At 31.7% G+C, this 72089-nt stretch overlaps 4 protein-coding genes across 13 annotated transcripts in view; all 4 read left to right on the top strand.

Moving 5' to 3' along the window:
- The first annotated feature begins 23919 nt into the window (after nt 1-23919).
- Nucleotides 23920-32184, top strand: LOC110667142 (uncharacterized). 4 transcript variants are annotated; one of them, XM_058149602.1, is made up of 22 exons: nt 23925-24221; nt 24351-24737; nt 24844-24933; nt 25078-25148; nt 25751-25830; nt 26013-26136; nt 26571-26738; nt 26866-26920; nt 27026-27370; nt 27497-27586; nt 27703-27773; nt 28220-28302; nt 28563-28719; nt 28857-29021; nt 29147-29201; nt 29663-30037; nt 30165-30251; nt 30408-30478; nt 30830-30909; nt 31291-31432; nt 31630-31794; nt 31922-32184. In XM_058149602.1, the coding sequence occupies exons 1-22, from the start codon at nt 24164-24166 to the stop codon at nt 31991-31993; spliced, it is 2991 nt and encodes a 996-aa protein (XP_058005585.1). In that variant the 5' UTR covers nt 23925-24163; the 3' UTR covers nt 31994-32184. The 4 variants fall into 4 exon arrangements, 3 of the variants coding, with proteins under 3 accessions (XP_058005589.1, XP_058005585.1, XP_058005596.1); XR_009149970.1 differs by lacking the exons at nt 30408-30478; nt 31922-32184 and having other exon boundaries at nt 23920-24221; nt 31630-31775; XM_058149613.1 differs by lacking the exons at nt 23925-24221; nt 25078-25148 and having other exon boundaries at nt 24670-24737.
- A 4489-nt stretch (nt 32185-36673) lies between these two features.
- LOC110671741 (proline-rich receptor-like protein kinase PERK15) lies at nt 36674-51520 on the top strand. Of its 5 annotated transcripts, none has more exons than XM_058149642.1 (17): nt 36674-37215; nt 37312-37392; nt 37522-37592; nt 37886-37962; nt 38181-38307; nt 38712-38867; nt 38991-39081; nt 39278-39625; nt 40016-40105; nt 40708-40778; nt 40935-40978; nt 42026-42134; nt 42966-43124; nt 43310-43385; nt 45105-45437; nt 45523-45609; nt 51134-51520. In XM_058149642.1, exons 1-14 carry the CDS (start codon nt 36870-36872, stop codon nt 43352-43354), a joined length of 1815 nt encoding a protein of 604 aa, XP_058005625.1. In that variant the 5' UTR covers nt 36674-36869; the 3' UTR covers nt 43355-43385; nt 45105-45437; nt 45523-45609; nt 51134-51520. The 5 variants fall into 5 exon arrangements, with proteins under 5 accessions (XP_058005625.1, XP_058005622.1, XP_058005604.1 ...); XM_058149639.1 differs by lacking the exon at nt 51134-51520 and adding an exon at nt 45690-46061; XM_058149621.1 differs by lacking the exon at nt 51134-51520 and having other exon boundaries at nt 45523-46061.
- Nucleotides 51521-64784: 13264 nt separating this feature from the next.
- LOC131183819 (proline-rich receptor-like protein kinase PERK15) lies at nt 64785-66854 on the top strand. The gene is made up of 7 exons (XM_058154483.1): nt 64785-64836; nt 64929-64991; nt 65145-65723; nt 65969-66049; nt 66168-66238; nt 66463-66545; nt 66707-66854. Exons 1-7 carry the CDS (start codon nt 64785-64787, stop codon nt 66852-66854), a joined length of 1077 nt encoding a protein of 358 aa, XP_058010466.1.
- A 3433-nt stretch (nt 66855-70287) lies between these two features.
- The window catches only part of LOC131181460 (proline-rich receptor-like protein kinase PERK3), a 4706-nt gene continuing 2904 nt past the window's right edge, over nt 70288-72089 (top strand). Inside the window, exons 1-4 of one of the 3 annotated variants that reach the window (XM_058149596.1) lie at nt 70288-70306; nt 71196-71268; nt 71396-71761; nt 71944-72048. In XM_058149596.1, coding sequence (XP_058005579.1) covers nt 70298-70306; nt 71196-71268; nt 71396-71761; nt 71944-72048 — 553 coding nt within the window. In that variant the 5' untranslated portion in view covers nt 70288-70297. The other 2 variants (XM_058149595.1, XM_058149594.1) reach the window with 2 other exon arrangements.

Here is a 72089-nt window from a genome sequence, read left to right as displayed (position 1 = left end):
TTTGTGAAATGTGATTGTGAAGTATTCAAATTATGTTTCATCAATAAATGATTTATGTATCGCATTTTAAAGTTTTATTGTGCACCATCGAGTATGTTTATACTCGCGATAGTTTAATTTATCGTCAGAGATAAAAGCAAGGAGAAAGCGAGAGTGAGTCATGGATTGACAATATCTTTTTGATCCCTTTTTGTACGGGTATTGTTTTATACCCTTATGGTTATTTTGATGTAAATACTGTAATGTCATAAGTATTAATGTAAATTGAGCAGTTGTAAATAAACTATAATAATATTATTTTAGATTTTCTTCTGTAAATTTGATATTTGTACATATGGATTTTCTGCCTTATGTTTTGTGAATGGAATTATTGAACATACTGAGTTGACAAATTTGACTTGGATTGTGAAACTGTTTTGAAATGGATTGACTTGAGTTGAATTGTGAATTATTGGAGGTTGGGAGTTGTAAAATAGTTTTGGAAGTGCTTTTTACAGGTATTTGAAGAACTGGTTTCTCAAAATACAGAGGGAACTCTGTCAAAATTTTTATAAAATTTGCGACAAAATTTGAATGGACAAAATTTTTTACTAGTATTTAAACTTGGAATAAATGGTTTTTAATTTTTACCAAAATGCTCACCACTTCCAAAATATAGGAAAATTGTTTTAAAATCCCTTGTAGGGTACTTAATGAGTTATCGGTAGGTGAAGTTCGGTAGTTCATTAAGTATTCTAGGGGAGCATGTTATGCCTTACGGAGGGATAAGGTGTGACATGTTTTAGTGGTATCAGAGCATGGTTTTGCAATAAATTTTGACTATGCATGTGAATATTTCTCTGATAAGTACAACTGCTCAAGTGTCTTTAATTGATACATATGACATATTTACATCATGAATATGCACTAATGGAGGTCAACCTCCTTGTGTTTAATCTCAGGAAGTAGAAAATTTGAGAAAACGGAATGGAAGGAGGAGATCATTCCGAAGAACAATCTATTGAGGCTGAGGTTCAAGGGGAAGCCCCAGCACTCCAGAATGTGAGTGGGTCAGCCACTCCAGCTCCTGCTTCAGCACCGCAGTTTCCTGCTCAATTTATGCAGCAGATGGCTGCCTTTTTTCAGCAAATGGCGGGTAATGTGCCACCCCAAGCTCAAATGCCAGTACCTACAAAGACAACCACAAATTTCTCGGCAATATGAAAATCATGAAATTTGGGGCCACCGAGTTTAAAGGCACCGTGGATCCACCGGAAGCGTAATGCTGGTTGGAAAGAATGGAACGAGTTTTCGTGAAGCTGCGATTACGGAAGAACCAAGTTTGAGTATTCTGTTTCCTTGTTGCAAGGGGATGCGTTTGAATGGTGGAAGAGCATCCCCCACAGCCTGGTTGAGCCACCTGTGCTGACATGGACAGACTTCCTGAGGGAATTCGAGAAATGGGTTCCGATGCATATGTGGATATGAAGTTGCAAGAATTTTTGAGTTTGAAACAAGGGAACCGAATCAGAAAGAATATGAGAGAGATTTTTCAAGACTAAGCCACTATCTTTGAAGCTTAGTCTCCACCCCTGCAGAGATGCAAGAGGTTTGAGGTCGGGCTAAGACAGTAGTCCGAGAATGCAAGTTGTGGGATTCAGACATCGAATTTTGCCGAATTGATCTCACAGCCCTAGAACTAGAAAAGATAGAATCGAAGGGGCAAAGAAGAAGGGTCCACAAGAGAAATCAAAAGATTATCGAACAAGCATCCGAAGTGGTTCTGGGAAGAGAAAACAGTTTGGGGATCTAGCTCCGTAGAGGCCGAGGCGATTTTCTCGCCAAAGACCACCTCGGCAGTCGGTCACAGATCAACCAAAGACTTCGAGGAGCTCTATCAGTACGGCAGTGCGAAACCTGTGGTAGAACTCATGGTGGGGTTTGTTACAGAGCTACTGGTGCATGTTTTAACTGTGGAGGAAGCGGACATTTCGCTAAGGATTGCACTAGTCCGCGCCGGTCTGGATCTTTCACTACATCTGAAGGATCAGCTCAAGTCTCTGCACCCAGAGGGTCACAGTCAGCTGCTAGAGGCAGAGGCAGAGGTAGGGGTCCCGTAACACCCACGGAAGTCGAGCACCGTTAACCACCAAAGATCCGATGGCGCACTGGTTAGAGTATATACCATGCATCAAAGGGAAGAGGCTGAAACATCAGATGTTGTAGCTGGTAATTTCTCCATCCTTGACAAAGATGTGCATGTGTTATTTGATCCTGGCTCCACACATTCGTATGTTAGTGCTAGTGTGGTGTGTTCTACTACTATTCCGTGTGTACAAATGGACTATGATGTGTTAGTAACTAGTCCATTAGGCCAGGAGGTCAGGGTAAATAGGCTATATAGAGACTGTCCTTTGGTGATCCAAGGACACACTTTTTTGTCTGATTTAATTGAAATGCCCTTCAGAGATTATGACATTATCTTGGGCTTTGATTGGTTAGCAATGCATCATGCTATGATTGATCAGAGATCAAGACGATCACTTTTGGTCTTCCTCGTATGGTGATGTAGTAATACAGGGGAGAGGCGCTATTGCCTTCAAACATCATTTCACCAGACCGCTAGAAAAATGATTAGAAAAGGGTGTGAGGCATACTTGGCACATGTGATAGACACCCAAGTGGGGAGTCCAGCACTGAAGGACATTCCTACTGTATGTGACTTTCCGGATGTGTTTCCTGATGAATTGCCAGGATTACCTCTAGAAAGAGAAGTGCAGTTTGAAATTGATGTTATGCCTGGTGTGGATCCAATCTCCATAACGCCATACAGAATGGCACCAATGAACTAAAAGAATTGAAAGTGCAGTTGCAAGAGTTGCTTGATAAGGGCTTCATTCACCCTAGTGTGTCACCTTGGGGAGCGCCAGTATTATTTGTAAAGAAGAAGGATGGCACTCTCCGGCTATGCATTGACTATCGGCAGTTGAATAAGGTGACAATAAAGAACAGATACCCATTACCCCGTATTGATGACTTGTTTGATCAGTTGAGGGTGCAGTATTCTCCAAAATTGACTGAGATCAGGTTATTATCAGCTGAAAGTACAAGAGCAGAGTATTGCTAAAACTGCCTTCAGAACCCGCTATGGCCATTATGAGTTCTTGGTCATGCCATTCGGGTTAACTAATGGTCCAGTTGCTTTTATGGATCTGATGAACACTATCTTCAGACCATACCTCGACCAATTTGTGGTGGTATTTATCGATGATATATTAGTCTATTCGAGGAATGCAGAAGAGCATGATAGACATCTGCGGATTGTACTGCAAACTTTGAGGGAGAAACAGCTTTATGCCAAATTGTCGAAGTGTGAATTTTGGCTGAAGGAGATATCCTTTTTGGGGCATGTAGTGTCAGAAGAGGGCATTAAGGTAGATCCTAGCAAGATTGAAGCTGTCCTTAATTAGAAGCCACCCAGAAATGTCACAGAGATTCGCAGTTTTCTGGGGTTAGCTGGATACTACCGTCGATTTGTGAAGGGATTCTCCATGTTGGCATCTCCATTGACCAAGCTACTTAGAAAAGATGTGAAATTTCAGTGGACGGATAAATGCCAGCAAAGTTTTGATGAATTAAAAAGATGTTTGACAGAGGCTCCAGTCCTAACTTTACCTACTCCGGGTAAAGAGTACACAGTTTATAGCGATGCTTCTCACAATGGGTTAGGTTGTGTGTTGATGCAAGATCGAAATGTTATTGCCTATGCATCACGCCAGCTAAAACCGCATGAGAGGAATTATCCAACACATGACTTGGAGCTTGCAGCTATTGTGTTTGCTCTTAAGATCTGGAGACATTATTTGTATGGGGAGAAGTGTTACATTTACACAGATCATAAGAGTTTGAAGTATTTGGGCACCCAGAAAGAGTTGAATTTGAGACAGAGGAGATGGTTAGAATTGATAAAAGACTATGATTGTCTGATAGACTATCAGCCAGGGAAAGCTAATGTTGTGGCTGACGCCTTAAGTCGCAAGACTATGGCAAGTCTACGGGTTACTCCTTTGTCTTTGATACATGAGGTGAGATCCTTACATGCCAGTTTAGAGATTAATGATGAGGGGCAGACAGCAGTTGCATGGCATGTACAGCCAGTGTTGATTGATCAGATCAGAATGGCTGCTCAGAATGATGAAAGGTATCAGAAGTTGATGGAAGAAGTCCGACAGGGCAAGAAACCAGAATTCTCAATCAGAGATGATGGTTTACTGTTACACCAGGGCAGAATATGTGTTCCTAATGATGTTGATTTGAGGCAGATCATTTTGAAGGAAGCATATGAGTCTCCTTTTGCCATGCACCCTGGTGGCACAAAAGTGTATAGAGGGCTAAAGGAGCATTACTGGTGGATGGGTATGAAGAGAGATGTGGCAGAGTTTATTTCTAAATGCCTAACTTGTCAGCAAGTAAAGGCAGAGCATCAAGTACCCGCTGGGTTATTACATCCACTACCAGTGCCGGAATGGAAATGGGAAAGAATAACAATGGATTTTGTAATGGGACTTCCGCGGACACAGAAGAGTCATGATGCAGTATGGGTCATTGTCGACAGACTGACTAAGTCTGCTCATTTTACGCGATCCGGATGGACTACTGATTTAAACAGATTGGCGAGTTTTACATTGATGAGATTGTGAGACCGCATGGAGTGCCGTATCCATTGTATCGCAGAGATCCTAGGTTCACTTCTAGATTAGGGTAGTCTTGAGAGATCCTGGGAACTAGATTGAACTTCGATCGCATTCCACCCACGCATGGATGGCCACCCGAGAGGGTAATTCGGATCTTGGAGGACATGCTACGGGCTTGTGTGATTGAGTTTGAGGGTAGTTGGGATACACACTTGCCTTTGATTGAGTTTGCTTACAACAACAGCTACCAATCAAGCATTGGGATGCCTCCATATGAAGCTTTGTATGGCAGAAAATGTAGAACCCCGTTGTGTTGGGATGACGTGGGTGAAAGAAAGATGATCGGACCCGAAATTGTTCAACAGACTGAAGAGAAAATCAGGGTGATCAGAGATCGACTTAAAGCTGCATCAGACCGTCAAAAGTCCTATGTTGATTTGAAAAGAAGGGACATTGAGTATGCAGTGGGTGAGAAAGTTTTCCTCAAGGTTTCTCCTTGGAAGAGGATTATGAGATTCGGCAGAAAGGGAAAATTAAGTCCTTGTTTTATCGGGCCATATGAGGTTCTGGAAAGAGTGGGTCCTTTGGCATATCGGTTGGCACTACCTCCAGAGTTGGAGAAGATACATAATGTCTTCCATGTGTCCATGTTGAGGAGATACCGATCAGACCCATCTCATGTACTACCAGTAGAAGAAATAGAAGTGAATCCAGACCTCACATATGAAGAAGAACCCATAAAGATTATGGCTTATGAGGTGAAGCAGCTACGGAATAAGCAGATACCATTGGTAAAAGTGCTGTGGAACCATCATTCGGGCTAAGAAGCTACTTGGGAACGAGAGGAGGACATGAGGAGACAACACCCACAGCTATTCAGAGATTGATACCAGGTAAAATTTCGAGATGAAATTTATTTAAGGGGGGGAGAATTGTAACACCCCCGTTGCATAGCCTGGTAGATTTCACTGTTCCGGTGACCGGTGTCGGTCCGGACAATTAATGGGATTAGGGCCACACTTAAGACAATTTGAGAAGCCATAAACACAAATAATTAGTAATGTTTAATTAGTTAACTATAAATAAGAAAAACAGAACATAAGAGGTTAAACGTCTGAGAGTCACGGCGATGAGTGACCTCCTCGAACGCATCACAAGTCGTTTTAAACTCAAATTTCGAACCGTAAAAGTGACGCGGTCCTTAGGACCCTTATGAACACAGTGGAAAAGAGAAAATCATGAAAAAGAACTGTTAAGCCAGTCAAATAATTAGGTCAGGGAGCCGGAAGAAATATGAAATTATTTGCAAACCGGGATGAACCGGCGAGGGGCGATTTGGTCAATTGACCCCGAGAGCTGACTCCTGACCTAACTGTCAAATAAAATCGGAGAAAAGAAAATTTCGAAATCGAGAATTAAATTAAAGAACTAATAGAAAAAAAAAAAGAGAAAAGGAAAGAGTTTGGAAAAGTCAAAAGTTATGACATCATGCATGATGTCATAACTAAATTAATAAATTGAATTAATTAATTGGGATTTTTTTTGTGGTCTTCCATAACTAAAATTTATAAAAGAAAATAAAAGAAAAAAAAGTTTAGAAAGCTCTTCTTCCCGTAGCTCACTTTCATTCTCCCTCTCCCTCACCCAAAACCTTCATTAAAGCTCATTTTGAGCTTAATCAAATCCCTAACTCCACCATAGAAAGTTAAACCTCCAATATTAAACCTTGATTTCAAGCCTTGATAGAGGACTTGACAACAAAAAAAAAAAGAAAGGAAGAAGTTTGAAGGAAAGAAATTCTGCACTAAGGTTAGTAGATTAAATTTGATTTTTTTTGTTGAATTAGTTGTGTTATTAGTCTAATTAACTAGAAACTAAAGAAATGAAAAAAAAAAAATTGTGAAGACCAAACTGAAATTTGGGCAGCTTGATAGGAGTATGAATTACATGAAATTGATGCATTAGAAGGAGTTTAAAAGCTTTGATTAGTTGAATGGTTAAGGTTAAGTGCACTAGTTATGGTTAAATGCAAGAGTTAGTGAGTTTAGGGTTTCAATGCAAGGGTTTATGAACCAAAAATTAGAGAAATGCATAAATGGCATATTTGACCTATTGTGAAATGAAATAATGATCAATTAGGACCAAATAAATTGTATGGGAATGGTGAAAAATTTAGCTAAATTCGTAGGTCAATGGTCATGCTGCTGGCAGCATAACCAAACCCACTTTGAAGGACCAAAACTCAAATTTTACAAGTCCAATTGATATGCCACCAATTGGAGATGAAAATAGACATAAAAGAGCACAATTTTCATTAAGGAACCATGACCAAAAACTGACCAAAACTTGGTGAAACAATTGACCAAAGTGAATTGATTGCAGGCTGCCCTGCACCAAAACTGACCAAATGAACAGTAACTGTTCATTTGGTCATAACTCGAGCTAGGTAGGTCAAATTGAGCTGAAATTTTACCAGCAATTAGATATGATATAGACCTAAAACTTTCATGAAGAACACCAACCCAAATTAGGCCATTAACTCATTCAAATCATTGAGCAAAGTTAAATTTACTGTACTGAAACTCTGCAGAATTTTCAGTTGAGCAGCAATGTTTGGATGGCTATAACTCTCTCTAGAAAACTCAGATTTAGGCGATTCTTGAACCGATGGAAACCTAAGACATAGTACAACATTTCACATGAAGAAAGTGAGACCAAATTATGAACTTAACTTGATCAAATTATTGACCAAAGTTGGACCAAAATCTGCCAGAACCCATAATTGCAGCATGAGCGATTGCGTGAACAGTAAACTTATTTTGACCATAACTTGAGCTACAAAACTCCGATTGAGGTGATCCAAAAATGAGAATACACTTTAGACAATAAGGAACATTTTCTATGAAGGAAGTTTTGTCAAATTCCAATAGTAGATCGACCAATGGAATAGTGCAACTTCGGAGCACAAAACCGAAAATTGGCAATTTTGCCAAAATGACCTATGCTTTGAAAAAGTGACCAAAACCAACAAGTTTAATGAACAAAATGTGGTATGTGGGTGAAGTTGAAGTTCCCATACCTATTAATCCTTAGAAAGTCAATTATTTGACTTGAATAGTGCAGTGAATAGTAACCCGAAACACAAAATTTCGAGAACGTCGAATTTAACACGTTAGAGCTAAGTAAATGCGAAGTTAAAATTTATTTTGGGATTTATGTTAAGTTCTAGTACTGAAACATTGTAAAATTTTGTGTTTCAGTTGAAAAGAATATCGGGAAGGAACCCGAGGAAACGAGTCGAGGCTAAGGGACGACTCGATTGAGGTTTGTGCACAATAAACCCTATTTAAGCATTTTACTCTTGAAAAATTGATTTAGCATGCATTATGAACATATGAACTTTTGTGTTGCCACCTTGTGATCAAATTGTAACTTTGGAAATTGATTTGATTTTTGTATGCAATATTTGAATGAAATGTTTGAAATGGATTTTATGTTCACACTTAGCATGATAGTATCACATTTCCTCCTCCATTTATGGGGTTGAGATCGTTTATTTTCCTCCCTCTCGGCTTGCGATTGAGGTTGTAGATCGGATGAGTACTCATTAGCTAGCTAGCCACCTCCCTCATTGGTTTCGATTAATGGGGTTGAGATTGCTTTGTCGTGGTGTACAACACGGCATTGATCGGAAATTTTGTGTCATAGCTTAAGTTGTGTACGACTTTGGCAACACTGTGTTTACGCAATTGTTTGACTAAACTGTTGTTTAATATATTATTTGACAAAATGAGTTGTTATGAGCTTTGATATTTGTGAAATGTGATTGTGAAGTATTCAAATTATGTTTCATCAATAAATGATTTATGTATCGCATTTTAAAGTTTTATTGTGCACCACTGAGTATGTTTATACTCAGCGATAGTTTAATTTACTGTCGCAGATAAAAGCAAGGAGAAAGCAGCAGAGTGAGCTGCGGGATTGACAAGATCTTTTTGATCCCTTTTTGTACGGGTATTGTTTTATACCCTTATGGTTATTTTGATGTAAATACTGTAATGTCATAAGTACTAATGTAAATTGAGCAGTTGTAAATAAACTATAATAATATTATTTTAGATTTTCTTCTGTAAATTTAATATTTGTACATATGGATTTTCTGCCTTATGTTTTGTGAATGGAATTATTGAACATACTGAGTTGACAAATTTGACTTGGATTGTGAAACTGTTTTGAAATGGATTGACTTGAGTTGAATTGTGAATTATTGGAGGTTGGGAGTTGTAAAATAGTTTTGGAAGTGCTTTTTACAGGTATTTGAAGAACTGGTTTCTCAAAATACAGAGGGAACTCTATCAAAATTTTTATAAAATTTGCGACAAAATTTGAATGGACAAAAATTTTTACTAGTATTTAAACTTGGAATAAATGGTTTTTAATTTTTACCAAAATGCTCACCACTTCCAAAATATAGGAAAATTGTTTTAAAATCCCTTGTAGGGTACTTAATGAGTTATCGGTAGGTGAAGTTCGGTAGTTCATTAAGTATTCTACGGGAGCATGTTATGCCTTACGGAGGGATAAGGTGTGACAGCAGGATTCTCAGGTCAGCTTAAAGGATGGTGGGATTACTATCTCACTCCACAACAGAAGCTTGAAATTCTAAAGTCGGTCGAAATTGATAAAGACCAAGAACCAATTCTTGATGAACATGAAAGACCTATCCAAAATGTTATTGCTACGCTTATCCTTGCACTTACCCTTCACTTTGTTGGCGATCCATTACATCTCAAGGATAAAAATGCTGAGCTTCTTTTCTAACCTCAGATGCAAAAAGTTTAGTGACTTTAAATGGTATAAAGACACCTTTCTTACAAGGGTGATGCTTTGTGAAGACTCCAACCAACCCTTCTGGAAAGAGAAGTTTTTGGCCGGCCTCCTTTTGCTCCTTAGAGAAAAGGTCAGAAATTAAATCAATGAGCATTTCAATGACCAGATTCCTCATGGTTAGTTAACTTATGGTGAACTTATCAGTTACACTCAAAAGGAAGGATTAAAAATCTATCAAGATCTCAAACTTCAAAAGCAGCTAAAATGGGAGATGCATAAGACAAAGAAAGAACTTGGCTCTTTTTGTCAACAATTTGATATCTCTTATGAAAAGCCCTATTCCTCAAATATCAAACCTTGCCAAGACTGCCAGACCAAAAAATACCAAAGACACAAGAAACACTATTCTAAAAACAAACCTTCAGAAAAGCTCTACAAAAGGAAAACCCATACCAAAAAACACCAAAAATCTTACCCAAAGCCGCAAGAACCCACTCCCATAAAAGAAGTTACCTGTTACAAATGTGGGAAAAAGGGTCATATTTCAAAGTATTGCAAGCTTAACAAAAGACTTGATGAGCTCCAGATTGATGAAGAAGCCTTGTGTAAAATTGAAGCCCTTTTGTTTGCTCCTCAGATTCTGATGATACAGTTTCTATTTCTTCTGAAGATAATCAAGCCTTTCAACTTGATGAAGTCCTTTCTGATTCCTCTTTTGAGAAAATACCTGAAAAATAGCTGAATATGCTTACTAAAGACCAAAAGTTCTTCCTTGAGGTTCTCAACCACATTCAAGATCCCCAGGTCCAAAAGGACTATCTTCTGAAACTCCAAGAGTCTTTTGAGGCCTCGCCTTCTAACCCTTATTCAAAAGCCAATAACTCCTATGACCTCACGACCATTTTTCAAAAAGCCAAAACAAATAAAGTCAAAGCCCCTACTTCAATCATCCAAGAGCTCCAAGCTGAGATTAAAACCATTAAAACCGAACTCAAACAACTCCAAGCCAAGCAAACAGAAGACTCAGCTATCATCAAACTTCTTCTTAAGAAATTTTCTAAAGAAGAAGAAGAAGAACCCGAACCTGAAACTAAAACACCTCAACTTTCCAATCTTCAAAATATTCTAGAAAATTTTCTCTCTGTTTTAAAGCAAGTCCCTTCCCAAAAGTATTTGATCAAAATCACTTTGAAAATTTCTGATGATTTTAAATTGGATACTATTACTTTCTTTGATACAGGTGCTGACATCAATTGTATCAAGGAAGGAATAATTCCAAAAAAAATTTCAATAAGCCACTAAAGAGAGGCTCAAAGTTGCAAATAACTTTTATCTAAAAATTGATTCAAAAGCTGATGCACACATTTCTAACACATTTCTAACTCTTATCTAAAAACTTTAAAAGCAGCCGAAATGGGAGATGCATAAGACAAAGAAAGAACTTGGCTCTTTTTGTCAACAATTTCATATCTCTTATGAAAAGCCCTATTCCTCAAAAAATACCGAAGACACAAGAAACACTATTCTAAAAACAAACCTTCAGAAAAGCTCTACAAAAGAAAAGCCCATACTAAAAAATATCAAAAATCTTACCCAAAGCCGTAAGAACCCACTCCTAGAAAAGAAGTTACTTGTTACATATGTGGGAAAAAGGGTCATATTTCAAAGTATTGCAAGCTTAACAAAAAACTTCATGAGCTCCAGATTGATGAAGAAGCCTTGTGTAAAATTGAAGCCCTTTTGCTTGACTCCTCAAATTCCAATAAAAGCTCGCCCTATTCAAATGAATAAAGATCTTGAACTTCATTGTCAAAAAGAAATTGCTGATTTGCTTTCAAAAGGTTTAATCTCTCCTTTTAGGTGCCCCTAGAGTTGTGCTGCTTTTTATGTTAATAAATCTTCTGAAATTGAAAGAGGTGTTCCCCGCCTAGTTATTATTTATAAGCCTCTTAATCAAGCTTTAAAATGGATTAGGTACCCTATTCCAAATAAAAAAGATCTTTTTCAAAAACTTTTTGTTGCAAATATCTTTTCAAAATTTGATATGAAATCTGGTTTTTGGCAAATTCAAATAACTCCCAATGATCGTTACAAAACTGCTTTCACTATTCCTTTTGGCCAATTTGAATGGAAAGTTATGCCATTTGATTTGAAAAATGCTCCATCTGAATTCCAAAGAATTATGAATGATATTTTTAATCCATATTCTACTTTCTGCATTGTTTACATTGATGATGTCTTAATTTTTTCATCCTCTGTTGAATAGCATTTCAAGCATCTGAGCACTTTTTTTCTTGTTGCCAAAAGAAATGGTCTAGTTATCTCTAAATCTAAGATGAGTCTTTTCCAGACTAGAATTATGTTTTTAGGAAACTATATTTTGAAAGGCACCATCTCTCTTATAGAAAGGTCTCTTGCTTTTGTTGACAAATTTCCTAATAAAATTCTTGAGAAAACCCAGCTTCAGAGATTTCTAGGATGTCTAAACTATGTTCTGGATTTCTACCCAAATCTTAATAGGTTCCTCCAACCTCTTCATGACAGACTCAAGAAAAATCCAAAGCCTCGGACGCAAGAACATACCCTTGTTGTTCAGAAAATGAAAGCCCAAATTAGAGAAATTCCTTGCTTACACTTAGCTGACCCCAATGCTTTTAAAATTGTCAAAACTAATGCTTCTGAAGTCGGATATGGAGGAATATTAAAACAAAAGAAAAAAGATAAAGAAGTTACAGTTCAGTATGTTTCTGGACATTGGGATAGTACCCAGAAAAATTATTTCAGTATTAAAAAGGAAGTTTTGTCTATAATTATATGTATTCAAAAATTTCAAAGTAATTTACTCAATCAAAAATTCCTTTTGAGAATAGATTGTAAATCTGCAAAGAAATTTTAAAAAAAGATGTTCAAAATATTGCTTCAAAACATATTTTTGCTAGATGGCAAGCTATTTTGAGTATTTTTTATTTTGATATTGAATGTATTAAAGGAGATATGAATTCTGTCCCTGACTTCTTGACTCATGAATTTTTGCAGACCCCTCACCATGATTCCTAGAAAACCACTAGGAGATTCACTAAAGGAGAAAAAAGACTCAAAAGCAAAATCAACTTCATCATCTAAACAAAAGCTTTAAAGCCAATCCCAAGTTCTTGCTTTAACTCAACCATAAGTCACTCCTCAAAATCCTATCGTTTCTTGGAATTCCTTATTCCAGAAAGAGATAGATCAACTGCAAAACCCTTCCACTTCACAAGCTTCTAAAGCCCCAGAGAAACTTCCAAAATCACAAGAAAGCCAACTACAGGAATGTTTAGTAAATCTTATTAACTATCCTAAGCTTTGTTAGGTTCTGAAAGGGTCCCTTCCTGAAAGGCCACATAAAGATGCTATTACTGATATTTGTTTAAAAAATACAAAGAAAGAGATTATTTTACATAAACCAAAACCTCTTTCTCAAACTATTTCCCAAACTGTTTTAACTCAACAAACTGCTTCTCAAACTGATTTAGCTCCAAAGCTTGTTTCCCCAATGAATTTAACTTTAAAGCCTGAGGAACCAATTGTTTCACAAAATTTTTCGCAAAATTCTGGTCCCTCTCCACAATGGTTTGTCAAAGAATCTTTCCAAAACATTTTAACTTGTTTCCCCAATGAATTTAACTTTAAAGCCTAAAGAACCAATTATTTCACAAAATTTTTCACAAAATTCTGGTCCCTCTCCATAATGGTTTGTCAAAGAATCTTTCTAAAATATTTTAACTGTTGAAGATGGTTTTATGATTATAACCCTAGTTTGTGTGCAGTAAAGTTGTTCGGTTCTTAGCATTACAAACCCTGGGAACAATCTAAAGACCCAGCTTATTATAAGAGCATTTTGATTGAAACTGGCTCAGTCAAAATAAAACACTTTCCAGAAAAACTCTCCCTCTCCAAATTACTCAACTTGCACCATCATTAAAGTTATACACCCAATGAATTGGGGATAAAACGTTTCACTTCCCAAGAAATTCCAAGTCAGATATGGGAAAAGCCTTCCTATCAACCAAACTTTCACTTACTAGGATAACCACCAAGCTTGGATGAATGCCTTTTTAATCCAAAACTCCAATTTAACTCATACCTGGCTCTTATTTTCAACATGTCTCGACTTTTCACTTTCCCAGATGGTTTGCTCAATGGTGGGCATGGATGGGAGCCACACCCGAAATCTTAATTCTAAAATTTATCAAGGGTACACCACTTTTAAAGCCAGATATGTCCCTCCACCAGAAGAAGACTTGTTTCATCCATTAACTCTTTTTGCTTCTAAATTTTTTATTCCTTGGGTTCTTGCCTGGGAATATAACTTTAAACCTGGATAACTTATTCATGGCCCTATTCTAATTTGAAGATTCAAGGTCAAATGGTGGTCTAAGTTCCAAAAAACTGAAAAGGCCTCTTTAGCAACTGTGGAAAAATGGCTTTTAAAACAGTCTGAGGACCGCCAAAAGCAACTTCCCTCTACTTCAACTTTAACTTTCCTTGCTCAAAAATCACATGCAAGCGCTCTACTTGCCCAAGTCATTCTTCTTCTGTTTTAGCTTGGGCAAGTAGAGCGCTTGCATGTGATTTCTGAGTAAGGAAAGTTGAAGTTGAAGTAAAGGGAAGTTGCTTTGGGCAGTCCTTAGACTGTTTTAGAAGCCATTTTTCACAGTTGCTAAGGAGGCCTTTTTAGTTTTTTGGAACTTAGACCACAATTTAACCTTGAATCTTCGGATCAGAATAGGGCCTTGAATAAGTTGTCTAGGTTTAAAGTTATATTCCCATGCGAGAACCCAAGGAACAAAAAACTTAGAAGCAAAAAGAGTTAATGGATGAAACAAGTCTTCTTCTGGTGGAGGGAAACATCTGGCTTTAAAAGTGGTGTCTCCTTGATAAATTTCAGAAGGTAAGATTTTGGGTGTGGCTCCCATCCATGCCCACCATTGAGCAAACCATCTGGGAAAGTGAAAAGTAACACAGTGTTGAAAAGAAGAGCTAGGTATGAGTTAAATTGGAGTTTTGGATTAAAAAGGCATTCATCCAAGCTTGGTGGTTATCCTAGTAAGTGAAAGTTTGGTTAACAGGAAGGCTTTTCCCATATCTGACTTGGAATTTCTTGGGAAGTGAAAGGTTTTGTCCCTAATCCATTGGATGTATAACTTTAACGATGGTGCAAATTGAGTAATTTGGAGAGGGAGAGTTTTCTGGGAAGTGTTTTATTTTGACTAAGCCAGTTTCAATCAAAATGCTCTGACAATAAGCTGGGTCTTTAAATTATTCCCAGAGTTTGTAATGCTAAGAACCGAAGAACTTTGCTACACACAAACTAGGGTTAGAATCATAAAAACCATCTTTAACAGTTAAAATGTTTTGGAAAGATTCTTTGACAAACCATTGTGAAGAGGGACCAGAATTTTGTGAAAAATTTTGAGAAACAATTGGTTCCTCAGGCTTTAAAGTTAAATTCATTGGGGAATCAAGCTTTGGAGTTAAATCAATTTGAGAAGTAGTTTGTTGAGTTAAAACAGTTTGGGAAACAATTTAAGAAAGAGGTTTTGGTTTATGTAAAATCATCTCTTTCTTTGCATTTTTTAAATAAATATCAGTAATAACATCTTTATGTGGTCCTTCAAGAAGGGACCCTTTTAGAACCTCATAAAACTGAGGATGGTTAATAAGATTTGCTAACCATTCATGAAGCTAGCTTTCTTGTGATTTTGGAAGTTTCTCTGGGGCTTTAGAAGCCTGTGAAGTGGAAGGGTTTTGTAGTTGATCTATCTCTTTTTGAAATAAGGAATTCTAAGAAACGATAGGGTTTTGAGGAGTGACTTTTGGTTAAGTTAAAGCAAGAACTTGGGATTGGTTTTAAAGCTTTTTTTTAGATGAGGAAGTTGATTTTGCTTTTAAGTCTTTTTTCTCCTTTGGTGAATCTCCCGGTGGTTTTATAGGAATCATGGTGAGGGGTCTGCAAAAGTTCACGAGTCAAGAAGTCAGGAAAAAAAATTCATATCTCTTTTAATATATTCAATATCAAAATAAAAAATACTCAAAATAGCTTTCCATCTAGCAAAAATATGTTTTGAAGCAATATTTTGAACATCTTTTTTTAAAATTTCTTTTTTAGATTTGCAATCTATTCTCAAAAGGAATTTTTGATTGAGTAAATCACTTTGAAATTTTTGAATACATATAACTATAGACAAAACTTCCTTTTTAATCGTGGAATAATTTTTTTTGGTACTATCCCAATGTCCAAAAACATACTGAACTATAACTTTTTTTATCTTTTTTCTTTTATTTTAATATTCCTCCATATAAGACTTCAGAAGCATCAGTTTCGACAATTTCTAAAGCATTGGGGTCGGCTAAGAGTAAGCAAGGAATTTCTCTAATTTGGGCTTTTATTTTCCGAACAATAAGGGTATGTTCTTGTGTTCAAGGCTTTGGATTTTTCTTGAGTCTGTCATGAAGAGGTTGGAGGATCCTATTAAGATTTGGGTAGAAATCCAGAACATAGTTTAGACATCCTAGAAATCTCTGAAGCTGGGTTTTCTCAAGAATTTTATCAGAAAATTTGTCAACAAAAGCAAGAGACCTTTCTATAGGAGAGATGGTGCCTTTCGAAATATAGTGTCCTAAAAACCTAATTCTAGTCTAGAAAAGACTCATCTTGGATTTAGAGACAGCTAGACCATTCTTTTGGCAACAAGCAAAAAAGTGTTTAGATGCTTGAAATACTGTTTAATAGAGGATGAAAAAATTAAGACATCATCAATGTAAACAATGCAGAAAGTAGAATATGGATTAAAGATATCATTCATAATTCTTTCCAATTCGAATGGAGCATTTTTCAAACCAAATGGCATAACTTTTCATTCAAATTGGCCAAAAGGAATAGTGAAAGCAGTTTTGTAACGATCTTTGGGAGTTATTTGAATTTGCCAAAAGCCAGATTTCATATCAAATTTTAAAAAGATATTTGCAGCAAAAGTTTTTTGAAGAAGATCTTTTTTATTTAGAATAGGGTACCTAATCCATTTTAAAGCTTGATTAAGAGGCTTGTAATTAATAACTAGTCAGGGAACACCTCTTTCAATACAGAAGGTCAACAACATATTGTTTTCTTTCCCAAAAAGCATTTGGAAGATCAGAATAAATAGAATTTTCAAGTTGATTTTGGTGAAGAGAAATCCTTCTCTGGAGAGCAGCGTTTTGGAGCTGGTGTTCTAGTCTATGAAAAGAAACATTCTTTTTCAAATCTTGAAGATCTCTTTCTTTTGATAAAATCAAGCAGTTCAATTGATTTTCATAAACATAATAGGCTTTAATAATATTTAAATTGTGAGTTTGATGCTTTTCAACAAAAGGAAAAATAATTCTTTTTCCTTTAAGCTTTGCAGAAATATGATCATAATTCACATAATATGGAGTAATGAGATTAATAAATGGAGTGCCAAATATAATAGTATGATGTATGTTATGCACTAGTAAAAATGAAGTTTTGATATGCAAACCATTGTTAGAAACGTGTGTATCAGCTTTTGAATCAATTTTTAGATAAGAGTTATTTGCAGCTTTGAGCCTCTCTTTAGTGGCTTCTTGAAATTTTTTTGGAATTATTCCTTCCTTGATACAATTGAGGTCAGCATCTGTATCAAAGAGAGCAATAGTATCTAATTTAAAATCATCAGAAATTTTCAAAGTGATTTTGATCAAATACTTTTGGGAAGTGACTTGCTTTAAAACAGAGAGAAAATTTTCTGGAATATTTTGAAGATTGGAAAGTTGAGGTGTTTTAGTTTCAGGTTCGGCTTCTTCTTCTTCTTTTTTAGAAAATTTCTTAAGAAAAAGTTGGATGATAGCTGAGTCTTCTGTTTGCTTGGCTTGGAGTTATTTGAGTTCAGTTTTAATGGTTTTAATATTAGCTTGGAGCTCTTGGATGATTGAAGTAGGGGCTTTGAATTTATTTGTTTTGGCTTTTTGAAAATTGGTTATGAGGTCATAGGTGTTATTGGCTTTTGAAGAAGGGTTAGAAGGCGAGGCCTCAAAAGACTCTTAGAGTTTCAGAAGATAGCCCTTTTGGACCTAGGATCTTGAATGTGGTTGAGAACCTCAAGGAAGAACTTTTGGTCTTTAGTAAGCATATTCAGCTATTTTTCGGGTATTTCCTCAGAAGAGGAATCAGAAAGAACTTCATCAAGTTGAAAGGCTTGATTATCTTCAGAAGAAACAGAAACTGTATCGTCAGAATCTGAGGAGTAAACAAAAGGGCTTCAATTTTACACAAGGCTTCTTCATCAATCTGGAGCTCATGAAATCTTTTGTTAAGCTTGTAATACTATGAAATATGACCCTTTTTCCCACATCTGTAACAGGTAACTTCTTTTCTGGGAGTGGGTTCTTGCGGCTTTGAGTAAGATTTTCGATGTTTTTTGGTATGGGCTTTTCTTTTGTAGAGCTTTTCTGAAGGTTTATTTTTAGAATAGTGTTTCTTGTGTCTTTGGTATTTTTTGGTCTGGCAATCTTGGCAAGGTTTGGTATTTGAGGAATAGGGCTTTTCATAAGAGATATCAAATTGTTGACAAAAAGAGCCAAGTTCTTTCTCTGTCTTATGCATCTCCCATTTCAGCTACTTTTGAAGTTTGAGATCTTGACAGATTTTTAATCCTTCCTTTTGAGTGTAACTGATAAGTTCACCATAAGTTAACTGACCATGAGGAATCTGGTCATTGAAATGCTTCTTGATTTTATTTATGACCTTTTCTCCAAGGAGCGGAGGGAGGCCGGCCAGAAACTTCTCTTTCCAAAAGGGTTGATTGGAGTCTTCACAAAGCATCACCTTTGTAAGAAAGGTGTCTTTATACCATTTGAAGTCACTAAGCTTTTTACATCTGAGGTTAGAAAGAATCTCAGCATTTTTGTCCTTGAGATGTGATGGATCGCCAACAAAGTGAAGGGTAAGTGCAAGGATAAGCGTAGCAACAACATTTTTGATAGGTCTTCCATGTTCATCAAGAATTGGTTCATGGTCTTCATCAAGATCTGCTTTTGGATTTCAATCAACTGGTTGCTAATAGTATGGAGATGGTTATTGGTCAAGTTGCTTTGTTGAATGATGTTTTCAAGATCTTTCTCAACTCTTTTTTCGCTTTTGAGTTTGAATGGTGAGTATAATAGTTGTCTTAAGGTGTTTGAACTGAAACTTACGAAGTGGTGGATGAACAGATTGTATCCATTTATTCCTTAAAGTTTGCCAATAAAAGGTTTCAGAAAGTGGATTTAAGGTCTTTTGGGCAAAAGGATATTCCAGGCTATTTTTAGAAGCATAAATTTCAAACCAATAAAAAAAGAAAATATGTGCTTGATGCTCATAAATGAATGCATAAAAATTTTCTTGGATTTCATGCCTTTGGTTCAAGAAGTGCTTAAAAAACCAAAGTTTTTTCTCATGATTATGAGGAGCATAAAAATCCTTTTGAAGATATGCTTTATCAATTTGAAATTCTTTTTAAAGAACATTTAATTCAGCATCTATATTCTCAGTCACAGAGGAGAAAGAGGGAGATGTAGGTCTGGGTTGTTCTTCGGGAGTGGAATAGACAGGTCTTGGGATTGTAGTAGAAAAGTCAGCATTTTGCATCGAAGTCGTTCTTGGTATGTCAGAAGTTGAATGTCTAGGCAAGTCTAGGATCTGAGTAAAGTGTTATGCGATTGTTGGATAATTAACTACAGAGGGTGTTTTGGTCAGTGGTAGGTCGATAACAGTAAGTAGTTGTGAGATTCTTCCTAGTTCTATAGTTCTAGAGGAAGAGGCAGTATCAAAAGAGTGTCTGGAAGTTGAGGGTCTTCAGGCAAAAGAAAGCTTTACTTTCCCATCAGGGTATTGGGCGATTTCTTTGAGTTGGGTATTTGGGCTAGGTGGAGGCAGTGTTTGCGATGTTGTGGCTCCTTCTAGGATCTAGTCTTCAGGGAGTGAGACTTCATTCCATTTGATGGCTTTAAGGAATGACAACATTGGCACGGGTAAGGTCAATTTGGAGGAGAAGGTTTCTCCTTTCTGACTGTGAATAAGGACTTTCGATGCAAAAGCAGTCATCATGGCTTTGTAATGAACTTTAAAAATCAAAGCGACAGGAATAGATCCAAGAAGCATTTTATAATTATGAGTTTTGATTTGCAGAATAAGACTATCAAGCAAATTTCTATCATTTAAAGAAACAGTTAAGTTTGGATAACATTCAAAAGAAATTGGACCAGTACAGAGACTAGACTCAACATAATTAAGCAAAGAATCTTGAAAGTCATAGAAGCAAGCATCCCTAAGGACATCTAAGATGGAAGTGTTTAGACCTTCTTTAGTCAAGGGCTTAATTCTCACCTGAACTAATTCTATTAGTGGTTAGTTTAAACTTGTAATAGTGTCAATTGGTTAAAATTAATCCTTGAATGTGCTTACACGATAACTTATTATAACAAAAATATATTTTTATACATTATAAAATCTATAAAATATAATTAAAATGTTTTTTGAAGTTATGCAATTCATATATGTGAATTTCATAATTAAAAAACAATAATATTTTTATCATTATGTTGTAAAAATTATAAAAATTTTTATTTTAATCGGTGGACATAATTGTAAACAAACTTTAAAATTGATTCAAAATTACTGAAACTAAAAAACATATTCATGAAAAGTAAAAAATTTAATCAATTATTTCTAAGTTAATTATCAGTGATTAATTAATATCTATATGTTTAAGCGTTAATTCTAACATTGCCATTTGATGCAGATTGTTCAAGTCTTACAAGGAAAATTGGCATCGGAAAGTACATGGCTAAACAGTGACAACAATTTCCTTAAGGATCCGTATCAACTGGATCAGTCATGGGGATCATAGATTTAGAATTCTACCCAATACAAGGATGCACAATGTCTGCGGATGAAGACAATCAAGTATCCACAGCCTCAGCTGTAATTAAGTTATACAACTCTCCACTCCATTCTCTTTACATATATCGACATACTCATCAACACAATTCTTATCCTCCTTTGATTCAATTGGTTTTTGTAGATATGGTTTGTGATTTTGTATGTGATTAGAACTCTCTTTCCCTTCGATTTGTGATTATTTTTTTTTATTATGAATTTTGAGCATATTCTTCGTTGCCTTGATCTATGTGGCTTGATTATCGTTATTGCCTGATTTTCCGTTTCCATGTGGCTTGGTTGTGGTTTCGAATTGTTTCATTGTAGCTTGATTTTCTGGTCTATGTGGCTTGGCAATAAAACCTATCCATTCTATTTGCTCTCCTCATAGCTTTTCTCTTCTCCTCTCTACAGCGGCTTTAAATATAATTAGTTTCTAGTTCAAATAAGAAATACTGTTCACCTTCTACAATTAAGAGGGAAAGGTGAGACAATTGTGATGATTCATTAACATTATTTTGCTTCGCATTCAAACATGGTGAATCTTCAGATAATATATGAATGAACCATGCATGTTCAATGGATAGAACAACTGTACAAATGATTCTGTCATTCTCATTATTTAAAAGGAAAAATGTTAAAATACAGTTAGTATTAATTTATCCGTAACTAAATAAGTTAATTGTCATGGCGTTGGATTGGGAAACAGAACTCCATCGGACGGGGAGCTCTCATAAGTCTCAGCGAAGGGAGCTCACGCACAAATGGCGGAACGCGGAGAGAGATGACTTCTAACGCGTAATTTCTGTGTACTTATTTTGTGTTTTTCTTTTGTTGCGTATAGCGTTGGGGTTGTGAAATGTTATGCTTCGTCTGGCAGTCGCAGACAAATAAGACTTCATGTGCCCTTGCCATTTTATTATTATTATTATTATTATTAATTTTTTAAACTGCAACTTGCATTACAATTGGCGTTCAAGGCAAAACAAAGACCATAAGAGATTCTGCCATAAAAAAACAACCAATATATACAGGAAGTCTTATTTGTGGACAAAAAATTCCTAACAACCCATTTTCTACATTAAGAAATCTTACTCAGGGGAAGTCAGGCGCCTACCGTAGACTTCACTACTTGATCACAAGAAACAGCCAAGATCAGAGCTCATTTATCTGATTCAAATTCAACTGACTGAGCTCTCTTTTGAGCTAAAATTGTCTCTCTCTACTCTTGGAAAAGCTACTGCTTCGCCACACCAACACATTTAATAATTATCATCACATATACAAACTATCAATCACATTTATTGGGGGGACTACCTTATTAATTTCACTATCAATCACATTTATTGGGGGGACTACCTTATTAATTTCACTACAATAATTATTGTAACCATCACTGTAAGTTTTATTAATTTGTATTTAGCAAAAAAATAATTTTTATTTTAATAAAATAAAATTTCTAAAAATGTGTTTTATTTAGTTATTAAAGACCTGATTAATACCTTATTGACTTCTAATAACTAGGTCAATTCATTTGATAAAATTGAAATATTAGCAATTTTAAAGTGTTGAAATGTTGAATAGTTGTTGATTTTAAAAGCTCCACACTGAAATTTTTTCTTATTAGTGAGTACCTGTTTTGATTTTATTTTTACTTTTTTATTTAATTTATATTTTTAAAAATTTTTTCATAATAAAAAAGAGCTTTTCAAATTAATTTTTATAAAATATAATTATTTATAAAAATCAAAGAGTAATAAATAAATACTATAATATTTTAAGTATTGGATGGAATAATTGCATTATTTATATATATTCACAGGCAAAAATTATTTATTATAAATATATACAAACAAAGTTAAAAATAATTTATTATTGTTATTATTCTATACTTATTTTTTTTTATAACAAATTAAAGAAAAATTAACAAAATTAACATAAAATAATTTAACTTTTAGTTTACGTATTTTCTATTAATATAAAATTAATATTAAAAATGTAGTAAAAAAAATTAAATTACAATCCGGACAACACGCAGGTGTAAGAAGAGAAAAATAGAGTTAGAAACTTAAAATTAATAGATAAAATATTAATGCAGGTAGAAAAATAAAACTAATAATATAATATAATTTTTTATTTAAATTTAATTTATATAAATTTAAAATATAAAATATATTATAAAATTTATTTATTAAATATATAAATTTTATATATTTATTTCTTAAATTTATAATATATTAACTCTATGTAATAATTTCCTTATAATATAAATATGGTTAATAACTCCACTATATACAACGCCACCATAGGACATGGTCTATATATTATAAAATATGGACTTTCGGATAACGCTCAAGTCTCATTCATCGGAGATAAACAAAATATTTAAAGATGCAAAGTGTGTAAGAGACTTTGATATGTTCAAATTGCACATTTATTTTCTAGCATTCACATCTCCCAACTACCTACTAATAGATTAATTAATTATATTTATTTTAAAGAATAATTATATATTTTTTATTATTATTTATTAATTAACATTTTATCACGATTTAATTTTAAAATTAGATCATCACTAAAATTTGATAAGACTTAAAATTACTAAGGCCTTATTTAATTTTCTCGATAAGGAGGCATTTTATCACATGGAGATAATTGATAATGAGCTGCAATTTCCTAATTAAGTATAATATAATTTATTAGTTTATTTTTTTAATTTGTTATATTTTAAATTATATTATGTATATTATTAATTTTTGTAATTTAATAACAAATTTACTTTTTAAAAAATTAATTTGTATATTTATATTATACTTTTAAGAAGTAAAATATTTTTAACCAAATGAGAACTAAAATCTATAATAAGCTTTTATCAAAGAATATAACTCGATTATCGTGAAAAATATTATTAATTTCAAAATACAATAAATACATAATTGAAATTAAATATTCCTAAATTCTCAAAAAAAACACAAATAGGGATGATAAAGTATAAATTCCAAATATTCCACTACAATGAACAACAGAATTAACCTTTATTCCAATACAATTGGCGATTTAACCTTCATTCCAATACAATTGACGATAGAACGAAACATTTACATAAACATTAGACAAATAAATAAGTCATTAATTATATTCTACAGGCAAAAAAAACCAGCCATAAATACATATCAATTCCATAAAAATATCAAACTTATATATGTTCATTTTTTTTTATTATTATTACGACACTTTCTAGAAATTGTTTCTCCAATTTAAACTTTCAAGTTTCAATTCCATTTTCTTTTTCATTTATTTATATATATACACATATATTCCTTTTCAGTTTTTAGTCTTCAAGGATTTTTTTTTTTTATTTATTTAGACTAAATTTATTCTTTCACCTTCTGAACTAAATTAATAAATTTGCAGAGTTTTGGATTTTTGTTGATCTATTCGAGGAACTTTCCCAGAAGAAAAAAATGTAATAGAATTGTCAACTTATACAACGTGGCTTCCAGCCTCTTTCTCTCCCCTCTCAATCCTGCACCCCTCTACTCTCCAGGATATTAAGACCTGAGAGCTAAACAAGTCCACTGTCCAGCCTCTCTCTCTCTCTCTCTAATAACTCTAACAGCATAATTGCAAGAAACCTCGCTGGTTGCAATATTGCCACATGCTTATATTGTAGTGGTCGTTGATTAGAGAAACTCTACATTTATTGATGAATATTGACGACGACATGATGCCCAGTACTGAGTCATATAGCCCAACATCCACCGGTGGTTTTTTTTTTTTTTTTTTTTTTTTTTTTTGTAAATTTTATAATGATAAAACTTGCTCTTTCACATGTTTCTTTTCTCCTTTGAGACGGGTTATAACTTTCTCAGTTGGTGGATCTATGTTCACAGAAACGTACTCAGTGTCTCCACCACAGCAAATGGATCTGACTGACTCTAGCTCAGCTGAGGATTTTCAAGTATATGAACCCAGGATATTTACATTTGAAGAACTAGCAATTGCAACTCGTCATTTCTCCAACAAGGAACTCCTTGGCATTGGTGATTTTGGTGATGTCTATAAGGGATACCTTCCAAGTGGTGAGGTCATTGCTATTAAGAAACTTAAATATAAGCAGGGAGGACAACAGGAAGAAGAATTCAAGAATCAGATTAAGGACTTTGGCTTTGTGTCTCACCCAAATCTTGTTAAGCTGGTTGGCTACTGCGGTGAAGAAGCAGATAGATTGCTTGTTTCAGAGTTTGTTCCCAACAAATCTTTGAGATTTCATCTAAGCGGTGAGTCCTTTCTGTGCCCTGAGATACAAATACATACGAACCCCTCTACACATAATTTGGATTATAAGTATTTGATTGTGATCTTACGAATGATAAATGGCATCAGATGCAAAGCAAAGATCAAATTTGAAGTGGTCAAAAAGAATGCAAATTGCCATAGACTCTGCGAAAGGTTTGGCATATCTACATGAAAAATGTGAGTGATCTATATCAATCAAGGTTTGCTCTATATGCTCTTTTACCAATTGAGGCTTTATCTATTTTCATTTTTTTTATTTATTTCTGTTTTAATGTTGTTATTCTACTTAAGATTCTACTTTCTTCATATATGTAAATTTAGGTAATCCTAAAATCATCCATCAAGACATCAAGTCAGATAACATTCTTCTAGATAATGACTTTAAACCAAAGGTATGATATTTTTTATTATATATTGAGAAAGGATGATTTAATAATAAATATAAATGCATATAAGGATTGATAATCTTACTATATGTTTAGGCATTCAAAATATATATAATATATTCTTACACATATTTCTCTGCATTCTTTCTTGATGCATTCTTTCTTGATTCACTTTTTTAATTTGTTTCTTTAAAATAACCATTTATTTTTTAGTATAAATTTCAAAATATTAAAGTTTAGGATTTTTAATTTTAGATTTCAAAATTGTAATTTGAGATTTTGTGATTTAAAGTTTATTTGTGGATGCAAAATTTTAATTTATCGATGTTTAATTGCCAAATATAGTTAAAATATCATTTAAAAAGATAATAAATAGCAACATCCAGAATTAGTACAAAGATAGGAAAATATTAAATGTTTTTTTAGGGAAGCTCATAATTTAATAATAAAACAAGCACAATAAATACTTAGGGTACCTTCAACAGCATCCTTTAAAATAGGAAGAACTTAGTTAGATTTATCACCATGTAGTACTACTTAATTATTGTTTTATGAGTCACAATATATTAATCTACTAATTTACTTAACATGGATCATTTTTGTTTCAGGTTGCAGATTTTGGGCTCGCTAAATTCTTTTCAGAAATTGATATCAGACAAATCCCCGTTGATAAAAAAGAAGCTAGCATGTAAGATATTTTATATTTTTTTTTACTTGCTGATTATAATTACATGGTTATTATTTTGTTATATGCTTCTACAAAATATATATAAGAGAAGGCTAATTTATGGCTAGAAAGATTTTCTTTATTTTTTTAAGAAAAAAAAAATCATAATGTGCTGATTCTTCCCTATATTTTTGAACTTGCAGTTATAAAGATTCAGAAAATTCTCATTTTGATGAAAGTTCAGATGTTTATTCCTTTGGTGTTTTGTTACTAGAGCTTATTAGTGGAAGAAAAATTTATGAAGGCCATATTAGTATTGTGAATTGGGTAAGACACTAAATTTCTATATTTTCTTTTGATAATAAATAAATAAATAAATGATAAATCATGAAAGATGCATGTGATGTCTTGAGCTAACGTATTGTCTTAAACAATGGATATTAATAAAAATATTGAGCTCTGATAAGAGATTTTGTATTTCGACCCATAATGTTTCAATCGAGAATTAGACACCCACTTTTAAACTTTTTTTTTTTATATATTTGAACTGAAATGTAAATTTCATTAAATTTAGGAGAAGTACAGAAGGTTGGCTATGAAGCCCAAACAAACAAAAACAACTGAAGCCTAAATTCTAGTAAAGAAATAATGGTTCAAATTATTACTCAATCTGAAAAAAAAAAATTGTTTTTTATTTTATTATATCATGTGTATCTTAAATTTGTGTCTGTCACAACAATAACAAACCTGATAATATTCAGGCAAGGCCTCTAATGATCAACGGGGATTCAGTTAATGTTAATTATAATAGTCTTGTTGATTCTACATTGGAAGGAGACTACAATAAAAGTGAAATGGAACGAGTAATTTATTGTGCTGCTGCTAGCGTATATAGTAAATTCTCAAGGTATCGGCCAACAATGGAACAGGTATGAATTCACACATCAGACTTTATTAAATCATGTATTAATTGTCTTTTAAAGTAATCAAAATTTGAGAATTTGAGAAAACATATGATAAATTCATTACCTGTTTTATAACTGCTATGCAATGCAGATGGTTAGAACTCTCGAAGGAAAAATGACTCATAAGAAATTATGGGTTGTTGAAGGTAACTATTCATATGATAATCATATATGATTTGTCTTTGTTGTGATGTTAATTCATTTAAGAAATTTAAAAGTTTTATTATTTACAAAATATTCTGTGTTCACAGAAACGCAATCATCTAAGGATTATGAAGCATATGAACTGAGGACATTTACATTTCCAGAACTAGCAAATGCAACTGGTCATTTCACCAACGCCAGACTCCTTGGTGGTGGTGGTTTTGGTACTGTCTATAGGGGATCCCTTTCAAGAGATATAGACGTAGCTATTAAGAAACTTAATTTTGAGCTTGATGGACAGCAGAAAGAAGAATTTGAGAAGGAGGTTAATGCCGTTGGCATTGTGCGTCACAGAAATCTTGTTAAGCTGGTTGGCTACTGCAGTGAAAAATTCGACAGATTGCTTGTTTTAGAGTTTGTTCCCAACAAATCCTTGAGATCTCATCTAAATGGTGAGTCCTTAACTTTCATCTGCACTCAAAACACTTAAATTCAAGAATTCGATAGATTACTGCAGTCAAGAATTTGGATTGTTAAATATGATATTGTGATCTTATAAATGCTATATGGCAATGTAGATGAAGAGCGAAGATCAAATTTGAAGTGGTCAGAAAGAATGAAAATTGCCATAGGTTCTGCAAAAGGGTTGGCTTATCTGCATGAAGAATGTGAGTATTAGGCTTTTAATTATTGATGCTTAATTCTTTTCATTTTCTTTTTCACTTTTGTGCTTTAATTTTATTTTCTTATTAAATTTTTTTTTCACTCTCTTCCTTATTTGTAGGTAATTCTAAAATCATCCACCGAGATATCAAAGCAGAAAATATACTTCTTGATAATAATTATAAACCAAAGGTAGAGTAATTTGACTATATAAAAGCTTTTCGTCCATATGAATATTGAGAATCCTATCTCCCTTTATTTTGCATAAAATAAATAAATAAATAAATATATACACCAAACATTTTTCCTAAGTTTTATATTTATGAAGATTGTCATAGTATGCCTCCATCGTTTTCTTATTAACAAGAAACAGAGAAGGTCCTGTGTTCCTTTCGTGTGTGTTATTTCAAGAAAATTTTCAAGACAATATGTTATCATATTGAAACCTGAGTTAAATACTGAAATTTTCTTTTTTCTTTTTTTTTTAAATATTCTTTGCATGTTTGGTTGTCTTCACCATACTGAATCTATTAATTTACATAATGTCCATTACTTTTGTGTGAGATAATACAAAGGTTAAGTATATAGAATCCCATATAAATCCAAAATAAATTAGCTCACACTACTATTTTGTTCAGATTGCGGATTTTGGACTTGCCAAGTTTTTTCCAGAAACGAATAGTGTCACTCACATCAGCTCTTGTTGGAAGGGAACCAATGTGTAAGAAATTTGATGATTTTTGTTTTAGTTGATTGAGCTTTAGTTGAGATATGGCTTTAGGAATAGTTTTAAACCGAGTTATAGTTAATTAATTTTTTCCTTGCTAAGAATAATCACAATATTGCTATTACTTAGTTTACTTCTGCAGAATAGTTAAAAAAAAAAAAAAGTGAAATTAAAAACAAAAAGAAAATTCTAATTTTTGTATAACAATGATTTTGGAAAATTTTTTTAACTTTTATTTTATGTACAAATTGCAGTTATGCAGATCCAGAAAATTATTATCCTCAAAAGGGTGAAAATATTCTTCAAAAAATTTCTGAAAAGTCAGATGTTTATTCCTTCGGTGTTGTGCTTCTAGAACTTATTACTGGGAGAAAAATTTTCGACGAACATCAAGTTGATATTGTCAATTGGGTGAGATATTTCTCTATAATGGTATAAAGACATATAATATTTTACTTGACCAAATATATTCTAGTATTGGCTTTTAAACAATTAAAAAACCAAATCAATCATATGAAAGTTGTATAATACATACTTGTATTATTCAGGCAAAGCCTTTGATGATCAAAGGAGATTCAGTTGAAATCGAATACAGTTGTCTTGTTGATTCCCTATTGAGAAGAGACTACATAAAAAGTGAAATGAAATTAATGATTTATTGTGCTGCTGCCAGCTTATATAGACCTTCTAAACTTCGACCAAGAATGAAACAGGTATAAATTTATGTCAAATTTTACTTGCTGCAAATTGTCTTTAATTCAAAGCATTTAAAATTTGAGAATTTGAGAAATTACACAGCAAATGTATACCTTATAATTCCAACTGCTATGCAATGCAGATAGTTGAAGCTCTTGAAGGAAAAATACCTTGTAATGAATTATGGGTTGCGGAAGGTAACATTTCCCCACAAAAAATGATATTTATGAAGTTTAATTCTTAAAAATCTGTTATTATTATTATTTTTGTTTTTTGCAATGAAAACATTTTATTTTTTAATTCTTGGAGAAGGGCTTTTCTTGGAGGGCATTTTGTTTTTTTATCAGTGCTGTGTATTTCTAAAATTCAAATATATTGCAATCTTTTTATTTATTTTTTCTTATTAATTTTGAGTGGAAGTACTATTTATATACATACGAATGAAGCTTAAGAGATTAAAAAAAAAAAAAAAACTAGGACTAAGTGGTATTACATCAAAATTATAGGACAAAGTAGCCTTGATTAGAACTCGAATTTGATATCTCATAATTTTATACAGTGAAATAGAGTTAAAACTCACTAAGTGCAGCTCCATGGTTTTCTTTTTGTTTGATTCGTTGGTGATCTCATAATTTTCCCCTTTTCTTCCCAAATCCAGATATTAACTACATAGCCGGAAAGCCATATAAACCGGAAATGATGAAGCGTCCTTCGTTGCTGAAGAAATTTGATTTTGGTGATCTAGCAACGGCGGCTGGAAGTTTCTCTGGAGCCCACCTTCTTCGACAGCATGATTTGTGTCCAGTCTATGAGGGAGTCCTTCCAAATAGTGATCAAAGGGTGGCAATTAAGAGACTTAGATACGAGCTCTCTCAACAGCAAAAAGATGAATTCAAGAAGGAGATTATGGCCATTAGCAATGTTTATCATCGAAATATTGTTAATCTAATTGGATACTGCAGTGACGATGATGACAATAGACTGCTTGTTTTTGAGTTCGTTCCCAACAATTCCTTGAAATTTCATTTACACGGTGAGACAATCCCACAAACATCCTTCTACTTATTTATATATTTCTTGGTTACCTTTCTAATTTGAGACTTCTAAAATGTTATTATCAAAATTTTATGGTGGTCTAAAAGATATTAATAATACTGCAGAAGGTGGGAGTTCCACAATAAACTGGTCAAATAGAATGAAAATCGCCGTAGGCTCAGCGAAAGGATTAAAATATATGCATGAAGACAGTGAGTATACCTTATATGGAAGCTTATATCTTGTTTACTAAGCCTTAATTTATTCCTCATTTATTTTATTTTACTTTTTTTTTAGGTATTGATTGGATTTCAAAATTAAAATGCTGGTGTTGATTTCCCTCCCTTTTGTGATGTATTTATTTGCAGGTGGACACAAAATTTTACATTTGTATGTTAAGTCAGATAATATTCTTCTTAATGATAAATTTATACCAAAGGTAGGTAATATTATTGATTAAACGTTTTCAAAGTGATCCTTTTTCATATATTTAGGCATGTGTGTATAATATGGGGATTCGAAACCTGAACCTCTTAGGTTGTTATAAGGGTACCATGCTGTCTGAATTTGCTAAATTTTGTTTTATAATCGTCTTTAGTTTATTGATGATTTTCTTCTTTTGAAGGACTGAAATTTTCGCAACTTATAACCATATTGTAGTAGTTAGATGTCTAAAATTGTGTGATCAATTATAAATCAGAATATTAAACTAAAGAAGTAACTTTATTCTGTTTGTGTGTGATACTAAACTACAAAATGCAATAAATCTAAGTGAAACATTTGTGTTTAGCTTGCAGAGTTTGGAAGTGCCAAGATTTTCCCGGATGCTTTAACCCATCTCTCTATCAGCCAAATCATGATAAATTCTGGGTACAGAAAACTTTTTTTTTTTTTTTTTTTGTGCATGAGAAAAATTATATTGCAGCTATGAGATGGACTTTTGGCATCTTATTAGGAATAGAAAAAGAAAGACAAGAATCTTAGCACATATATATTTCCACTAGGAATAGAAAAATTATATTGCAGCTGTGTTATGGAGTTTTGGAACTATATTTCTTGAGCAAATTGTTGCCTGTATCTGGTTCATTATGGACTTAAAATACAAACAAATAGAATCTATATATTTAATAAATGAGTTTCACCATATAATTTGTATCTTGAGTTCAGAGTGAATCAAGTTTAGGTAAGAAAAATCCTATTTCTTTTAACCGTTTTTCTCATATCTCATGCACTTTCCAACTCCAACTGCAGTTACATGGCTCCTGAATATCAAGCTACCAACAAGCTTACTGATAAGCTTGACATTTATTCCTTTGGTGTAATTCTTTTGGAGTTGATTACCGGGAAACAACCTTTTGGTCATTTCAGTGGGCACACTAACATGGTTAAATGGGTACGTAGTTGTTTCTCAACTAATCTAAGTCTAAAATAGCAATCTACGTAAGAATATTGGTTATAAGAAAAATTCAACCTATTTCCGTTTGACAAATCATTTTTTATTCATTTTTTTTTATCACTTTGACGAAAGAAGAGCTCTGTTTAGAGCTCAACTAGTATAACAATCCTTTAATTTCATGTATTTATATTTAGGCTAAGCCCATGCTCTCAAAAAGTTTGTTCGAAGGCAAGGACATGTCCAATTTTGTCGATGAGGAATTACAGGGGTGCTATGACCCTAAACAAATGGATCAAATGGTTGCTTGTGTTTTAGCTTGTGTGCATGATGATCCACAACGTAGGCCACCAATGAGTCGGGTAATTCCACAACAAGCTCGATATATTCTATTACTTTATCTTTCTTCTATCAATCTGATTAATTTGGAGTACTAAATACATAATAAAGTACGTCATATACCCTTTTTTCCATGTTTGTGCAAAGCAGATACTTGAAGTTCTGGAAGGACGTAAAAGTCTGGAAGAAACAATCCTGTTTCTGAATCTGAACAACAGATGACTTAGTTCGATGGGAATAATCCAGCAAACTAGCCTTCATTCCGGTTATTCATTTTCTTTAAAAATTAAAACTTGCTTGTGTGACGTTAAAAATTTAATGGGAAGGTTGTGGTTGCACAAGTTACTCTTTGAGCTTCTTATCAAAATTTTCATTTAAGACTTTAAGAATAAGATTTGGATTTTTTTTTTTTTTTGATTTATAACTATTGATTTTAGATAGGGCTATAAACCAATCGAGCCGAGCTGAGTTGAACTTTAAAGAGCTCAGGTTTAATTTGTCAAAAATTTTTTTGAGCACGAGCTTAAGTGACATGTCACACTTGATCATATATTTTAGTTAATTGATATTTTAATTGAATAAATATTGAATCAGTTAATTATGTGCAATGTCATATTGATCATATACACTTTTAGTTAATTGTGACAATTATCATTTAAATGACTCAATTTAATATAATTTTAATTAATTAAATTAATTGAGTATTTAACATGTTACATTGATAATATATTTTAGTTAGTTAAGTTTTTAATTGAGTTAATTAAATTTATTTAAAATTATAACATTAATTAATTATTTATTATTATATTACATTAATTTATTTAATTTAATTGAATCAATGTAATCAGTTTAAATTCAAATTATCATTCGTGAGTAATATGTATTGTACAGTTAAATTAAAATATATTATTTATTTTTATTTTTAAATATTTTTAAATTTAGATAAATAATTTTTTAAATATAAAAACTTAATTAAAAAAAAAAAACGTAACATGAGTAAGAAATTTTATTTTCTATGATTAAACTAATACGCGATGCATGTGACTACTCTTACCAGGAAGAGGAAAAAAAAAAAAAAAAGAAGTCATTTTCTAAAATGAGAGTTGTAATTTATATTGAAACTTGTAACTACAATAAAATTATGATATAATTTGAAATTCAAAGTTTAAACTCCTATATTTTCTAATAAAAATAGTTTAAAAGACATTTTAATAAAATGACTTAATTTTTATTCATGAAATGACTTTATTTTCATCATTGATTCACATTAAATATGGATCAAGTTAATCTCTAGATGACATACTATTAATAATTAGCCTCTTGCTTTACATTAATAAATCTTACTTATGAGAAGTTAGGCACCTACCTTAGACTTGTCTACTTGAGACTTGATGACAAGAAACAGGCTTGATTAATGTTACATGGTGGTTATTTTGTCCTTTAATATTTTTGTATGGTAATTAAGTAAGTAATAAAATCACCTAAATTATATTATTTTTATTTATTTTTATCTGATACTTTTTAAAAATTATTTTGTCTAAAATTATTTATCATTTTGATATGATTAAGGAGCATTATTTTTTTTAAATTTTACCTTTATCTCTATTAAGAATAATAATTATTTCTACAATTTTTTATCACCCATCTTATCACTTTTCTCTTATTTAGGTAAAATAAAAGGTAATTTAGTAGAGATTAAGGTAAAATTGAAAAAAAAATTAATACTTTTTAATCTTTTTAAAACGACAAATAATTTTAAAAAAAGTTTTAAAAAAGAACAGATAAAAGAAGATAGAGGGACTATTTGTTCATTAAATATGTTTATTTATTATTAATATTGTATCGGCAATATAAAAAGTTATACTCCTATCCACTAATAATAGTCATATTTAACTTTTTATTTTATCTAAAATTATCTGTCACATTTAGAAGATCAAGGAGAATTAAGTATTTCTTTTCAATTTTACACTTTATCTCTATAAATTATTAGTGGAGAGAGAAAATAATATTAAAGTAATTATTCAATTTAGATAAATGGTAATTTGTAAATTATTAGTTTTTTTTTTATGAAAATGAGTTATCCAATCATTTTCTTAATCTTTATGAAAATTTTAAATGTGGCTATTATTTATGGATAGAGGGAGTATTTTTTATGTGATATTGCACATTCACATTTATAAGTAATATTGATAATTTTAATATTAGTAATAAATAAAAATATTTAATAAATTTTAATAAGTGTAGTGTTGCACTCATTAGAAAAATTGATAAATATAATCACAATTCACAAAATGATATTTTAATTAACAATTAGAGATTGGTAGATAGCTTTTTAGCCTTTAATAATTACTTTCTTGTCCACTTTTATCTACCGTTTAAGATTTTTGCATGATAATTAAGAAGTAATTAATCATCTAAATTATAATAAAATATTTTTAATTTAACTAAATTACCTTTTATTTCACTTAATTTAAAAAGAGAAAAAATGTGATAAGATGAGTTTTAGAAAATTATAAAAATAATTATTATATTAATAGAGATAAGGGTAAAATTAAAAAAATTTAATTAATATTTTTTAATTATTTCAAAATGATAAATAATTTTAGATAAAATAATTTCTAAAAATCGTCAAATAAGAGCGGATAAACATAATAAAATTTTAAAAATTAATTGATTTTTATGCATAATAAAATTGTTTATAAACATAAAATTTATGATTAAGTATTAAAACATTTTAAATATTGAATGAAATAATTGAGTTATTTATATTTACAGTAAAAAATTATTTTTTTATTTTTATTTATTGTATTTGAGATTTTTTATTCAAAATTATTTATCGCATTTAGAAAATTAGAGTGCATTAATTTTTTTTCAATTTTATCCTTTATTTAAAAGATAATTTAATCAATTAATAGTATATTTTTATAAAAATAAGATTATCCAATTATTTTCTTAATTACCATATAAAACTGAAATATGATAAAGAAAAATGAAAAATGAATATTTATTATAAATATATGTACTCAAGTTAAATATAATTTTATTATTTTTTTATTATGATTTTTATAACACATTATAGAAAAATTAAAGTGAAATATATTTTAAAATAAGTTACATCTTTAATGATCTTTTGACATAATAATAACTACTATTAATAAAATTTTATTAAATAATCAACAAATATGAGGAATTAACTATTGACCACCAGTAACAATAATCAACTATTAAGGATTAATGATCACTATAATTTTATATAGAAAAACATATTTCAACAGTGTTAATTAGTGAAAATAATTGAAATTAAAATTAACTTAAACAGTAGACTAAATAATCCCTTAATTATTTGCAATTAAAAAGAAGTGTTAAATCACAGTAGTTATAATTTATATGTATTTAGGTCATGTCTATATGTTATAATATGAACAGAATAAGTCGAGAAGGCTCAACGTGCAGGCATTTATGTCATTATAGATAGATGCATTATTGTTTATTATTTTGTTTTTTAAAAGGGATACGCGTTTTTGACTAATCTATATAATAGCAACATCACAGCTTTAATAACTCAGTTCATAAATAAGTACTTCTTAGAAGTCATTAATTAATAAAGACAACTTGTTTTTTAAAAAATGACAACTTGCTAATATATATATATATATATATATATATAACTTCATATTTTAAGTATTCTTTGGTGTATTTACATTGCTGTTGAAGACAACTTGTACTTGGTTTTAGAGAAAACTTAAATTATAAAATGGCTGTCTACATCTGAATATGTGTATGTCTCATTCATATGAGATAAATTTTATCATATAAAATATAAATAAGCCCATCTCATAATTCACGCCATAATAATATTGTACATGACACAGTCGTAAATAAATAATATGTTAAATTAAATAATTTATTTATTAGACTAATTAATGATGCCTTGATTTAATTTCCGATTAACCTGTTTCAATCGATCTGATCCAGTTTAATTTTGAAAACTATGCTCCACCCTCTTTCTTTATTCTTCTCCCCTCCCAGTTTTATTTAACAAATGTGCTTTAATGCAATAATATTCAAGAGTGCCAAGGATTTAGTCAATATTAGGTAGCCTGGCATGTGAGGAGATGGGTCCTCATGTTCAAATTGATTCACTGGTTAGATCTTGCCTTTTATTTTTTTTTAATACCTTTAAATGAGTTGGATCTTTGAAATCTTAAAATATATTTTCGGATAAAGTCTTTGCTTCTACAGAGCTTCGGATCTGCTTATCAATTTAACATTTTCTAAATCTTCAATGGCATAAAACTCTACTCTACAATAATGGATTGGAAAGGGGAATGACAGCGGATGATTTTAGATAAAAAAAAAAAATTTGAATAGAATATTTTAATTTGATTTAATTTAATTTTTATTTCCCCTAAATATATTTTAGTTTTTTATTCGGTAATTTAACCGACAATAAAGCACAAGATGCTCTTATGCAATTAGATTGAATATTAGGGCAAATTATTCTATTTTTCAAGAAATCATTTTTTTTAGTGTTGACTGTATTATTTTTAATATATTCAATATGTCATATAATTTATTAAATATTAGATGACTATTATCAATAATTTTTATTTTAATATAAGTAAAAGTTTTCTCAAATACAAAAAAAAATCTATTTTTAATATTTAAAAAAAATTAAAATTTATAAATATAACGTATATTATTTTTTAATGCATTTGAAATATTTTTACATATTTGATACAATATATGTACAAATTGATTTTTTTTTCCTATAAAGAAATAGAGTGGGCCCAGGAGCTGCTACTTCTACGGTCAACGTCTATGTAAAATATTTAAAAAAAAAAAGGGTTAACCAAGAACCTGAGAAGCTACTTCCTGATATTAAGCCAAAGAAGAGGAGCTCCGCACACACCATAATCATCTCTCCCAAAACCAACCCCCATCAACCCAACACCCACACGCCCCCCGCCGCGGCGCCGCTTCTCTCTCTATAGAACTGTAACTTGCAAGAAACCTCTCTGATACGATGTTGCCACCCACTCCTGTTGTAGCGGTCTTGGTATAGCAAAACTGGAGTGACTACTGCAAGTTTAAATCGATGGCCACTCAGGCACCTAACGGATCAAAGGGTACAATTGGGCTGAGGCAGTATACTTATAAAGAGCTAGCAAAAGCAACTGGCAAGTTCTCCAACCAGTTCCACCTTGGCGAGGGTGGTTTTGGTCAAGTCTTTTGGGCTTTCCTAGACGATGAAATCCGTGCTATCAAGAAACTAAGGTATCTTCCCGATGTACAGAAAGAAGAATTGGAGCACGAGATCAGGGTCATTAGCAGTGTCAGTCACAAAAATCTTGTTAAACTGGTTGGATACTGCATTGACGGAGCCAATGGATTGCTTGTTTTAGAGTATCTTCCCAATGGGTCCTTGAAATCTCATTTACATGGTGAATCTTTTTTCCTGTCGTAAGTTTTCATTTACACAAATAACAAATATGATATTGAAATTAAAACTAACCATTAAGAATCGCGTGGTATCATAGGAAAATACATTTTAGATTGGTCAAAAAGAATCGATATCGCCAAAGGCTGTGCTCTTGGATTAGAATATCTGCACAATCACTGTGAGTAATTGATATAATATCTCCTGCTTGCTAAATGTTAGGATTTTCAGCTATTGAGACTTTATCTAGCTATTTTCTCATTTCTTTTTAAAGTTTTTTAACTTCACTGTACATATATATATTTTTCAGGCGAACCCCCGATCATACACCAAGATATCAAATCAGATAATATGCTTCTTAATAAAAATTTTAAACCAAAGGTAAGATAATTTAATAGCATATAAAAGTTTCAATTAATATGATTAAACTCAACATAGTGGAACCCTGAGTTTAATGCCATAATTTTCTTTTGAGTAAACTCATTAGTTTCATAGTTGGATTCACTATGGTTGCCAACTTTTATTATTATTATTATTATTATTATTTTGCTTTTTGGCTAAATGGTGTGAACTCATTACTTACATAACTGCCAACTCTATTATTTTTGGTTGTCTATGATATTAAATCACATAGAACAGTGAATCTACTAATGTACTTAGTTCATTTTATTCAGCTTGCAGATTTCGGACTTGCCTTGTACTTTCCGGATAGTATTACTCATCTTTCTAGAACGATTAAAGGGACTGAAGTGTAAGATACAATTTTCTTGTTATTTCTTAATTGCATTGCTATGATGGTCCATTTTTTAGGCACCATTGTGGTCTATATTTGGAATATTAGAAACATAACATAAAATACAATGAAAATAGAGACAACTCAGTTTTTAGGTTTCTCTGATGAAGATTTTTATTTTTTAGAAAAAAAATTCTTAAGTTTAATTTTCATTGTGTTTTTTTTTTAAATTGCAGTTATATGGATCCAGAATATTCTGGAAAGGTTTCTACTAAGTCAGATGTCTACTCTTTCGGTGTGGTGCTTCTAGAGTTGATTACGGGGAGAGAACCTTTACATGAAGGCGTTAAAATCGTTGATTGGGTATGATAAGTAGCAAATAAAATATAAATTATTTATATAAGTAGACAAAACTAATGGTCTTAACTCTAATGCAAATTTCAGATTACTACCCTTAGCCTAAAATATATAAACCCTTAACATTTTCATATCCCACCGACGTGGGGTGTGAGATCGGCCCTGCACTAAAGCATGATATAAAAGCGAAAGAGAAAGACGATAATGAATTTAGCCATTAAAGAAAAAATTATTTCGCTTTAATTCTACCTTGTCAACAAAAATATACGGGATAGACTTTTGATAAATTATTTTAGACGTTATTCGTAAGATTAGTATACGTCTGGAAATATGGTTGAAAATTAAAGCTTAATTTTGATGATGAAAAAGAAAATAATGAATTTCTTTTCCTTTTTATCACAATCCTGCAGGCAAAGACTCGAATTACGCAGGCTTTGAAAGGAGATTATAAGGACTTTGTTGATGTCAGATTGCAAAAGTATGATAAAGGAGAAATGGAAAAAATAATATATTGTGCCAAAGGTTGTGTATATAACCCACCAGAGTTTCGTCCATCAATGAGAGAGGTAAAACATCAACAATTAATTGGCTATATTTTGTTATTAATGTCTGTCAAAGATAGTATTCAAAAATTGAGACCTACATATATAGTTGGCTCATAATCTTTTCACCATTGCTATGCCATGTAGATTGTTCGATTTCTTGAAGGAGCTAAGCTTGAAAAGAATTTATGGATTGAGAAGATTGATAACGAAATGCGACGCAGTACTATAAATAGAGGTCCATTTTATGTCAACTATGACATACTTTTCAAAATCTTAATTCTCTGTCTTTACTCAACTAAAATTGAGTGCAGATAAAAAAAAAAAAAGTTACACATTAAAATTAATTATCTTAATTTTTATTTTTTAAAAAATTTCCTTTTCCTTCATTTATCCAAAAAAAACTAATGTTGATTTCGCCAACATTATTGCAGATGCTTCATCGAGTGGCATTGAGAGGCTCGAAATTCACAAGCCGGAAATATTTACTTATGAACAACTAACAAAGGCGACTGAAGGTTTCTCCATGAAAAACCTTCTTGGCAAGGGTAGTTTAGGTCAAGTTTATAAGGGATACCTAATCAATCATGAGGTGACAGTCAAGAAATTTTCACATATGCCTCGAAAGCAAGAAGATGCGTTCGAGAAAATGAAAGCCATTTGTAGTAGCGTCCATCACAACAATCTTGTTAAGCTGATTGGATACTGCGATGAAGGAGGCAATAAACTACTTGTTTTTGAGTTCGTTTCAGAGGACAAATCCTTGAGATCTCATTTACATGGTATGCTCTTTATCTTAACTTACTAAAGTTTCCACATTGGTGAACCAATGGTAAAGCCCACATTTAAGGTATTAGGTTTCAAGGTCGTCCTAGTTAACCTGAGAAATTACTCAATACAACTATTGTATTTACAACAGTTTTATTATAGCTACTGATTAAGGCGAGTCCCATCATAACCAACGATCAAAATCTGTCCGTTATACACACAATGGTCATATGTTAAAATTTCACCATTAACTCACCTTATATATTCTATCCATTTTCGATTATTTAGCTTGCATATTTTACTTTATTTTGCATCCACATTTGCTATACCAACAATATCAATAAGTGCTGGTAAATAAGCTGTTATAGATTTTATGGTCTTAATTACCAACATGGATAACAAAGCAGGAAATGCGAGATCAACAGTGGATTGGCCAACCAGAATGGAGATCGCCTTAGGCATTGCAAAAGGATTGGTAGATCTACATGAACAATGTGAGTATTTGCAGGGGATTTTCGAAATAGTCTCCAAATTTTTAGGAGAAGATGAAAATTGTTGCTATTAATTGTCCTGTATCAATTGTATTCAATTTTATTCCTTGTCAATGGAGATGATTACTGTCTTCATTAATGGATACAATAGTCATCCATTAATTATATTATTCAATAGATCGGAAGATTATAGCCCCTTTTTCTGTGGCTTCTTTATTTTGTTGTTGTTGGTCCACTTTTTTATTAGTCTGCAGGCTTTTTTGCTGGTACCCTTTTTTCTTGTTTATTTTGGTCCGTTCTGCTGTTGGCTTTTGTTGTTCTTGTTGCTTTGTATCACCTTTGCATCTTTAAGTTGATTTTTTAGTAGAAACCTATTGCCCGGGTTTAACTGAGAGATTCCTGACCTCTTTATTAATAAAATCAATTGCTTAAAAAAAAAAAAAACTTGCATTAATTAAATACGCTAATGTATTTTACATAAGTTTATCATTCACAAAATATAATTTTAGTGGTTTTAAACCTTGCAACAAACCCTCGACTTGTTTATAGGTTAAAGTTGTATATATCTGAGTCACTTTCCATTTTTGTGATGTCTGTATTTTCAGATAAACGTTGGAACATATACGAGCATTTCAAGGATGATAGTATCTTTCTTGACGGAAATTTTCAATTAAAGGTGATTATTACGGATTAAATAGTTCTATATATATGATCAAATATCATTTTGTCTTTGGTGCCGTATAGATGATGTTGAATGTGCCACTAAATTTGTGTTTGATGTTAAACTATTAATTGAACGATTTAATAAATCTACCTGGATCAATTTGTGCAGTTTGCAGAGTATGGACGTGCCAAGTTTCTCTCAACATATGTTGGGTAAAAATGAAAACTCTATTTTGTTGCTTGAGCTAAATTATATAAGCTATTAATTGCAGTCTGCAATGTTGTATACTTCTGGCGTATTAGAATTTTTTTTTTTTTTTTTTTTATAAAAAGAAAGAAAAGCATCATATTGTCATTATTTTTTTTCACTTTTAATTAGTTAGAGGTGACCAATTTGTTTTGTCTATATGATTCATGATTTCAAATCTACTTCACGTGACCCATTTGCCACCCCTACCTTTAGAGAATATTTGTTGAACCATTGTTATTGTTGGAAATATAAAATTTAAATATCAATGAATATAGATTTATGTGCTTGAGTTAATGCGTGAAGAGTGTAATTGATGTTATATATCATATGAAAATTCATATAATTACTACTATATTTGTTTGCTAGAGTTAGCTATATTTGTAAGAGTGGACTTGATTTTATAATATTACAAGTGTGGTTTATACTGCGAGACTTGTGTGGAGCTCCCTTGCCTAAGATGTCTTCTGCGGGTACCATGCATGCGGCAAACTCCTTCGCATGTTGTTTGGCTAAATCTGGTGCATCTAGAGATGATGAGTTTACTGTTTTTCTTTAATTCCTGAATAGTATTAATCTATTAGTGCTCTGTTTCACAAGAAGGATGTAGCTCCTTGGAAGGTTTTGCTACTCTTCCTCTGTCTTCACTCTGTCCCTCTTCTTTCTTTTCAAATTCTTTTTATCATGATTTGGCTTTTGCATGACTTACGCTGCGTTGTTTTACTTAGCATTCAACAGCTAAGTTGGTTCTCTCGAAGAAACCTATTGACTGGATTAGCGAGGTGGTGCTTGCCAAGTTTGTTTTTTTTTTTTTTTTTTTTTTTTAGCTTTCATTATTAATAAAATTTATCCGCTTATATATAAAAAAAGTGTGGTTTATGTTCTCTTTCTCTTCCCTGTAATTCCTTATTTGATAGTATGCTCCTTTATTTCTTTTTCCTTTTGAGTGTTTCGCGTTCACCTCAGTTCCAACAATTCTCATATCCTAGCTCTTTTTCCATCTTCGACTGCAGTTTTACGACTTCTACATATGCCAAGACCGATGTTTATTTCTTTGGTGAAATTCTTATGGAGCTAATCACTGGAAAGCAACCTAATGATGACATTAGCATAGTTGAATGGGTACGTACTTCTTTCTTAATTTCATAATTTCTCTCGGGCTTTTTATGCTCAATTTCGTGCTGTTTAATAATTGTTTTGAACATTTTCTCTCTTTACCACCAAAGAAAAACAGTCTATAAATTGCAGCATAATCCTACATAAAAATCTTAGTCATTTGATCCATCCACAGCTAAGTAATACAAGCTAGAGAGGGATACGTAACTAAAGCCTTTTAGTGGCATGGTTCTCAGCGAGCTAATTCATAATTTATTTGAAAAATTAATATTTAGCGATAAATTGTAGTTTGTCATTGAAACTCTTGACACTAAAGTATCATAGTGATGAATTATTGCTAATCAATGTGATTAGCGACAAAATTGACTCCTTGTTGAATTTTTTTTTTATAAGTGGTAAAAATACTTGAAGGAGTTAATTATGATATTAATATATATCTTATTTAGTGCAATGACATTCTTAATTTTTTTTTTTTTACTTTTTTTATTTAGCTTTAATTATAAAAAAAGCTATTTTTTAGTTTTTAAAATCATGTCTCATTCTTTTAATTATGATAATTTTGTGCTTATATTCTAATTTTAAAGAATAGTGGTAAATTTGTTTAATGATGAAAATTGAAGTTCCTAAGCCTTTTATTTATAAAGAAGGAATATAAAATTTAAACTTGAAACCTCAGTCCAAGTAAACTAAACATACTTATCAACTTATCATCAAATCAAGTTTACAAGTGATTTATTTTATTCTTTATATATCCAATTGATGTCATATAATTTTACAAAAGCTAAAGCTGAATTGATTTTGGAAAAATAACAAATGCTTTATTTGATTAATATTTAGGCGGAACCTGTGCTCGGAGATGGTTTGCTGCATGGCGAGTATTATTTTGTTGACAATAAATTGCAGAACAATTTTGATGAAAATAAAATGATTCGAGTGATTACATGTGCTTTAGCCTGTGTACGTCGTTCCTCTCAAGAGCGACCACAAATGAGTCGGGTAATTAGATAAAGAGATTTATACATAATTTATTTTTTGTAATTTTTAATTCTCTCTTTTTTATATTTAAAATAATAAAAATATTTAATATATAATTAATTAGTTTATTTATTATTGTTATTATTATTATTATCAAATTCTCAACTACTAGATAAGCCTTTTCTTTTCATTTCTTTGCAAAGCAGGTCGTGGAAGTTTTAGCAGGGAATATTCCTCCGGAATATCTCTAGAGTGGAGAACAACAATTTATAAAAAAATAAAGTACGTAAATCAAACTCTGAATTTTCAGTCTCTTCGTTGTATTGTTTAAGGTTATCTATAGGAATTATATGAGCTTCTCATCAACAAATCACTTTCACTGCAGTATGTACTTATAGTTATCTTCTGATGGTCCCTTTAAGTCAGAGACATACCGTTGCGGGAGCCTTCTTCCTCGGTTACCTTAAACTAGAATATAGAGAACTCTTCTTTGGATTCAGGGTTGAGTGATATTAGTGAGATTTTGAGAAACTCTTTTGCTGATAAACTTATTTTTTCTTGTCCATTTGATATTATCAAATATGAACTCTAATGCTATTGAAATTAATAAAGCTTTATCCCTCAGTTTTTTTTTTTTTTTTAAATATATTTTTAAGCAATAGCAATAGTTCTTCATTAAGAAAAAAGAACAGAAACACCCAGTGTGGGGGAAAAAAAAATGGAAAAAAAAAAATGGTAAACCAGCAACGACAAAGGGGTCTACCCTGTGTACCCACCTATATTAAGTCTGCTGTTATTTAAAAAAAAATTTTAAAAAACAAATAAAGTAAAATCATCTAACTTTAATTTTATTTAAAAAAATCTTTTAATAATAAATTTTTAATAAAAAAATAAAAAGAACTATTTTACCTTTTTTTCAAAAATAGAAAAGAACTATTTTAACCTATTTCCTTTTTCGTTTGGTCTATGCTTTTCATTATCAGTACAGATCTCACGAAACATTGTGTAACAATGCAAAATTTTCAGATGGAGTCATAAATCAAGTCCACAAGACATACATCTCTAATATTTAAACTACATAAAAATAACATCTATTTTATGGAGTTATTAGAAGTAAACTTTTGTTATTTGAATACGAGTGTAGTATGAAATGCAGAATTTCTCTTCTGCAAGAGATTAAAATTTGATTATTGCTAGAGTGGACTCGGAAAAAAAACCATGATATTAAATAGTGGATATAAATTGTTACCCAGTGAAATATATTTTCTGACAATTAATTGAATTAAATATTCTATCAATACTATTGAACCCTTTAAATTAGAATAATAATAATTTTTATATATAAAAATTATTTTAAATTTACTTGTGAAAAATACAATAATCTATAATTCAAATCTGCATTCTGCTTTCATTTAATAAAATCTAGCTTCATTTTTCTGAAAAAAAAAAAAGAATTGGAGTTGCTTACGGCCAGAGATTTTACCAGCCAGAGATTTTACTTCTACTATACTTGTTAATTTAATGAAATCATATTAAGAGCCTGTTTGATTCGCACATTAAAATCAAAATCAGTATTAAAATCAGAATCAAACGAAATAGAAATGAAATAGTGAATTTTTATTTATATTTAATTTATTGTGAAATTGAACTCAGATTTCTTTTTTATTTATTTAGTTTACATATATAAACTACGGAATTTAAATCAAACCTAGATGGCATTGATTCATTAGTTTAGCTCTGAGTTGATTGGGTTGCGTTGTGTCACTTCCTTATTTAATCCAATCATAAATTTGGATCGCTTTAAGAACTGAGTCAATTTACTAATTCAATGATTTGGTTATGGTTGGATCTGATTAAATTTAATGATTATGGTATGAACAGTTGTGAGTGTTTGGTGTCTTTGTTCTTATAAAATACATGCATACATAATTGCAAGTAACCTTCCTGGTGTGACATTGTCAAAGACCTTTATTAAAGTGATTGTGGTTTGCTTACCTGCAGCTTTTGACGGCTATGCCTAGGAATATTGGGCCAACGCAATATAATTATGAACAACTATCAAAAGCAACTGCTCATTTCTCCAACGACTACATCCTTGGCCAGGGTGGTTTTGGTCAAGTCTTTAAGGGTACCCTACACGGTGAAATCCTTGCTATTAAGAAACCTCACTATTTCCAGGAACAGACCAGAGAAGAATAGGTCCATGAGATTGCAGTCATAAGCAGTGTTCGTCACTGTAATCTCGTTAAGTTGCTCGGCTACTGCATTGAAGGAGCCAATGCATTGCTTGTTTTAGAGTATCGTCTCAATAAATCCTTAGACTTCATTTACATGGTGAGTTATTTTTCATTTTCTGAGATATTTATGTACACAAACAAGAATTATGATTTAAGATCTTACATAAGAAATTGCATAATAGGAGGAGGAAAGGAGATTTTGGATTGGCCAACAATAAGGAAAATTGCCATAGGCCCTGCAAAAGGATTGGAATATCTGCATGAGCACTGTGAGTAACCGATCACTGCTTGAAATTTTATAGGATTTTAATAGAGCTATTGATTCTTCTCACAATATTTATGTCTTCAGCATCTCCTAAGATTATTCATCGAGATATCAAACCAAATAACATTCTTCTCGATATCAATTTTGAACCAAAGGTGAGATGTATAATTTAATTACAAACAAAAGTGTTACCTGTATAATTAGTTATATCCTATAATGAAAAATTGGAATTAGATTTCATAATTGGATGTAATTCATAAATAATATTTTTATCATTTTTTTTTATTTGATGCCAAATTATATTATCTGTGGCACAATAGATCCACTAATGTATTTGGATAATTTTGTTTAGATTACGGATTTTGGACTTGCCTTATTTTTTTCGGATACTGTAACTCATCTCTCCAAATTAGTTACAGGAACTGAAGTATAAGATACAATTAATTTTTCTTATTAGTTAATTACATTGCTATTATGGTGTTTTTTTAGGTGGTCTTATGATCTATATGTGGAATAATAACACTATAAGAAAATTAGAAATTAGAGATAAAATGATTATATTTTTCCATCCATATTAAAGAAGAAATTAGTTGTCATTATGATCTATATATGGCATTATAGGACATTTTCTTTTCATCTTTAATTTTTATTTTTCTGTTAGTGTAAAAAAAATAAAATAAAATACAATTATAACCAAGAAAAACTCATTAATTCAAGCTTCTCTAAGCAAGGATTTTCATTTTCTTGAAACATTTCTCAACCCAAATCTTTTACTTGTAGTTCTATAGATTCAGAGCATTCCGGAAGGGTATCTAACAAGTCAGATATTTATTCTTTTAGCGTGGTGCTTCTAGAACTTATCACTAGAAGAAAACTTAAATATCAAGGCATTGACATATATGACAATAGTCTATCCTCTATATAATATTAAAGTAATATAAAATTTATATTCTTGTGCACAAGCCAAACCATAATTGAATATTTTTTATATTCTTTCTAACTTTTTTTATTTGATTCATCTCTCTCTCTTGATTCTTCTCTCTCTCATTTAGATATAATCAGCAACCAACGTAAATATTTGGATTTATTTGGCAAAGAAGCTTTTATATTTTTAGATTTTGGTCTTGTATTTAAAGGCTGAGCCAAAGCATATTAAATTTTAAAGTTCTTTGAAGTTTCATTGATACATGCGTTTTGTTTTTTTTTTACCTCGTTCCATATTAAATTTGATTTATAAGGTAATATATATTTTCTTTAGAAACGAATTTAGAATCATTTTATTGAGGGGTTAAATTCAAACTTCTGTTTTTTACTAAAAATGTAATAACAGCATGTAATAATTACTGCAAGAAACCAAAAGCTTTAGCGACGAACAAATAGTTTCATAGCTAATAACATAGATTAGCGACGGGCTTATAATGCATTCGTCACTAAAGAGTTTTCACGACGAGTTGTTAGTGACTACTGCAATCTGTCACTAATAGTCATGTATTTTATTTTTTGGGTTTAAAGTTAAAATAGAATCAAAATCATAATTGTATGAGTTTTATGTAGTTATTTAAATGAAAAATAGAAAAAATTAGATATTAAAATGTTAAAATTTACAAATCATTTATATATTTTGATCGTTCTAACTTTTTAAATGATATTTATTTATAATTGAATTTTTTATTTATCATACAAAATAATAAAAAATTATAGTAATACTAACACACTTATGCATAAATATTGAAAGTTGCACATTTTAGTCATTGTCAAAAAAAAAAATAAATCTACATGCTAAACAAAATTCTTAAGATTAGCATGCATTTGCAAATATGGTAGAAAATTGTACCTTAGTTTTGATGGAATTTTTTTTTTATCAATATTTAGGCAAAAACTCGAATTACACAAGCTTTGAATGGATAATATACAGACTTTGTTGATTCAAATTTGCAAAGCTATGATAAAAGTGAAATGAAATGGATGATTTTTTGTACTGCAACTTGTGTTTATAATCCTTTTGAGTATCACCCGCAAATGAAAGAGGTAAAACCTTTTTTTATTAGCACATTTTAGAAACTTTTTTTTTTCTATACTTTCATTTGGTTCTATGTGTATTTCAAATGATAAAATATTTAAATTTAATATTGTGTTGAAAATCAATAATTTATAAATCTAAATTCTCAATAATTTAAAATGCACACGTATGCCTATTCAAATGAAACTATATTATTTTTATGCCAAAGACATTCAAAAATTGAGAGACTACACAGTTGATGTGTAAGTATATGCCATGCAGATAGTTCGAGCAGATAGTTCGAGCTCTTGAAGGATATAGTCCTCCAAAGGATGAGGCTGGTAATGATAACAATTTCTTGCACAATTTAAATTTTCATTTCTTATTTTTGTTAACACAATGTTTAGGAGGAGGTTTTTAAAGATAAAGTGTGAAATTTTAAATTAACAGTTTCTGCATCAACTTTTCAGGAACTCCGTCTACTAGATGAGAGGTCTCAAGTTCACGAACCGAACATCTTTTCTTGCCAAACAACTTATCATGTCCCTTAATCTTTTTGACTTAAGATTGTTTTAAATATAGTTATTAAGTGGATGAACAAGCGAATGGTTCGGCATCTGAGAGTTTTAGCATGAAATTAACAGCATTATGAATTTAGCATATGTCTAGTTCTCCCCTGCATGCTGAGAACTTTGCAAAAATTCATCTAGATTTGATTTTGTTTTAAGAGGTTTCCATTGTTGGAATTTGTTGGGCTTTGAAAAAGAGAAACCAATAAATTTGTCAGAGACTATTGCAAAAACTTAAATTGATTTCTTACAAATTTTTTTTTCATATTATGTTTTTTAAAGTTCTGTTCGTTCACTCTGTTTTCTGCAGCATATAAATTATATATGGCAAAATATTACATGTTTTCTACTTAATCAATTAAGAAATTCATATGACTACATTTATTAGTAAATTTATGAATATTCTTAATGTATGTGTACTCTTAGTAAATTCATGTTTTTTTGGGAGTTCTTGCACTTCTAAATTCAACGAGCAATTATTTCTTTGTAAATAATGAGTATACTACTTTTTAATATACCGGATATACCCTATGATTTGCCAAATTTATTTACGACTACAGAACATGTTATTCGTTAACATGTTATCATTCATCTCGGTTACCCATTAATCCCATTATAACCAAGAGATGATTTATCCTTTTTAATTTCCCATAGGCATATCTAATAGGTTTTCTTTCTCTACGGACAACAACCCTTTCTCCCTTCATAGACTGCCATGCACAACCATTCTTCATCTTGTACTTTATGTCCTTTTTTTTTTTTTAAATGTAGGTTAAAGTTGAGTAATCTCCCCTGCAACGTTATTATTTATAGGTTTAATCCATTTAATGCTAATTATAATAAGGATCTCTTTTAATTAAGAAAAATACTAAATAAAAAGTTTTAAACTGCATAATAAATAATTTTTCATTTAATTGATGAATATTTTTTTTAATCAAATTAAAAAAAATTATTTCCTAAATCATACAAAAATTTTAAGTCGAGTTATAATAAAAATGAATGGAGCACTATATTTAAAAGTTTAATTTTACAAGTTTAGATGAATTAGACATTCCTTTGCATTTTGGATTTTGAATTTAAAACAAATATTAAAATATATAATTGATTTTTAAGAGAAATAGATGAGATAAAGAACTTAGAGGGAATGATAAAATTAAAACTTTTTATAAAGTTTGGGAAATAAATTATAAAATATTAAATTCCTTTTTAATCCCTCTATTGAAGCGTTCTTTATATATTTGAAATTTGTGTAAATTTGTTCAATACATCAATTATAAAATTAAATAATATTCTAATAATAATATTTTCGTTGACTTTTTTTGAATTTTGTTCGGTGTATTTCGTCTGAGATTTGTATCTTAATAATTCTTTAAAAATAATAAAATAAAATAAAATAAAAGGACAAAGAAAAGCTGTTCCTCACTTTTTGTGTAGTTGTGAGCTGGATTCACAACTCCAATTAACACAATTTTCCGGTCACGTACATTTAAGATTCACTTATTTATAAATTTTATTAATAGAAGGATTTTAATAAAATATATTTATTAGACCTAATTAGAGTAATTCTTGTCAATAGTTAGACCCATATACTCAGCCAATTGGGTATATACAGCCAGCCACTTATTGATAGCTATGCAAAGAAATTTCGGGCCCGGCCGTGCTACTCTAATCAGCATCTTCTTATCGCTTGCCGTGTACTTTCTCTTAAAAAAAGATATATACAAAAACAAATATAAATCTGACCGGTAACGCCTTTTTTTTTTTTTTTTTTTAATTTGCTAATGAGCATTACAGGGCCAAAAATACCACCTGTGACGCCTTTGTCCCTTCTTCTCATCCCACACCATCTACTAAGGTCGCTGAACGCCTTGACTTTCTCTCTCTCTCTCTAACTGAGAGGTGTAACAGCACATCACCAAGAAATTAACCTCGCCGGCGGCCATGGGGCTGTGTGGCTTGTTCAATGGGAAGGCGAAAGATGATCGCCGCCCTACTAAAGGTATATTAGAAAATGAATCGATATAGACCTCCATGGAATTTTATCTGTTTTTTTTTTTTTTTTAAATATGTGTTATAATTGATCTAGACCATATAGATCAGCTAAATTCATTTTCATTGCCTGTTTAAGTGTCCGGCCTCAGCAAACCCCTCAAGCTCAGGCTACTGCTCCTTCATCTACAAAATATATATATATATATATATATATATATATATATATATATATATATATATATTCATTTTAGCTTATATGTTTAATTCAATTAGTTGTAGTCTATTCTTATAATATTGGTAATAATTTTTGCTAATTCAGTGAGAAAGAATGAAAATGACATGCATAAAACCCATATTATAACTATCTAAGAATGAAAGTGATATGCATAAAACTCATATAACCGTCAAAATTGGCCAGCCATTTTTCACTTCAGTTTTTAGTGAATTGATAAATAAAAATATGAATTTGTTTAGAAAAAGAAAAAAAAAATATTATCAATATTTGGAAAATAAAATAGAAATCATTTTTTTAGCCTAATAAAATTTCTATGTAACCTTTATACATGCAATTCAATTTCTCAGTCATCATATTAATCTGAGTCTTTCAAAATTCAGGCAACGACTACTCAAATAAGCTTTAGATATGGGCAATTATATGCCTCTTATTGATTGCAAATTGCAAGAATATGACAAAAATGAAATGACTCGCATGATTGTGCCATAGCTTGTGTCTATAAACTTAAAAAATTACACCCAAAAATGAGCCAGGTAAGTCTGCAGGAGCTAGATATATATTATGCTCTATTTTCTAGTTCTTTCTTTTACTGATCTCATTCATTTCCTCTATAATATGGTTTTGGGGCAACTCATTCAAGAAAAAGATATCATTGGAGTGTCTAACTAGATTAATGGTTTTTTGTTTTTAAGTGTAATAAAATGAGTGTTAAAATGTAAACATTTTGTTACAGATAGTTGAAGTCCTACAAGGAAATATGGCAGCGGAGCGTATATGGGTGAGCGAGGACGTTAAATTAATATACGATGGAGCTCCGTATTACCCAGATTCTAACTCAACTGCTCTACCCGATACAATGCCAACTTCGGGTTAAAGAAATTGAATGGTAGTTCGTTTTTGTTCAACAGCTTTGGAAACTCCTCAACTGCCGAAACGACCTTGCTTGTTAGATCAGCTCTTTAGGGGTCAAGTCTTTTCACAATCCATTTTTGAGGCTACCTTTTTTAAGTAAATCCTATAAAGGCCTTTGTTGTTGTTTTAATTAAGACTTGAACTGTGAATATGGTTGCTTTGTTCATTACTTTCTTTGATAAATAAAGAAATTGAGTGTTTGAACAGATGTAGAAAATGGGTAGGGGTGGATGGGTTATGATAATATGAGTTATTCTAAATTGTGGGTCATCTTGAATTTCTTTTTTTTTTTTTCAGATGTGTTTAAATTGAGTTATTGCAAGTTTGATTCTTGTTATTTACTGGGTCACTGTATAAACAAACTTTGCTTAAAAAAAAAATTAATTTTATTTATTTAATTTTTAAATCAAAATATAATTGAAATAGTTTAACTTCAAATTGAGTCATCTATAGGACCGTTTGGCATTACTGTTAAAATTGTAATTGTGAAAATTATTTTTTAAAATATATTAATTAAAAAATATAAAAAAATAATTAAAATTTAAATTTAATCAATTTTAATTGTGAATATAAATTATTTTTTTAATAATATTTAAAATAATATTTTTATTTAAAAAAATAATTTTAATTGTCACACCCTACTCCTCGTAAGATGTAACATGTTCTCGTAGTACACCTAATGAATTACCGTACTTCACCTACTGGTAACCCATTAAATATACTACAAGGGATTTTAAAACAATTTTCGTTCATTTTGGAATTGGTGGGTAAAAATTTTTTTCAGATATTAAAAACCTTTTATTTAAAGTCCAAACATAAATTAAATTTTTGGATATTTAAAATCTCCGTAATTTTTACAAAAATTTCGGCAGAGTGTCGTTTGTATTTTGAGAAAACAGTTCTTCAAAACCTGAAAATAAAAACACTCCCAATATTTTTCTCAATCACAATTTCATTTGCAACCACCAAACTTCAAATCAACAACAATGGCAACACTTCAACTCAAAATTCAAATTTCAAATCAAAAATTAATAACTCAAAATATTTCATAAACTCATGCACATTTCATTTTAATTAATTAATTTACATTTATAAGTTAATTTACAGACGTAAAATCTCAAAATAATATTGTTATAATTTTATCTGTACAACTGCTCAAACTATAGAGATACATATGCATACTATCATATTTACATCAAACTAAACTACCAGGGTATAGACAATACCCGTACAGAAGTTCTTCAACCGTGCTCCTCTCTGACTGTAGCAGCTCACTCTACTGCTATGTCATTTTCTCTATCTGCGACAGCAAGTTAAAGCTATCGCTGAGTATAAAGATACTCAGTGGTGCTGAATAAAGTATAAAATGCATAATATAAAATATTTATGAACAAATTATAATTCAAAAATCTCATAATCGCATTTCATAATTTTTTTAAATCACATTTATAACAAATCATAATTTTCAAAGCTTCATACAACACAAAATTTAATCAAACAATTTAATAAATATAGTGTTGCCAAACAATAACACAACTTAGGCCATGACACAAAATTTCCGAACATGCCGTGTGTACATCACGACAAGGCAAACACCCCTATTAATCGAAATCAATGAGGGAGGTGGCTAGCTAGTGAATGAGTACTCATCCAAACTCGCCCCTCAGACTGGGAAGCCAGAGAGGGAGGAAACTGATTAAATATCAAACTCACCCCACAAGTGGATGAGGAACATATTAATATTGTCATGCCAAGTGTGAATTAAAATAATTTAAATCAAGTTATTCAAATATTTTATGCGAAACACAATCAATTTCTAAAGTCAAATTTTCATTCACAGGTGGCAACACCGTAGTACTTAAAACACATAATTAATACAAAAATTTCATAATGCAGAAAATTAAACAAGTTTCATTTCAAATCTTCATTGTAAAATAGGTAGCACAACATTCTCGAAATTCATAATAAAATAAACATATTCACAATGTATAACAAATCAATTTTCATTGTAAAAACTATAATTTATAAAATTTTGTGCACAAACCTGATGCGAGTCGCCTATCGGCCTTGACTCGATTCCTCGGGTCCTTTCCCGGTGTTTTTTTCCACTGAAACACACAGTTTCACAGTGTTTCAGTATCATAACTTACCATAAATCCAATAATTAATTCATAAATACTTAATTCTAGCCCAAATATGCTTAAACTAACATTCTTAGAAATTTTCATTTCGGGGTTACTATTCACTATACTATTCAAGTCAAATTGTTAACTTTCTAAGGTTTAATAGGTATGGGAATTCCAACTTCACCCACATACCACATTTTGGTCACCAAACTTGTTGGTTTTGGTCATTTTCTCAAAACTTAAGTCCTTTAGGCAAAGTTACAAATTTTTAGTTTTGGTGCCTTAGGTTGTACTGTTCCATTGGTCACTTTACTGTTGGAATTTGACAAAACTTCCTTCATAGAAAATGTTCCTTATTGTCTTAAGTGTATTCTCATTTTTGGATCACCCCAATTGGAGTTTTGTAGCTCAAGTTATAGCCAAAATACAGTTACTGTTCACGTGCACTGTTCATACTGCTATTTTAGCTCTGGTAGATTTTTGATCCAACTTCGTTCGGTAATTTGATCAACTTAAGTCTATAATTTGGTCTAATTTCCTTCATACGAAATGTTCTACTATGTCTTAGGTTTCCATCGGTTCAAGAATCGCCTAAATCGGAGTTTTCTAGAGAGAGTTATAGCCATTGAAACTTTACTGTTCAAATGGAAATCTGCAGTTTTGCAGGTTCAGTAACTCAACTTTGCTCAATAATTTGATTAGGTTAATGGCATAATTTGGGTTGGTGTTCTTCATGAAAGTTTTAGATCTATATCTTATCTAATTACTGGTAAAATTTTAGGTCATTTTGACCTACTTAACTCGAGTTATGACCAAATGAATAATTACTGTTCATTTGGTCAGTTTATCTTGATGTGCATCGCTCTTATTCAACTTTGGTCAATTTGTTCACTAGGTTTTGGTCAGTTTTTGGGCATAGTTCCTAAATGAAAATTGTGTCATTTTATGTCTATTTTCATCCCCAATTGGTGGCATATCAATTGGACTTGTAAAATTTTAGTTTTGGTCCTTCAAAGTTGACTTGGTCATGCTGCCAGCAGCATGACCATACAACCTCCGAATTTGGCTTCACTTCTAATAATTCAAACACAACTTATTTGGTCACAATTGACCATTTTTCAGTTCACAATAGGTCAAACATGCCATTTACTCATTTCTTGCATTTTTGGTTCACAAACCCTAAGTTCAAAACCCTAATTCATGTCCTTTGTTGCATTTAGCTAATTAAACACCTATAAGCATACTCCCTTAACTCAATTAAGCTTCCAACATGTTTTGCTTAAACAAATTTATACTTTGTCCAACCAAACCCTAGCTGTCCAAAATTCTATATAATCCCTCAACCAATTTTCTTTCCATTTTAAGTTTATTTACAAGCATAACTTAACTACTTAAACATAGATTCAAAGAGAAAATGAAGAAGAACACTAACCTTAATTCTTTGATTTATAATCCACCAATTCTTTCACTTTCTTCTTTCTTCTTCTCCTTCAATCTTCTTTTCTAGTGTAGATTGGAAGCTTTTTAGGGTTTAGGGTTGAAATTTATGGGGAAGAACTAAGTTTTTCAAGCATTAAAAGCTTGTTAATGGAGGAACCTTGGGAGAGAAAAGTGAAGGAGAGATAAAAACGTTTTTTTGAAGAAGAAGAAATGATTTTCTTTTTTTTTTTATGAATTTTTAAGTCTTATGGAAGACCAAAAATGTAAATAAATAAATTAATTAATTATATTCTTTATGGCATCATGCATGAGGTCATGCATGATGTCATCACCTTTTGACTTTTCCATTTTTCCATTTTCTTTTTTTTTTCTATTAGTTCTTTAATTTAATTCTCGATTCCGAAATTTTTTTTTGTCCAATTTTATTTGACAGTTAGGTAAGGAGTCAGCTCTCGGGGTCAATTGACCAAATTGCCCCTCGCCGGTTCATCCCGGTTTGCAATTAATTCCATATTTCTTTCGGCTCTCTGACCTAATTATTTGGTAGCTTATGTTCTTTTCGTGATTTTTTCTTTTCCACTGTGTTTATAAGGGTCCTAAGGACCGCAGCGTCACTTTTTACGGTTCGAAATTTGAGTTTAAAACGACTTCGCAGTCGTTCCCGAGGAGATCACCCATCGCTGTGACTCTCGGCTCGTTTAACTTCTTATGTTCTGTTTTTCTTATTTATACTTAACTAATTGAACATTACTAATTATTTGTGTTTATGGTTTCTCTAGTTGTCTTAAGTGTGGTCCTAATCCCCTTAATTGTCCGGACCGACTCCAATCACCGGAACAGTGAAATATACCTAACTATACAAATAGGGGTGTTACAATTCTCTCCCCCTTAAAATAATTTCGTCCTCGAAATTGTGTCCACTATCTGTCCTCAAATAGTCATTCATGTTGTTTTCTCATATTTTTCTCATATTTCTACATAACTTTATAATCGGAATAATGGTCCATAGCACTTTAACCAATGCTATTTATTCATCGATTGCTCACCTCGTGTGCCAAGTTTCTTATGAGCCTTTGTCATAAGCTAGATTCAAATTCATTTCAATTTTAGAGGTAAGCAAATCTTTTCTGTGTGCTAGTGGATCCACTCTTTTTAGGACCTCGTACGATCCTATGGGTGAGAACTAAATTTTTACTCTTTTCTTATCAAATCTCTTGATCATTTGATGCAACCTTCAGTTTAGCTTAGAATATTTTAGTCTTTTCTTGCTGTTATTTTAGCAATTATTTTCTTTTGTAGTCTTTTCTTTCTTGGCCATAGGTCCATAACCATTATCTTACCATCTCCATTTATGACCAAGGCCTATGTGCCATTTTGCACTATGTTGTTTGCTTTGGTTTAACTTATTTCTTTCTTGATAAAATAGTTCGAGATTTCGTTACGTGTCTTAAGTAAGTTGCTTGCCTTGGTGGCAATTCCTCATCTAGTATTTTTCTCATTTCTTACTGTTCTATTTATTTCTTTCTTTTTATCGATATTCTATAGCTTATTTTGCACTAATGTGTAATCATTATTTTCTTTTGTACTTAACTATAACCTTGCAATATTCTAACTTTAGAGTTTTAAATCCCAGGTTAGGATTTTCAAACTCCTTTCCAATAAGAAAACTTTATCTTATCATAATTGTACCAAAACAGATGCCATTTGCAACTATTCTTATTCTTGTGTACTATTGGGTAGTACGTAGCTCTACACAATAAATCCAAAGTCAGTACTGTAATCTGCAGCTTACAGCATAAACATCAAGAATATTGCATAGTTACTACGATACATCCCAATAGAACAAACTTCCCTATATCTTATTTCTTTTAAATTCACTAATATCTTGAACTTATTTTGATTATGGTATCCACTGACATCTATCAGCAGTAATACCCTTACCCGCATCTAAGGTAGCTATATTACTATAACTTACTTTTAGGTTCTCTTAACTTACCTAAGTAGGCTTACTAATTAACTTTACAAATTATTGTGTACTAGCAAATACTTTTCACTGACAAACTCTTCCAAAATTAATTTTAAAAAGACTAGTCACTAATATATCAAAATTGATTTTTTTTTTTTCAACACATATACATATCTTAGTTAAGAATCGAGGAAATACCAGCAACCATGTCAGAAGTCTCATCCTCATTCCTCTGTCACATAGTGTATACTCTCACTGGAGCATTACCTTGTCCTGGTTGATTTACAATATTCTGACTTCCAAGCATACTACCCCTACCTCTGCCTCCGCCTCTACCAACTGCTGGTGAACTCTTTGGGGTAGAAACTTGAGCTGATCCTTTTGACGTGGTAAATGATCCATAACGGCATGGACTTACGCAATCCTTAGTAAAATGACCAGTCCCTCCACAATTGAAACATGCTCCTATAGCTCTATAACATACTCCACTATGTGGTTTACCACAAGTCTCACAAAGTCGATCCGACAGCGTTTTTCTGCGCGTCTGTTGAGTTTGCTAATCGGATTGGGGTGGTTTCTGTCCAGAAGATCCACCTCTACCTGATTTGCGCGAGCTAGACCCTCCAAAATGTTTTCTTTTCCCAGAGCCACCCTCAGTAGCTTGGCCAGTAACCTTTTCAGTATTCTCTTTCTCTTGTGTACTCTTTTTCACTGCCCATTCTGATTCTATCCTTTCCAGTTCCAGGGCTTGTGAAATCAATTCAGAAAAATTCTGGTGTCGGAAACCCACCACTTGCATTCTCAAGCTAGGCCTTAACCCAGCCTCAAATCTCTTACACCGGTCTCTGGGGGCGGTGACTAAGCTTCCAGCATAATGGCTTAGCCTTGAAAAATCCCGCTCATATTCTGCTACAGTTCTATCCCCTTGCTTTAAACTTAAAAACTCTTGCAGCTTCATGTCTACATAAGTATTGGGGACCCACTTTTGTCGAAATTCCCTTAAAAAGTCTGCCCATGTGAGGACTGGTGGCTCTACCAGACTGTAGGGGATGGTCTTCCACCACTCATATGCATCTCCGTGCAGAAGTGATACTGAATATTCAAACTTCAACTCTTCAGCACACTGTAGTTTTCTGAAAACCCGTTCCATCCTCTCTAACCACTGTTCTGCTTCCAGTGGATCCACTGTTCCTTTGAATTCTATAGCCCCAAATTTCATTAACTTCTCATATTGCCGAGCCGGTGACTGTGGTTGTGCAACCGATGCTTGTGTCTGTGTTTGAGGCGGCACATTCCCCGCCATTTGTTGAAAGAACGCAGCCATCTGCTGTGCAAACTGAGCAGGGAACTGCGGTGCTTGAGGAGGAGCTAGAGTGGCTGACCCACTCACATTCTGGAGTACTGGGACTTCTCCTTGGGCCTCAGCCTCAACAGATTGCTCTACGGAATGATCTCCCTCTTCCATTCCATTTTCCAGAAATTTTCTACTCTCTGATAACAAACACAAGGAGGTTGACCTCCATTAGCGCATATTCATGATGTAAATATGTCATATATATCAACATTTGAGCAGTTGTATTTACCGACAAAATATTTCAAATTCACAGTTCAAAATTTATTTTAAAACCTTTGCTCTGATACCACTAAACATGTCACACCCTACTCCTCGTAAGATGTAACATGTTTCCGTAGTACACCTAATGAATTACCGTACTTCATCTACTGGTAACCCATTAAATATACTACAAGGGATTTTAAAACAATTTTCGTTCATTTTGGAATTGGTGGGTAAAAATTTTTTTCAGATATTAAAAACCTTTTTTTTAAAGTCCAAACATATATCAAATTTTTGGATATTTAAAATCTCCGTAATTTTTACAAAAATTTCGGCAGAGTGCCGTCTGTATTTTGAGAAAACAGTTCTTCAAAACCTGAAAATAAAAACACTCCCAATATTTTTCTCAATCACAACTTCATTTGCAACCACCAAACTTCAAATCAACAACAATGGCAACACTTCAACTCAAAATTCAAATCAAAAATTAATAACTCAAAACATTTCATAAACTCATGCACATTTCATTTTAATTAATTAATTTACATTCATAAGTTAATTTACAGACGTAAAATCTCAAAATAATATTGTTATAATTTTATCTGTATAACTGCTCAAACTATAGAGATACATATGCATACTATCATATTTACATCAAACTAAACTACCAGGGTATAGACAATACCCGTAAAGAAGTTCTTCAACCGTGCTCCTCTCTGACTGTAGCAGCTCACTCTACTGCTATGTCCTTTTCTCTATCTGCGACAGCAAGTTAAAGCTATCGCTGAGTATAAAGATACTCAGTGGTGCACAATAAAGTATAAAATGCATAATATAAAACATTTATGAACAAATTATAATTAAAAAATCTCATAATCGCATTTCATAATTTTTTTAAATCACATTTATAACAAATCATAATTTTCAAAGCTTCATACAACACAAAATTTAATCAAACAATTTAATAAATATAGTATTGCCAAACAATAACACAACTTAGGCCATGACACAAAATTTCTGAACATGCCGTGTGTACATCACGACAAGGCAAACACCCCTACTAATCGAAATCAATGAGGGAGGTGGCTTGCTAGCTAATGAGTACTCATCCAAACTCGCCCCTCAGACTGGGAAGCCAGAGAGGGAGGAAACTGATCAAATATCAAACTCACCCCACAAGTGGATGATGAATATATTAATATTGCCATGCCAAGTGTGAATTAAAACAATTTAAATCAAGTTATTCAAATATTTTATGCGAAACACAATCAATTTCTAAAGTCAAATTTTCATTCACAGGTGGCAACACCGTAGTACTTAAAACCCATAATTAACACAAAAATTTCACAATGCAGAAAATTAAACAAACTTCATTTCAAATCTCCATTATAAAATAGGTAGCAAAACATTCTCGAAATTCATAATAAAATAAACATATTCACAATGTATAACAAATCAATTTTCATTGTAAAAACTATAATTTATAAATTTTTGTGCACAAACCTGATGCGAGTCGCCTATCGGCTTTGACTCGATTCCTCGGATCCTTTCCCGGTGTTTTTTTCCACTGAAATACACAGTTTTACAGTGTTTCAGTATCATAACTTACCATAAATCCAATAATTAATTCATAAATACTTAATTCTAGCCCAAATATGCTTAAACTAACGTTCTTAGAAATTTTCATTTCGGGGTTACTATTCACTATACTATTCAAGTCAAATTGTTGACTTTCTAAGGCTTAATAGGTATGGAAATTCCAACTTCACCCACATACCACATTTTGGTCACCAAACTTGTTGGTTTTGGTGATTTTCTCAAAACTTAAGTCCTTTAGGCAAAGTTACAAATTTTTAGTTTTGGTGCCTTAGGTTGTACTGTTCCATTGGTCACTTTACTGTTGGAATTTGACAAAACTTCCTTCATAGAAAATATTCCTTATTGTCTTAAGTGTATTCTCATTTTTGGATCACCCCAATTGGAGTTTTGTAGCTCAAGTTATAGCCAAAATACGCCATCGCTCACGCAATCGCTCATACTGCTATTTTGGTTCTGGCAGATTTTTGATCCAACTTTGTTCGGTAATTTGATCAAGTTAAGTCTATAATTTGGTCTAATTTCCTTCATACAAAATGTTCTACTATGTCTTAGGTTTCCATCGGTTCAAGAATCGCCTAAATCGGAGTTTTCTAGAGAGAGTTATAGCCATTGAAATTTTACTGTTCAAATGGAAATCTGCAGTTTTGCAGGTTCAGTAACTCAACTTTGCTCAATAATTTGATTAGGTTAATGGCATAATTTGGGTTGGTGTTCTTCATGAAAGTTTTAGATCTATATCTTATCTAATTACTGGTAAAATTTCAGGTCATTTTGACCTACCTAACTCGAGTTATGACTAAATGAACAGTTACTGTTCATTTAGTCAGTTTGTGCAGTGGCAAACAGCTCTTATTCAACTTTGGTCAATTTGTTCACTAGGTTTTGGTTAGTTTTTGGGCATAGTTCCTAAATGAAAATTGTGTCATTTTATGTCTATTTTCATCCTCAATTGGTGGCATATCAATTGGACTTGTAAAATTTCAGTTTTGGTCCTTCAAAGTTGACATGGTCATGCTGCCAACAGCATGACCATACAACCTCCGAATTTGGCTTCACTTCTAATAATTCAAACACAACTTATTTGGTCACAATTGACTATTTTTCAGTTCATAATAGGTGAAACATGCCATTTACTCATTTCTTGCATTTTTTGTTCACAAACCCTAAGTTCAAAACCCTAATTTATGTCCTTTGTTGCATTTAGCTAATTAAACACTTATAAGCATACTCCCTTAACTCAATTAAGCTTCCAACATGTTTAGCTCAAACAAATTTATACTTTGTCCAACCAAACCCTAGCTGTCCAAAATTCTATATAATCCCTCAACAAATTTTCTTTCCATTTTAAGTTTATTTACAAGCATAACTTAACTACTTAAACATAGATTCAAAGAGAAAATGAAGAAGAACACTAACCTTAATTCTTTGATTTACAATCCACCAATTCTTTCACTTTCTTTTTTCTTCTTCTCCCTCAATCTTCTTTTCTAGTGTAGATTGGAAGCTTTTTAGGGTTTAGGATTGAAATTTATGGGGAAGAACTAAGTTTTTCAAGCTTTAAAAGCTTGTTAATGGAGGAACCTTGGGAGAGAAAAGTGAGAGAGAGATAAAAACGTTTTTTAAAGAAGAAGAAATGATTTTCTTTTTTTTTTTTATGAATTTTTAAGTCTTATGGAAGACCAAAAATGTAAATAAATAAATTAATTAATTATATTCTTTTATGGCATCATGCATGAGGTCATGCATGATGTCATCACCTTTTGATTTTTCCATTTTTCCATTTCCTTTTTCTTTTCTATTTATTTTTCTATTAGTTCTTTAATTTAATTCTCGATTCCGAAATTTTCTTTTGTCCAATTTTATTTGACAGTTAGGTCAGGAGTCAGCTCTCGGGGTCAATTGACCAAATTGCCCCTCGCCGGTTCATCCCGGTTTGCAATTAATTCCATATTTCTTCCGGCTCCCTGACCTAATTATTTGACTGGCTTAACAGTTCTTTTTCGTGATTTTCTCTTTTCCACTGTGTTTATAAGGGTCCTAAGGACCGCAGCGTCACTTTTTACGGTTCGAAATTTGAGTTTAAAACGACTTCGCAGTCGTTCCCGAGGAGGTCACCCATCGCTGTGACTCTCACTGCTTAACTTCTTATGTTCTGTTTTTCTTATTTATACTTAACTAATTGAACATTACTAATTATTTGTGTTTATGGTTTCTCTAGTTGTCTTAAGTGTGGTCCTAATCCCCTTAATTGTCCGGACCGACTCCAGTCACCGGAACAGTGAAATATACCTAGCTATACAAATAGGGGTGTTACATTAATCTTCAAAATTTAATGTTAAATATGCTGATAATTATTATTTTAAGGTGTAATTTGCAAAAAATGGTTCATTTGAAGTAAATAAGGACTACCAGATAGACTATTGGAAAAATCTTGGATTTTATATGGTATTGGCCTGTCCCTTATGTGCTTTATTTGTGCTAAATTGCATTTCTTTTTAAAGGTAAAGTCCTAATTTTGGGAAAACTCAACTGAATTCCTTAGTATCTTAAGGACATTCTATTGATTTTATATTCTTTATTAGTTTTTTATGTCATTATTAAATTATTTTTATAGGTATTTTTATTCATTAATTAAATAAGTGAGTTGTTGAATCATTAAATTTATGAGTTGATATTGATTAAATTTATGAGTTTATATTGAATATATATAAAATATCTATAATGCTATATCTTACCATGCTATGTATTTATTAAATATATCTAAATTAATTATTTATTCAAATTTATGAAAATTTGTTTGCATAAATTTTATTACTATTAAATTATATTTTACTACCTTACAAAAATTAGTGGTGGATACACTAAAAATTCTTTTTATAAAGAGGAGTCAACTCACCTTTCATTTCACTAAAAATTCTTACATATATTATTTTATTTTATTATTAAATTTTTTTATAAAATTTAAAATTAAATAAAAGTATAATAATATTTTATCTAAATAAAATTATAATAATTATATATGTAATTATTTGTCAAAAGACTGTTCAATCACATATAAAGAGAGATATATTTAATAATATTATAAATTTTAATATTTTTTAGGATCAATTTAATTACAAAATATTAATATAATATTTTTTATATTTGTAAAATTATTTTTATAATTTATTTTTTATGTGTTAACTCTAAAAAAATTTTTCTAGATTCGTGAATAGTGTGTACACACGTAATAAAACAAAGAGGCAATGGGCCAAAACATAATTTCAGAAAGTCTAGACAGGTGACTAACGCGTAGCAGACACCCAGATGGCCTGCGCGTCGCGGACGCTATCCAGACAGCTTCTGCGCGCACCAGCTGCCCTTGACACTTTTTTGTCCTTTTTTATTGCGCCGGCCAGCTGCCACAGGAGAGCCTCAATTATTTTTCGGGGAGTTGCATTATTGAATAGAAGAGTTGCATTATTGAATAGACAAATAATTATCGAAATCCTTGAATATGCTAATGGATTAGAGTCATAATAAAGTTAGCTTTTCCTTTAGTTATTTTTATAATAATTTTTTATTTGAGTTTAAATTTTTATAAAAAATAAAACAAAAGTTTTTTGATTAGTTTTATAATTTTATATTAATAATATTACTTTTAATAAAAAAATTAATAATTTTATTATTAAAAATTTAAATAATTATTATTTTAATTTTTTAGCTAAAATTAGAACTATTTAAACTTAAACACATAGGTGGAAATTAATTAAAATAAATCTTTCCTTTAAAAAAAAAAAAAAAACCTTCCTGTCACTCACCCTTTATATTGACAGTAGTAAAGTAATAACAACAATAATTCTGTTGCTTACAATATTAAAAAAAAAAAAAGTCTATACCTTCGCAGTTCGCACCCACCCACCCCCCTCCCCCTCCCTTGTATCTCACTCCGCAGGCTCCAGTCGCCGGCCACCATATTATTACCGACTTTTGTTGTAGTGGTCATGTTAGCAAAACTGTAGCGGGCGACTCTGCGACTTTGATGGGTTGCTTCTTGAGCAAGACCAGTACTGACGCTAGAGGTATTTGCTTTGGCCGACACTTTATGATGAGTCTTTGGTAATAAAGCCGTAGAGGCTTTTGAGTTATACTTCTATTTATCTTCCATAAAGGAATCATTTCATTTCTTATCAGAAGGTGTTTTTGCTTTCTCTCCTCTCTTTTTCTGAAGTCGTCAACGCAGATTAACCCAGGGGAGGTCCGGCCGTTGGCCGTCGACCCTCTCCCTACCTCAGTTAGCTTTTCCTTTAGTTTTATTAATTTTCCCTCTTGCTTTCCTAGTTTCCTTAGTCTCCAGTCTGGAGTTATTGGTAACCATCTTGGATGGGGTTTTGGTTGTGTCTCTATTGCTGATCTGCATACCGGGTATCTGAGTAATGCAGTCGGTTGAGGGGCTTTTTGGTATAAATTAAGGTTGGTTTCCAGGGGCTATCCCTGCTGACGGGTTGGCATCTCAAGGATACATCTAGTGCCATTTGAGTACTGATCTTTGACCCTAAGGGCTATATGAGATTGAAAGGCCTGAGCACTGCCAAGCCTCTCCTGGTTCGTCGGCATCTATGGTCCTAGTTCATCGGGTTCGTTTATGAGACTGATTTTTCTAGCTGCCTAAGTTGATTTGTGTTAGAGATCTCTACTTCAATCGGGGATGGGGGTGTTTAGCCCGCATGTCCGTTAAACACCCCCATCCCCGTTGTGTTTGGTGGAGTTTCCTCTTTGTGTTGTGGCTGACGTTCTGCGACGTCTGATGATCCTAGTGCAGCGGCGATCCTTCTCTGTTTTTGCCGGGTTTAGTTGGGGTCTGTCTGCCCAAGTTGGCTAGGGTTCCAAGTGAGAGTTGGGTTTTTTTCTTTTTTTTTTTTTTTTTTTTTTTTTGACGATTGGGTTTTAGAGTTTGCTGGACTCGTATTACGACCATGTAATTTGCTTCCATCGATGACATCTGCCCATTCTGGTTATAAAAAAAAAGTGTTTAAATGTAGAGGCTTTAGAGTTTTTTTTTTTTTTTAGTTGTACTTTTGAGGTTTTTATTTTTATTTTTATTATTATTGGACTTTTGAGTTTTCTTTCTTCCCTAACCAATTGTGGCCTGTTATAATTTGGTCAGATGATAGATCTTACTTACATGCACCGCTACCTCACCAGTCGATAGATCCGATTAAATCTAGCTCATCTTCTGATAAGAAGAATCGAAGTCATGCACCTGCACATCTATCTCACCACTCACCGTTTCTAGATCCGATTGAATCTAGCTTATCTTCTTATGAGGAGAATCAAATTCATGCACCTGCACAGTCCTTGGTTATAGATCCAATTGAATCTAGCTCATCTTCTGATGAGGAGGAGAATCAAAGTCATGCACCAGCCTATGAGAATGCTGAAATACATAAGATGAAGGAATATGGTTTTAAAGAACTGGCAGAGGCAACTGATTATTTCTCCAACAACTGCCTACTGGGTGAGGGTGGTTTTGGTCAAGTCTTTAAGGCAATCTTAGATGGTGAAGTGGTTGCTATCAAGAAACTTAAAAAAATAAAGTTGGAAGATAAATTGGAGGAGGGTGAGTACCTTAGCTGTGTGAAACACCCAAATATTGTTAAGATGATTGGGCACTGCACTCAGGGGGCCGACAGATTACTTGTTTTAGAGTTTGTTCCCAATAATACCTTGACAGATCATTTACATGGTGAGTCTTTTTGCCTGCACTGAGGTATTCATATACATATGATATCTAGGCATTTCGTTACACTTCTGTACAACTTATACCATTTCCCTAACTTTACACATAGGCACACAAAAAATCCTGAACCAAGAAGATTATAATATATATAAATCCTAAGTTAATTAGCTATAAAATCAAATCATAATAAAAAATTAATTTAAAATCTACATTTTAATCTTAATTGAGTTTGGTTTTTATATTTTTAACAGAAAAAGATGAGATTTTGGAATGGCCGAAAAGAATGAGAATCGCCATACACTCTGCAAAAGGGTTATTATATCTACATCAAGGTTGTGAGTAATTCTACTCTTTCTAGGCTATAGTTAATTATTGTGAGGCTTAATGTATTTTTACTTTTTTAGCGTTTTTAATTTATTTTCCATTAAGGTTTCTTTTATATATTTTCAGGTAGACCTAAAATTATTCATCGAGATATTAAAGCAGATAATATTCTTCTTGATAATGACTTTGAACCAAAGGTAAGATATTTTCAGCATTTAAATCTACAGTAAAATGCCTAAATTTTTTAGAAGATATTGAAAAAAAAAAATTTTGTAATTTCATTAATTTGATAAGTTAATTTTGTTATATTTGATAAGATAAATTTTTTTAGGATATAAGTTAATTTTTGTTATGTTTGATTATTTTTATATTAAATTTTATGGTAAAAAAATCTATTAATTTACATAAATCATTGATTCAGGTTGCAGATTTTTCGCTTGCGAATTTTCTACCAAATACTGGTAATGTTAATCACATCACCAGTATATTGAGGGGAACAAATGTGTAAGATTTTTTTTCCCTTATTATTTGAATAATCAAATATTTTATAATTATTTAAAATGCGAAATAAAATATAACAGAGAAAATACTAATTTTAAGATCCCATATTACTGAAGATTTTCATTTTCTAGTTAAAAATATCTTAATTCAGCTTTTCATTGCAGTTATGCAGATCCAGAATATGGTGATATTCAAAGAGTGTCTGAGAAATCAGATGTATATTCTTTTGGTGTTGTACTTTTAGAATTAATTACTGGAAGAAAACCTTTAGATAATCGAGGGGACACTATTATTAATTGGGTAAGACACTAACTTATATATATATATATATATATATATATATATATATATATATATATATATATATAAAATTTTATTTAAATAGAAATTTTTAATATTTAATCATTTATAAAAAAATGCTATACTCAACTCAACTAAGCCTTCATCCCAAAAATTTGGGGTCGTCTATATGGATTCGCTTTCTCCACTCTAACGATTTTGGATTAAATCCTCAGAAATATGTAATGCTTCTAGGTTATGTTGTACTACTCTCCTCCAAGTCAATTTAGGTCTATCCCTTTTTTTCTTTCTATCCTCTAACCTAATGTGCTCTACTTGTCTAACTGGAGCCTCCGTATGTCTACGCTTCACATGACCAAACCACCTCAATCTTCCTTCTCTCAACTTATCTTCAATTGGCACCACTCCTACCTTTTCTCTAATACTCTCATTACGGACTTTATCTAGTCTAGTATGGCCATTCATCCACCTTAACATTATCATCTCTGCAACTCTTATCTTAGACGCATACGACTCTTTCAGTGTCCAACACTCACTACCATATAACATAGCTGGTCATATGGCTGTACGGTAAAATTTTCCTTTCAACTTATTGGGAATCTTACGATCACATAGAACTCCCGTGGCACGTCTCCACTTCAACCATCCGGTTTTAATCCTATGACTAACATCCTCGTTACATCCCTCATCTACTTGAAGGACTGAGCCTAGATATTTAAAGTGATTACTTTGGGACAGTACAACTCCATTCAAACTACTTCCCTATCATCCGTTTGGCCTTCACTGAACTTGCAATGCATGTATTCCGTCTTCGTTCTGCTTAACTTAAAACTCTTTGACTCTAGAGTAATTCTCCAAAGCTCTAGCTTTCTATTGACTCCTTCTCGTGTCTCATCTATCAGAACAATATCATCCGCAAACATCATGCACCAAGGAATACTCTCTTGTATATATTTCGTCAATTCATCTAAAACTAATGTAAAAAGATAAGGGCTTATGGCTGATCCTTGGTGTAATCCAATTGAGATCGGAAAATCTCGTGTCCCCTCCCACTATACGCACAATAGTAGTTGCTCCTTCATACATATCTTTCAACACTTATATGTACCTAATAGATATCCTCTTTTGTTCTAACACATTCCATAAGACATCTCTTGGAATACTATCATAAGTTTTCTCCAAATCAATAAAAACCATGTGTAGATCTTTTTTCACATCTCTATAATTCTCCATTAAGCTTCTAATGAGAAAGATCGCTTCCACAGTTGAAACCAAATTGATTGAGAGAGATAGAAGTATCATGACGTAGTTGATGCTCCACAACTCTCTTCCACAACTTCATTGTATGACTTATGAGTTTAATTCCTCTATAGTTTGAGCAACTCTGTATGTCTCCCTTATTTTTAAAAATAGGTACTAAAATACTCCTCCTCCATTTATCAGGAATTTTCTTTGAGTTTAGAATCTTATTAAATAATTTAGTTAACCATGCTATTCCCATATCTCCCAAACACTTTCACACTTCAATTCGTATTTCATCGGGTCCACAGGCTTTATTCACTTTCATTCTCTTAAGTGCTTCCTTTACTTCTAAAGATTTAATCCTTCTAGATAATTCACATTCTTTTCTATTGTTTTATAGTTTATATTTACGCTATTACCATTTTGACTATTATTAAAGAGATTATTAAAATAATTTCTCCATCTTTCTTTAATGTTCTCATCTTTCACCAACACTTTTCCTTTTTTATCCTTAAAGCATATAACTTGATTAAGATCTTGACATTTCCTTTCTCTCCTCCTTGCTAATCTATAAATATATTTCTCCCATTTTTTAGTTTCAAGTTTCTCATATAACTTTTAAAAGGCCTGTGCTCTTACTTGACTAACTGCCTTTTTTGCCTCTTTCTTTGCTATCTTGTACTGTTCATATGCCTCATTATTATTACATTTAGGTAATTTCTTATACCATTCCCTTTTTCTCTTCACTGTCTTTTGTACTTCCTCATTTCACCACCATCTCTCTTTTGAGGGTGGTCCATGTTCTTTAGACTCTTCAAGTACTTTTCTAGCTACTTCTCTAATTTTTTATGCCATCTGTATTCACATATCACTGACCTCCATACCCAGCTTCCATACTTCGGACTCGAGAAACTCATGGTCCATGTTCTTTAGACTCTTCAAGTACTTTTTTAGCTACTTCTCTAATTTTTGATGCCATCTGTATTCACATATCACTGACCTCCATACCCAGCTTCCATACTTCGGACTCGAGAAACTCATTTTTGAACTTCACTTGCATTACTCGTTTGAACTCCTACCACTTTGTTCGAGCTACACTATTTCTTCTGACCTTACTTGAATTGTTCCTAAACTTAAAATCCAAGACCACCAACCGATGTTGACTTGTTAAAGCCTCTCCTGGAATGACCTTGCAATCCTTGCGTAGAGCTCTATTTGTCTTCCTGGTTAAGAGGAAGTCGATTTGGCTTCTATGTTGCTCACTTTTGAAAGTCACTAAATGTGACTCTCTTTTTATAAAGTAGGTATTTGCTAGTATTAGGTCGTATGTCATAGCAAAATCCAGGATGCTTTTTTCTTCCTTATTTTGACTGCCAAAACTAAAATCTCCATGAACATTCTTATAACCTTGTCTATCACTTTCTACATGTCCATTCAAATCTCCACTAATGAAAACATTCTCTTCATTCGGTATACTTTGCATTAAATCATCCATATCTTCTCAAAACTTTTGTTACTTTCACTGTCTAGTCCTATTTGTGGGGCATAAGCACTAACTATATTTATTGTTTCTCCTTCTAGTACTAGCTTTACTAGTATAATTCTATCTCCTACTCTTTTCACAGCTATTACTGCATCTTTCAATATCCTGTCTATGATTATGCCCACTCCGTTTTTGTTTCTCTCCTTTCCGGTAAACTACAGTTTGTATCTTGAATTACCCACTTCATTACTTTTCTCTCCTACCCATTTAGTCTCCTGAATGCAAGCAATATTTACCGTTCTCCTTTCTAAGGTATCTACAAGCTCCATTAATTTTCCTGTAAGTGATCCAACATTTCAAGTGCCGACCCTGATATTATTTTATTATTAATTTAATATATTTCCTTTATTTATATTTTTATAAATTATACGTAATTTATGGGTTTAGATCTCTTAAATCATACATAGCCTATACCATTAAACTAGCATATGCAGGAAAAGAAATAATTGTAATTATGGTGAAAAATTAAAGTTTTATTTTGAAAAAAAAATATTAACAAATACTTCACTTTATCAACATTCAGGCTAAGGATCGGATTGGACAAGCATTGGAAAATAATGAATATACTGATCTTGTTGATTCTAGATTACAAGAGTACAATGAGGAGGAAATGATAAGAATGATTTGTTGCGCTGACTTCAAAGATATAAACCTTCGCTCTCGACCAATAATGAAACAGGTGAATATGTATTTACGACATTATTTTACCTTTTAGCTCTAATTTTATTTGTGATTAATTCCTTAGTGTAATAATAATAATAATAATAATAATAATAATAATAATAATAATAATAATAATAATAATAATAATGAATTTTTAATTAATATTATTAAAATTATTTTTAAATTTATAAATTCATATTTTGATAAAAATTTAGTATATATATATATATATATATATATATATATATATATATATATATAATGTTAATGTTAAAACTAAACTCATATTTTAGTTTATTTTGTTAAGTTATATTCGATAAATTACTTTTTCATATTGTTCTATGCCAAAAAATTTGAGTTCCTATATCTTAAAAGTAGATTAAATCTCCGCAAGTATTTATTTTATTTTTTGTTTATGAGCATAGTGATTTTGTTTTTGCGATTTACATTTCTAAAATCAATCTTACAAATTAAAAAAAATACCAAAAAACTATGATTTTACAATTAATTTATTTATAAGTTGATTTGGACGTCGATTAAGATTTATTTTTTCATTTACATTATGATTAAGCAATCATATGGCTGCATGAGTAGTGTTGTTTAATTTTTTTTCTTTTTTTTTAATGATGGACTGTAACGAGATTATGAGAGAAAACTATAGAGTTGTATTGATGAAAAAGGTTTTTGAGTTAGAGAAGATGTTAAACTAATTAAATTATAAAAAATCATGTTTCTTCAAAAATAAAATAAAGTGAAAATAAATATTTGCAGGATAAAAGAGGAACTAAAAAGAAGTGCAACATTCTCATTAATGGATTCAAACGTATAAAATGATATGTATATATATATATATATATATATATATATATATATATATAATGTTTTAAGATTGTTATGTCGTGTAGATAATTAGAGTTCTTGAAGGAACTATACCTCATGTGAAGATAATGAATTGGAAAGACATCGAAACTCTTCAAGGTATATTCTTTTTCTTATCACAACTATGCAATGCCATTTTTATTTATTTTCTTTGTACATGAATTATGTTTGGTTACTGAATTTTCTGTAAATTGTATTTTATGTATCACTTCTCCTTCAATTACAGGAAGGCCTACTACTAATCTAGAATCTGTACTTAGCGTTGAGAGGATACAAATTACTACATTAAGAGTATTTACTTATCAAGAATTAGCAAAAACAACTGGTGGCTTTTCCAATTTCAATCTCCTTGGCGAGGGTGGTTTTGGTCAGGTTTTTAAGGGAACGCTTCCAAATGGTATGGTTGTTGCAATTAAGAAGCTTAAACATATGTCTAGACAAGGGGAAAATGAATTTATGGCAGAGATTGGGACGCTTAACCGCATCCATCACCGAAATCTCGTGAATCTGATCGGATACTGCAGTGAGAAAGCCAATAGATTGCTTATTTATGAGTTTATTCCCAACAATTCCTTGCGAGATCATTTACATGGTGAGTCCTTACCTTCGCCTAGTCTGCAACAAAAAATGTATGACATAAATTGATAGATAATCATATGGAGGAAGGTCAAAACATTCTCCATGCCTAGTTCATAAAAAAAAAATTAAAAAAAAAATCCCACACCTTCTTCCCTTTTTATGTATCCAAATGGAAAATGAAAATCATGTACAAAGTTTCTATAATTGCAGAACAGGACAACAGAGTGGTCATCAATTGGCTAGCCAGAATAAAAATTGCCATAGGTTCTGCAAAAGGATTGGCATATTTGCATGAAATCTGTGAGTATTTAGCTAATAAGCCAGATTCTTTTTTCATGTTT

This window comes from Hevea brasiliensis, chromosome 1 (genome assembly GCF_030052815.1).
Source record: "Hevea brasiliensis isolate MT/VB/25A 57/8 chromosome 1, ASM3005281v1, whole genome shotgun sequence".
Taxonomy (NCBI): domain Eukaryota; kingdom Viridiplantae; phylum Streptophyta; class Magnoliopsida; order Malpighiales; family Euphorbiaceae; genus Hevea; species Hevea brasiliensis.
The sequence above is the reverse complement of the archived record's forward strand: the minus strand, read 5'-3'. Positions and strand labels throughout refer to the sequence as shown.

What these genes read in the sequence shown, in the direction of transcription:
- LOC110671741 (XM_058149642.1), top strand. Translation starts at nt 36,870, where the DNA reads ATGGCCACTCAGGCACCTAACGGATCAAAGGGTACAATTGGGCTGAGG. An exon ending in CTTGAAATCTCATTTACATG is followed by an intron (nt 37,216 to 37,311) that starts GTGAATCTTTTT and finishes GTGGTATCATAG; the next exon opens with GAAAATACATTTTAGATTGG. An exon ending in ACGGAAATTTTCAATTAAAG is followed by an intron (nt 40,779 to 40,934) that starts GTGATTATTACG and finishes CAATTTGTGCAG; the next exon opens with TTTGCAGAGTATGGACGTGC.
- LOC110667142 (XM_058149602.1), top strand. Translation starts at nt 24,164, where the DNA reads ATGAATATTGACGACGACATGATGCCCAGTACTGAGTCATATAGCCCA. An exon ending in ATAATAATTATAAACCAAAG is followed by an intron (nt 27,774 to 28,219) that starts GTAGAGTAATTT and finishes TATTTTGTTCAG; the next exon opens with ATTGCGGATTTTGGACTTGC. An exon ending in ACACTAACATGGTTAAATGG is followed by an intron (nt 31,433 to 31,629) that starts GTACGTAGTTGT and finishes ATTTATATTTAG; the next exon opens with GCTAAGCCCATGCTCTCAAA.
- LOC131183819 (XM_058154483.1), top strand. Translation starts at nt 64,785, where the DNA reads ATGATCCTAGTGCAGCGGCGATCCTTCTCTGTTTTTGCCGGGTTTAGT. An exon ending in GTTATTATATCTACATCAAG is followed by an intron (nt 66,050 to 66,167) that starts GTTGTGAGTAAT and finishes ATATATTTTCAG; the next exon opens with GTAGACCTAAAATTATTCAT. An exon ending in ATATTGAGGGGAACAAATGT is followed by an intron (nt 66,546 to 66,706) that starts GTAAGATTTTTT and finishes TTTTCATTGCAG; the next exon opens with TTATGCAGATCCAGAATATG.